At 33.9% G+C, this 70,350-nt stretch overlaps 9 protein-coding genes across 11 annotated transcripts in view; 2 read left to right on the forward strand and 7 right to left on the reverse strand.

The window, feature by feature from the left end:
* The first annotated feature begins 10,866 nt into the window (after positions 1-10,866).
* LOC107638565 (uncharacterized) lies at positions 10,867-16,028 on the forward strand. The gene is made up of 14 exons (XM_016341901.3): positions 10,867-11,064; positions 11,718-11,799; positions 11,992-12,095; positions 12,365-12,491; positions 12,860-12,954; positions 13,228-13,351; positions 13,459-13,539; positions 13,950-14,048; positions 14,411-14,569; positions 14,664-14,724; positions 14,821-14,891; positions 15,015-15,059; positions 15,157-15,312; positions 15,408-16,028. The coding sequence occupies exons 1-14, from the start codon at positions 11,027-11,029 to the stop codon at positions 15,768-15,770; spliced, it is 1,605 nt and encodes a 534-aa protein (XP_016197387.1). The 5' UTR covers positions 10,867-11,026; the 3' UTR covers positions 15,771-16,028.
* Positions 16,029-20,406: 4,378 nt separating this feature from the next.
* LOC107635879 (uncharacterized) lies at positions 20,407-21,954 on the reverse strand. The gene has a single exon (XM_016339433.1). It carries the CDS (start codon positions 21,952-21,954, stop codon positions 20,407-20,409), a length of 1,548 nt encoding a protein of 515 aa, XP_016194919.1.
* Positions 21,955-23,093: 1,139 nt separating this feature from the next.
* LOC107638566 (elongation factor Tu, mitochondrial-like) lies at positions 23,094-26,508 on the forward strand. The gene is made up of 12 exons (XM_016341902.3): positions 23,094-23,454; positions 23,575-23,650; positions 23,737-23,829; positions 23,941-24,015; positions 24,095-24,199; positions 24,307-24,397; positions 24,522-24,727; positions 24,908-24,991; positions 25,088-25,153; positions 25,242-25,304; positions 25,529-25,769; positions 26,184-26,508. The coding sequence occupies exons 1-12, from the start codon at positions 23,285-23,287 to the stop codon at positions 26,252-26,254; spliced, it is 1,341 nt and encodes a 446-aa protein (XP_016197388.1). The 5' UTR covers positions 23,094-23,284; the 3' UTR covers positions 26,255-26,508.
* Positions 26,509-26,648: 140 nt separating this feature from the next.
* LOC107638564 (uncharacterized) lies at positions 26,649-29,574 on the reverse strand. The gene is made up of 2 exons (XM_016341900.3): positions 27,446-29,574; positions 26,649-27,343 (listed from the first exon to the last, which is right to left on the reverse strand). Exons 1-2 carry the CDS (start codon positions 29,501-29,503, stop codon positions 26,918-26,920), a joined length of 2,484 nt encoding a protein of 827 aa, XP_016197386.1. The 5' UTR covers positions 29,504-29,574; the 3' UTR covers positions 26,649-26,917.
* Positions 29,575-31,909: 2,335 nt separating this feature from the next.
* Positions 31,910-33,960, reverse strand: LOC107638568 (P-loop containing nucleoside triphosphate hydrolases superfamily protein). Of its 3 annotated transcripts, none has more exons than XR_015880669.1 (3): positions 32,959-33,931; positions 32,130-32,296; positions 31,910-32,051 (listed from the first exon to the last, which is right to left on the reverse strand). XR_015880669.1 is itself a non-coding variant. In XM_088483238.1 (2 exons), exon 1 carries the CDS (start codon positions 33,802-33,804, stop codon positions 32,959-32,961), a length of 846 nt encoding a protein of 281 aa, XP_088339364.1. In that variant the 5' UTR covers positions 33,805-33,960; the 3' UTR covers positions 31,910-32,296. The 3 variants fall into 3 exon arrangements, 1 of the variants encoding a protein (XP_088339364.1); XR_015880670.1 differs by having other exon boundaries at positions 31,910-32,036; positions 32,959-33,923; XM_088483238.1 differs by having other exon boundaries at positions 31,910-32,296; positions 32,959-33,960.
* Positions 33,961-34,333: 373 nt separating this feature from the next.
* Positions 34,334-39,569, reverse strand: LOC107638569 (mitogen-activated protein kinase 15). The gene is made up of 11 exons (XM_088483236.1): positions 39,103-39,569; positions 38,799-38,964; positions 37,528-37,936; positions 37,266-37,393; positions 37,116-37,175; positions 36,623-36,772; positions 36,384-36,539; positions 36,086-36,297; positions 35,499-35,600; positions 35,218-35,378; positions 34,334-35,103 (listed from the first exon to the last, which is right to left on the reverse strand). The coding sequence occupies exons 2-11, from the start codon at positions 38,820-38,822 to the stop codon at positions 34,814-34,816; spliced, it is 1,692 nt and encodes a 563-aa protein (XP_088339362.1). The 5' UTR covers positions 38,823-38,964; positions 39,103-39,569; the 3' UTR covers positions 34,334-34,813.
* Positions 39,570-62,336: 22,767 nt separating this feature from the next.
* LOC107638570 (small ribosomal subunit protein uS8z/uS8w) lies at positions 62,337-64,317 on the reverse strand. The gene is made up of 4 exons (XM_016341906.3): positions 64,229-64,317; positions 63,534-63,671; positions 63,258-63,418; positions 62,337-62,630 (listed from the first exon to the last, which is right to left on the reverse strand). The coding sequence occupies exons 2-4, from the start codon at positions 63,664-63,666 to the stop codon at positions 62,532-62,534; spliced, it is 393 nt and encodes a 130-aa protein (XP_016197392.1). The 5' UTR covers positions 63,667-63,671; positions 64,229-64,317; the 3' UTR covers positions 62,337-62,531.
* A 2,253-nt stretch (positions 64,318-66,570) lies between these two features.
* Positions 66,571-69,061, reverse strand: LOC107638571 (endo-1,3;1,4-beta-D-glucanase). Its single transcript, XM_016341907.3, has 7 exons — positions 68,699-69,061; positions 68,579-68,600; positions 68,237-68,363; positions 67,405-67,495; positions 67,146-67,241; positions 66,970-67,070; positions 66,571-66,893 (listed from the first exon to the last, which is right to left on the reverse strand). The coding sequence occupies exons 1-7, from the start codon at positions 68,847-68,849 to the stop codon at positions 66,753-66,755; spliced, it is 729 nt and encodes a 242-aa protein (XP_016197393.1). The 5' UTR covers positions 68,850-69,061; the 3' UTR covers positions 66,571-66,752.
* Positions 69,062-70,138: 1,077 nt separating this feature from the next.
* Positions 70,139-70,350, reverse strand: part of LOC107637526 (endo-1,3;1,4-beta-D-glucanase) — a 2,154-nt gene continuing 1,942 nt past the window's right edge. Inside the window, exon 7 of the mRNA XM_016340935.3 lies at positions 70,139-70,350. This exon is cut by the window's right edge and continues 46 nt beyond it. Within this exon, the coding sequence (XP_016196421.1) occupies positions 70,256-70,350 (95 nt within the window). The 3' untranslated portion in view covers positions 70,139-70,255.

Below are 70,350 nucleotides of genomic sequence, written 5' to 3' on the forward strand. Positions count from 1 at the left end.
TTAAGCTAAATATGCTTCAGATCTTCTTGCTCGAGCTGGAATTACAGATAGTCGCACTGAGTTTACTCGTCTTGAGCCTAATGTTCAATTTACTCCTATCGGTGGCACTGTTTTGGATAATTCAACTCTTTATTGACAGCTAGTTGAAGGACTTGTCTACTTAACTGTCACCCGACCAGACATCGCTTATCCGGTTCATGTTCTTAGCCAGTTCTTGTCAGCTCCTCGTACTACTCACTATGCGGCAGTTCTTCGCATTCTTCGCTACATCAAAGGCACCCTATTCCATGGCCTTTATTTTTCTGCCCATTCATCTGTATACCTTCAAGCGTACTCAGATGCTGATTGGGCTGGTGATCCCATTGATCGTCCTTCCACTACTGGTTATTGTTTGTTTATTGGCGACTCTCTCATTTTCTGGCGAGCTAAGAAGCAAACATTCACTACTCGATGAAGCACAAAAGCTAAATATCGTGCTCTCGCTGACACCACTGCTGAAGGTATCTCAATTCGTTGGCTTCTCGAAGACTTGGGTGCTCCTCAGTCATCCCCAACTGATTTTTTTTGTGACAACCGCAGTGCTATTCAGATTGCCCATAATGATGTGCTTCATAAACGCACCAAATACATTGAGAATGATTGTCACTTTGTTCGACAACGTATCCTTATTGGTGCTGTTCGTCTCATCGCTGTTGGAATACTAGACAGACTGCTGATATCTTCACGAAGGGTTATCATCCGACTCGTTTCTGGACTCTGTTATCCAAATTCAAGATGGTATCCTTAGCTCCCACTTGAATTTGAGGGGGGATGTTAAGAGAATCATTAAAATCGAATTAGATCAGTTAGTATCATTTGTATTTATATAGCGTATCTGTATATTAATTGTAAGATTCTATATTTTTATTACTTTGATTCTACTAGCAGTTATATATACCCCTTGTACATTGTATTTTTCTTCAATCTGAATAATATACAAAACACTTTCTTCGAATTTCTCTCTTGTTTTTAACATTATTAGTAAAACTTTTGAAGCATTAAAAACTTAAATTTCATATATTTTTTTATAATTAATAACTTAAATATCTACTTTTAATTAAATTCTTTTTTATTGATAATTTTAACACATTCCCGTACAAGGAACAACCTTTTGTCTGGGTTATAATTTGTTTTTTCCTTCGTCAAAAGTATTAATAAGTTTTCTTTTTGTTTTATGTTTTTATTTATACGGGGCTTAAGGTAAAAAAGAAAAAAAAAAAGAAAAAGAAAAAAAGAGACAGATTACATTACAATCTTTCGAAGTATTGAAATCCTTCTAGTATCATCACCAATAATTTGCACTAATTCTTTAGGAGGTTGATCAACAAAGTTGTCTACGTATAAGGGCCTTTTCCAAAAACAAGAAACCAAAGGATGTGGAATTTGGGCGGCTGGCCCATTATTACAACAAGGCCGTGAGCATCCTTTTTTGTTGGCCGAATAAACCGTATTTTTTTCCATTCCTCCTATGTTTGTAAAGTATAATACAATGCAATGTTGGCCAAAAATAAAATAAAGAGTTAATTACCAATTATGCCCCAGAAATTATAAAACGCTGACAATAATAATTATAATATTTGTTAAAGATAATTATACCTTTGAAAATTCTAAAAACGCAACAAATCTGTCCAACCGTGAAGTGAGCCATTTTCCGTTAAACGGAGTTTGGTGATGTGGCAGACAAAATTTCAGTGGCATCCTCATAAGGCCTTCTGTCCCATTTCTCCTTTATATGGAATGTGAGAGAATGTTTTCTCTAATTCATCACAAACATAAACCCTAACTACTATCATGCATTGTGGAAGCAGAGGCATGTCCAATAACAATAGAAGGACACAGTTAGTGAAAAATAGTAACTCTGAAGGGCTCGACGAACACGGGAGCAAGCCATATGACGGGACATGCTTCTGCCGTCTTCAGGTGGTGGTGTTGAAGTCGAAGACGAGGAGAAATCCAAGGAGATAATTTTTCAGATATTCTCTGTGGAATGTATGTATGAATTTTCTGGTGAATCTGTCCCCATTCCCTATTGAGAGTTGAGCTTGATGAATGGCTTTTGTGCTTGACAGACAAAGAACACTGAGTGTCATTATTTTCAGTGGATAGACGAAACCAACGAAAAATCTATTGAAAAGTACAATACAATTAATACTTTATTTAATTCCACCCAATCTTTATAGGTTTTTAAAATTTACTTTAGAAATTAAGAGAGTGATTTTTCATTGTCAAAATTAATAATACACTTTTCTTCACGTAATTTTATCATTTTATGTTTTATAAAATTTTCTATAAAAAATTTAAAAGCAAGAAAATAACTATTCTACAAATTATTAGTATGCAGTGGGAATCAATTATAGGCTTTTTAGGTCGATAAATGTATAATACTTATTAAGGAGAAATAGATCCTCTTATTTTTTTTATTGTTTAGTAAAGTGTAATATTTTATTATTTAATATTATATATATATATATTTTTTTTAATTTTACTTAAAAAATACAAAACAAAAAATTATACTTTATTAAATAATTAAACAAAAAAAATTGAGAGAATTCATTTCTCTTGCAAATGTAAGTGATCCACTCACATATTATAGTATTTGGCTTTATACTTCAAACGCCATCTGATTCTAATTTATTTTCATAAAAGTTAGAGGAACTGATCAAAAGGGTCATTGTCCTTAATGGTCTTGAGTTGGTTATGTCCCAATCATTATTTTTGAGGTTCCAAGAGATCAACAATAAATTAAATATAGAAAATTATATGGTACAGATCTAAATCTGTACAGATTTAAAGATTTGTTTATTTAAACTACACTTTTTAAAGCCACACTTTTCACTTAAAACCGTAGCTCTTCACAAAGAAAAACGTCACCTAATGAAAAAAAGTAAATTAGAAGATTTAAGAGAAGTAATAATTAAGTTATCAAAATTAATAGATCAAAAATTAATGATTTTAACTAATGTTAACAGTAATGACACCAAATTCTTAAAATCAATACAAAATGATTTTTCTCAAAATCTTTATTTTACTATAAGTTTTATTGAAGGACTTCAAAAACCTGAAAAAACTTATTTTTCACACGGAATTTCTAAGAAATGTTACCATGGAAATGATTCCCCACATCTTTATCATACTTTTAACCCACAATTAAATTCTATAGTAGATATGCTTGAAGAAATATTAGTATCTATAAAATTTCAAAGAAATAAGGAAAAAAAAATCCCAAAGAAGAATTTTAAAATATAATCAACATAACAGATTTAAAAGTAAAACCACCACTAAAATTATGAATATTGAAGAAAAATTAGAAGAAGTTACAATGCTTTTTAAACAATTAAAAATGGCTCAAGAAAATAATATTATGGAACAGGGATTTCAGATAGAAGAAGAATTAGTAAATTCTGAAAATATAGAAAATGAAGAACACATCCTAGATTATTCAAGTGACGAAGAACCAGCAATTCCAATACAAGTAAAAAATGAAGTTGGAACATCTAGGGATAATCAATCTCATTTTAAATGGGAAACAGGTTTTGATAATTATGCTTTTAAAAAAGGATTTATAAATAAAGATTCAAAATATACAAAAACAAAATACGTTCCTAAAATCCAGGAAATGGAAGGAGAAAGAATGCTCGATTTAGACTGTAAAAAGAATGAAAAAGAAATTTTCGAAAACTGGTTGAATTCCTTCTTATTAGAAGCCTTTACTAATCCAAAACTTAATGAGTTATCTGGAAGAGATATTTGGAATTACATAGGGTTTCATACTAAAGGAGCTATAAGAGATTATATGACATCAATAGAAAACCAAATAATAGAAGAATTAGCAACAAAAACAACAGCTTATGATAAGATATTATATATAATGATGTTTCTATATAAAGAATTTTTTGGAAAAAATATTATAGATCATAAACAAGAAGTCTATAATAAAGAATATCAAGAAGCAAAAAATCATTTAGCTAACATTCAGATATATGATCTATGTAATGTGGAGTCTTATATATGTGAATATATAATACATTATTACAAATTAAAAGAAGAAGATAAAAATCATTATCTTAGTATGTATATAACAAAACTTCCATATCCTGCTAATGAATTTATTATGGGAAGATTTATAAGAGAAATAAATAGAGGAACAATTGAAAATAATTTTGGTGGAGCAACCTCTGCAATAAGAGAGGAAATAAAAGAACGTTGTATGCAAGAAGCAACTCAAAAAAGATTTGCAAATATAATTAGAATTTGCTGTCAGGATAATGAAGAGATACCTCAAAAATATGGTCTTAATAAAAATTTTCAAAGAAAAAGAAAATATCAATTTAGAAAAAGAAAATACTATCCAAACTGGAGAAAAAAGAGGTATTTTAGAAAAAGAAATAACAATAAAAACAAAAGACAAAAAAGTGATTATTGCCCGAATAAAAAAGAAAATTGTAAGTGTTGGTATTGCCAAGAAGAAGGACACTATGCAAATGAATGTCCGAAAAAGAAGGATAAAAAGGATCTTACTAAACAAATAGAAATTGTAAGTCCTGTTTCATGGAACCATTAGAAGAATCTGATGATAACTTAGACTATATTTTTGAATATGTCTCAGAAACAGACTCAGAGACTGAGTAATAATGCTACATTTATTACTATAAAAATAACAGAAAAGTTTATAAATGCTTTCATAGATTCTGGAGCAACGCAATGCTTTGCTAGTTCAAACATAAAACTTGACTGGAAAAAATTAAAGAAACCATTAAGAGTTAGAATAGCTGACAAATCAATATATAAAATTAACCAAAAAGCAGAGATGGTTGAAATTTTTATTCAAAATTATAGGTTCATTGTTCCATCTATATATATGTTAGACTCTGGAATAGATTTTATCATAGGAAATAATTTTTTAAAGCTATATCATCCATTCATTCAAGAATTAACATATATAGTTTTAAAAGCACCACACGATTTTTCAATAAATCAAAAATCAAAACGTATAAAAATACCAACTACCACTATAGATAAGATCTTAAAATTTAAAATATTTTCTATATTAGAGACATGTTATTTAAATTTATACTTTCAGATAAATATCTCAAAAAATAGTCTTGAAATAAAGATAGAAGAACTTTTGGATGAAATTTGTGCTGAAAATCCTTTAGATGTTAAAAATACAAATAACGAATTAGTAAGTATTAAATTAAAAGATCCTACAAAAGAGATAAATGTTCCAAATAAAATTCCTTATTCCGCAAGAGATAGAGAAGAGTTTTCATTAGAATGTAGAGATCTTTTGGAAAAAGGAATTATAAGATTAAGTAAAAGTCCTCATGCGACTCCAGCCTTTTATGTCGAAAACAATAATGAAATTAAAAGGGGAAAACGAAGAATGGTTATTAACTATAAGAAGATGAATGAAGCAACTATTGGTGATGCTCATAAACTTCCAAGAAAAGATTCTATTTTAGAAAAAATCAAAGGAGCAACTTGGTTTTCATCTCTTGATGCAAAATCAGGATATTGGCAGCTTTGTTTAGACGAAGAAACAAAGAAATTAACTGCTTTTACTTGCCCAACAAAAGAATCAACAAGTGTGTTACTCTATGAATGGAATGTATTACCATTCGGATTAAAACAAGCCCCAGGTATTTACCAAAGATTTATGGAAGAAAATCTAAAAGAGTTAAATGAATTTGTTTTAGTGTATATTGATGATATCCTAATTTTTACAAAACAGGATAGAGAAGATCATCTTCAAAAATTATTAATAGTTTTAGAAAGATGTAAAGAAAAAGGATTAGTTCTTAGCAAAAAGAAAGCAAGAATAGCAAAACAAGAAATAGAGTTTCTTGGATTAATTCTGTCTACTCAAGGAAAGCTAAAACTTCAACCAAATGTCCTAGAAAAGGTAAATTTATTTCCTAATAAAATAGAAAACAATTACAAAGATTTTTAGGATGTATAAATTATATTTCTGATCAAGGATTTTTAAAGAATATAACAGAATACACTAAAAGCTTATTTCCAAAAATAAGTACTAAAAAAGAATGGAAATGGAATGAAAAAGATAGTATGCAAATTCAAAGGATTAAAGAATTATGTGAAAAACTTCCAGAACTTTATATTCCAGAAGAAAATGACTACTTAATAGTAGAAACAAATGCTTCAGACATAACCTGGTCAGGATGTCTAAAAGCTAAGAAAGCTATAAAAAGTTTGGAACAAGGAAAAGAATCACTAGATTCTAAAGATTCCCTAAAGGAATTACTTTGCAGGTATATTTCAGGGACTTTTACTCCAACAGAACAGAGATATACTACTCATGAAAAGGAAACTCTAGCGGCAATTAAATCTCTTAAGAAATGGAAAATTGATTTACTACCAAGAGAATTTACATTAAGGACAGATTCAAGCTACCTAACAGGTTTCATACGATATAATTTAAAAGTTGATTATAATCATGGACGATTGGTAAGATGGCAATTATTTTTGTTACAATATCCAATAAAAATTGAATATATTAAGGGTGACAAAAATGTTATTGCAGATACATTAACAAGAGAATGGAGTTCGTCTACAACGCATTAGATCAAGAAATTCAAAAATATGAGCAAGAGCTCGAAAAATGCAAGCATTGTCAGCAAATAAGGACACAGATCCAATCCCTCAAGAAGGCCATCGAAGCAATGAAATCAACACAACAAGTAGAAACATCAGAGTTCAGCCAGCTAAGCATGGTGGACAAATCAGGTGAAGAAAAAATTTTAGAAAATAAAACAATTGCTGAAATCATTAAAAAATCCACCCAAGATAAAAAATATTATGTAATTTATAATGGCCCCATGAAAGGAGTATATGATGCCTGGGAAAAAGCAGTACCATTCACACACCAGTCAAAGATAATTCATAAAGGAGGGTTCCTAACACTGGAAGAGGCAAAGAAATCCTTCAAAGAAAATGAAGCTCTCCATCCAGAGCAAACCTTAAAAAGAGCAGATAAAGCTCCAATTCAAACCCAGAGAACAGGGATAATAAGAAACATTCCTACAAGGGCTGAAATCAAGGAAAAGAAAAGGGTCTGTAGATCTAATCTCAGAGAAACCCTTAACATAGTCCTGAATTGGACTGAAGAAAAAAGGGCAATTTTGAGATATTATCCTATTGCCAAAGAACAGCTAACAAAGCTGGTTATATTTCCAGATGCTTTCCCATCTGACACCTATCAGTTTTTCCAGTATGGATTAATTGATACAATCTTAATTTTTAATGATCTAAAAATTATTAGTGAGTTTCCTGCAGGATTCGTTGATGCAGTAAAGAGATTTAAAAATATGATTGACAATGTAAATCCAAGGGATATATCCCTAAAATTTACAAACAGTCAACCTATTTTTAATGAAGAAGAAGAATGCTTGGTTCCAGCACACCAAGTAATATTCATGTCCGTCTTCCCAGGAAATTTTCAACCAATTGATCAAATTCAAGATTTAACAATTTACAGTCATGAAGGAAGGCTAGCCAGCACATTAGCAAGGGTCTTTGAAAGAACTCAAAAAATAACGAAGGAATCTCACACAAGGATTAATTATAAAAGTAGAAATACTCTACTTGTATCCAGTAAAAGAAATGAAATTGAAGAAAGAGAGATGAGACTCTTGGTAGAATTTGAATCAGCATTCTACAACTTATCTGGACTTTTAGAAAAGCTCCCTGAATGGATAAAGAGGAATCTCTGCTATTTGATAAAAGACAGAGAAGACCACAAGTGCCAGCTATGTGCCTCAGAGTTATCTGAAGAAAGCAATAATGAAACGGAATCAACTCACATGATGAAGGAAGAAGACAATACATCTGTCGGTCACATGATAAAAGAAGAGGACAGCACATCTGAAGCATCTCTCAACATTATTGCATAGTGACGTAAGCACTTAGGTCATAGAGCACCAACAATGTAGCTGGTGAAAGAGAACAAACAATGACGTAAGCAATGACGTCATAAGAAGGGTAAGAATGGGAATTGTCCATCAAACCCAACTATTATAAATAGGCTGTTTAGGCAATTGTAAAGGTATCAGACAATAGAAAGCAGGAGGCTAAGAGTACTCATATGCTAGGAGAACAAGGAGGAAGCTGCCGAGGCGATTCTATAGTCTGAGGAAGAATCTCCTTAGGGAAAAATAGTTCTAAACTCCCCTCTGGAGTTAGTATCTACAATCTCCCCTCTGGAGATAAAAACCCCTTATGTAAAATATACTGAATAAAGGAAGTTTTTCTCCAGAAAGGTACATCTTCATTCTAGTCTTTCAATTATGAATTATTTAGAAAGTTTAGAATTAACAGAAGAATCTGATTATTATAGATTAACTGCTTTATTAGATAATGAAAAATAGGCTGTTCTAAAAACAGAATTAAATCTCAAATCAAATGAAAACTTTAATAAACAAAATCTTTTAAAAGAAGTTTTTAATAGAAAAAATATAATATACTATGGAAAAATTCAACTTAAAGCTCCTATAAAGATAAAATCTGCCAATGGAGAACTGGAAATAGCTTTGATAAATAATGAAGAATTAAGTAAACAGATTGAGAAAATTAAGGATCAACAAAAAAATCTAAAATTGGATGGATTCATATTAGTACTATACAAGTCTTAATCAAATCTACATATATGAAAGGAATTAATTCACCAATAAGTTTAGCAATCTGTGATAAAAGAATTACTGATGACCCGATAGATCAAATAATTGGAATTGTTCATGGAAATTTGGCAAACGTAAATGTTAAATTTAATGCCTATCTTGGATATGCTATACCTTTATCAACTGAAAATCTTGGAAGATCTATAAGTTTGGCTTATAAATTTCATAGAAAGAATCTAATGGAACAAGATGATGAACCATTTTCAATAACATATGCAATAAATTATGCTTTAACAAATAGCCATCATAGTATAATATTTAAAAACAGAGAAAGAATTTATGTCGATGAACTATTTCAGAAAATTGTAAAAACAGAAATACCAAAATATAAAGCTATTGAAAACTCAGTTCTATTATTAAAAGAACCATCAGAAAAATTGGTTTCATCAAATTTTCAAATAAGAGAATCTAAAATTAATAGTCCTTTAAGTTTATCTAAGTTAAAGATTAAAGAAGAAAATTCTGAAATAAAAGAATTAACAAAAAAGGTCGAAAAATTAAATGAAACCCTAAATACTAAATTATGACAATAAATAAGAAGAAATATATGTAACTTATCAAGATAAGAAACAAGAGCTCTTTGAAAGAGAAAATCGTTTGAATTATTTACAGTTTTTTGAAATAAATCAAAGAGCATTTGAAGCTCTAAAAATAATCTATGACAAGTTAAAAAGAGAAGTTGAAGAGCTAGAAAAATTAATAGAATCTCTAGAAAATAGTGATGAAGCAATGATAGAATTTGCAGAAATTTTAAAATAAATAATGAAGCATACAAAGATTGAAAGACCAGAAAATAAAATAAAAAGAAAAAGAGCGAAAAAATTAAAAAGTAAAATAAAGGAGTATAAAAGGGAATTAAATAATCTTCAGATCGAAATTGATGACCTTATAATAAAAATGATAGAAATAAGAATAAATATAAACAAGTTGGAGTTAAACTTAAAAAATTTATAAATGCCTGGAAAACCATATTATGACTTAAAAGAATTAAAACTGTTGAAAGAAAAAATGGAGAATGAGGTTGAAAAATTAAAAAGATATTTAGAAACAACAGAAAGTGTAGAAATAAAAGAAGTTTTTGAAGATTTGAGAAATTATATTAAAGAAAAAGACAAACAGATAAAAGATTTTATATACAATAATCCTTGCAAAAAAGAATATTATAAACTAAAACAAGATTGAAAAACTATACAAATGAAATCAGAATTATAAATACTAGTAGAAATGGTCAACATTTTTTATGAATTTGCAAATAATACAAATTATAAACTTATTCGAAGTAAAATATGAAGAGTAAAAATTGGTATCAGAGCCAAGTTAACGATTAAGGGTAACACTTTCTCTTTAAGCAACACTTTTAGTGATACATTTTTAAACCAAATAAAAACAAAAATCTATAAATCTGTACCAAAATGCATCTGTATACTAGATGGACCCATTAAATATTGGGAAGATGATTTATTATGGTCGGAATGTTAGTACAATTTTTGGTTGATAACATTTTGAAGAATCATACCTTTTCCCCTTAAAAATAGTAGTAGTAATATGAATTCTAATTTGTATCCAATGATTAAAATAGTTTTGAGAGACCAAATTAATTAAAATATTTATGTAAACTTATTCAATGATATGTCAATTCTTTTTGTCAATATTATTGACTAGCTAATCATTTAAAAGTTTAGAATTAATTTAATTTTAAAAAATAGTAAGTAATTAACACTTTTTATATTTATTTTATATTTAAATTAATACAAATTAATTTTCTTCTTTATTATTAAAATATTAATTTCTATTATAAAAAATGTTATATATATACCAAAAAAAGAAAAAAAAATATTACCATCAAATTATAACTCAAACCGACATAATCCCTTCATATTTATCAAAAGGTCACGAGTTCGAGTCTCTTTATATCTTATAAAATGTGGAAACAAATCTGCATGGGTAGTGTCGAAGTATGAAGATTGAAGAGTGAAGAGACAAGAGCATGGAAGCAGCAAGGTGACAACAACAATTTCATTTTCATGTTTCTCTTTTTACTTTTATTTTTATTTTAATTTTTTCAAAAATGAAAAGAAAAGTAAAGAAAAGAAGCATGGTTGGAAAGACCGAAGGAGACACAAAGACCAACAACACTACGCTCTGTTTCATTCTCTTTACTTCTATTTGTCCCTTCACTCTCTCTCTCTCTCTCTCTTTCTTCTACCTTCTTCTTCCTTTTATTGCATTTTGTAACTTCAAATATTTTCGAGAAAACAGAGTCATCAATGTTTGCTGCTTCATAGTTTCCATATATGGAGCAGCTTGTCAACTTCATCATTCGCCCACCACGGTATCAATTTTTCCTCCTTCTTCCTCTCTCTTTATATATATTAACTTTTTACTATCAAAATACCTTTTTTTTTTTAATTTAAAAAATTCTGTTCATGAGAATCATAGAATTAACTCCTTTTAGCTGTCATTTTTGGTACATTCATTTATCAATGTATTTTGATGGATGCATTGATCTAAGAATTTGGCCAAAGATGACAGTGAAGAAGGAGCATTGCATTATGTTTTATCAAAATTTGATTTTGAGCTACCATTGTGAACTTAGTATCTGTAATGCTGGGACGAAAGAAACTAATAATAGGCATAGCAATCTTGCATTACAGATCAATTCCTCTTGCATAAAAGCATAGGAAATAGTGGTCATTTAGACCAATCTAACCAAGCTCAACTCGCCTTTTGCTTTCTGAAAATAATGTTATAATGATTAGACTCTTTAGTTCTTCTTTGGCCTATTATGTAAATGTTGGCTTGCAATTGTGTGTGTGTGTGTGTGAGTAGGACAGATGAATGTATGGCTTTTATACCTAAATGCAAACGAGAGTGAGATTCATCTTTTGGCTGTTTGTAAATTCTTGGCTTGCATTATCTTTTTGCAATATTTTCATTTCAAGTTTTACTTAAATTTTTTTGGTTGAATGTGTTATTGGCATGCAGAGCTGAATATGACCCCAAAACTGATTTACTGGAGCAAGAGTTCATGCTGAAAGGGAAGTTGTTTCAACGGAAAGATGTGGAGGTAAGGTTAAGTAATAGAGTTCATGCATTGGATTTATCGGAATCCTTATCACAATATAGTACTATCAGTTTGTATGATGTTCTGATGTTGTACAATTTAAAAAGGAAATGTTTTTCTTGTTGATTACATCATGTTTTAGTATAGTTGATATCCTTATTATGAACTTACAATTCAATATTTGACATTCTTCAGATAAAAAACAGTCGTGGCGACGTGCTTCAATGCAGTCATTACGTGCCTATAGTCAGTCCTGGAGGAAAGCCTCTGCCGTGTGTGATATATTGCCATGGCAACAGGTAACTCTGGGAGTTCTCTTTTTTAGCATGCAAATTAATGGACAAACGAGTTTTACTTAACCTGTATAGTTTCCTTTTATACTTATTTTAATTTAGTCTAAACCAATTATTTCCTTTTCTAACTAAATTATGCAAATTTAGGTGTTCTTAAGTTTCAATATCTTTTATGAGGTTCTTAGTTGGTGGTTGTTTGTTTGGGGACATGCTGAGTTAATATATTGAATGTTATATAGTCTTGCTCACTGTTTGTACTGTAATGTTTGTTGCAGTGGATGCAGGGCTGATGCCGGTGAAGCTGCTATAATTTTACTTCCATCAAATATTACAGTTTTTGCTTTGGATTTCTCAGGATCCGGAATTTCTGGAGGGGATCATGTCACACTAGGTTGGAATGAAGTATGTATTTGCTCAATAAACAATTTGAAAAATATCACATCTAGCTATATTGCTTTATGCAAAGTAATTATCCATTAATGTATTACCATAATTACTTTCTTGATGGGATCATTCTGGATCCTGTACCTCAATTACTATCTTTTATTAATCATGATTTTACTGTATTATTGATTTAAATTATGAAACTTGTCATCATATGCCAAAGGCAGTATAGTCATCTTGTCATTTACATAAAGTGTGTATATCAAAGTATTAAAAGAGCTTGAGTTTGTTTTGTCTTGTCTGTAGAAGGAACTTGTAAATGCTTTTTTTTTTTTTGCCGATTTTTTTTACTAAGATGATTAGTTAACAATCTTGATTGTTTTCAGAAAGATGATCTGAGAGCTGTGGTTAACTATTTGCGAGCAGATGAAAACGTCTCTCTGATTGGATTATGGGGCCGCTCAATGGGTGCTGTGACTAGGTACATTCTTTTATGTGTCACTTATTCATTTGATTTTGCATTTTGAATGTGATCAAAGAAAGCTTGTACAGCATTACTTCCCATGTTTTTATATGTCTATCTGCAATGAATAGTTCATACTTCTGTAAATCAATCACATTCTTGTGCAGCACACTGTCCATGTGCTTTGGCAATCTTAAAAGACAATCTATGAATTTCTTTATTCTAGCAGTTCATTTTTACCAGTACACATGGCTTTTCTTCTTAGCATACTGGTGGTATGATCTATTGCAGCCTTATGTATGGAGCTGAGGATCCTTCAATAGCAGGGATGGTTTTGGACAGTCCCTTCTCTGACTTGGTTGATTTGATGATGGAACTTGTAGATTCATACAGAGTCCGACTGCCAAAGTTCACTGTAAGTGTGTGTGTGTAGACTATAGACTGAGATGGTTTCTTAGTTATGGCTCATGGTTCTGTAGCATAACTGTTATGTTGATTTCTCCCTCCTCTTTCTTTTTGCAGGTGAAGTTTGCAATTCGATATATGCAAAAAACAATCCAGAAGAAGGCAAAATTTGACATAACAGACTTGAACACCATTAAGGTTAATTTAATTTTTTTTCCCTGTTTAAGGGTTTTAGTTGAAATGGTTTCTTATTTGCTTGGTTATGTGACTGATTAGTTTGACTGAAAAGGAGTTGGTTATCCTTCACCCACTTTGTTTTTATGTAACTTCAATTTAGAATCCGCAGCTAGTGTTGAGCTTGGTTATGTTGCTTGTTAGCATGCATGTAGCAACTTGATAACGGATCAGTCAGGTAGTTAGAGTGCAAATTTGTTAACAAAGTATATAAGGAAAGAGGCAGAAAAAAGAAAACAGTGCATAAATTTTTCTTGATCCTTCCTACATATGTAGCAACAGAAGTTTTATAGGAAATGTTTATCTGGGAGAACATTCACAAGTTTTTGTTGTTGGTACATTATTATATTCATTTGTTGTTTATTTGATTGCAGGCAGCTCAATCTTGTTTCGTTCCGGCACTACTAGGACATGCCATTGACGATGATTTTATACAACCTCATCATTCGGATCGTATTCTTGAGGCTTACATGGTAAGTATGTCTGTAGTTATTTGTTTTACTTTTATTATTCAATTGAAGACTGATTCACATCTCATCTTCTTTGGGCTATGTTGGGTAGACCAAGTTGAGAAATTTTGTAAGTCTCAGTTTGCTGCATTATAACATGTCTTCTAGATTGAAGATGCAACTATTAGGTTTCGGATCCATATTCATATTCAACCATATTAAAAATGTACGAATAACACATGTATTTATACACAAATACATGGTCTCAGATTTAATGGTTGATCTTTTGTTGCACATGGCATTTCTTATTCATGTTTGCACTTTATATGCCCCTCCATCTTCTCCTTGCCTTTTGAATATTTAATATGACTTTCCATGCTTTGCAGGGAGACAAAAACCTAATCAAGTTTGAGGGAGATCATAACTCTCCTCGTCCTCAATTTTATTTTGATTCTATAAACATCTTTTTCAACAATGTTCTGCAACCTCCCGAGGATGAGGTTGGGGAATTATTTTTTGACTTCACTAATGAATTATTTGGTAAGGTAAAAATTCACCATGCTCCCCTACTCTAGTACCGTTTCAGTCAAAACACAAATCTCCATTGTATTTTTGAAAAATTGACTTGTCTTTACTCAGGATGTTTGGAGATCTATGCAAGAACTAGACTATGAATTTGAACAATCGTCCGAAAACAAAGGCATGGATCAAGTACCTAGTGTCTCCTGACTATTTCATCTGCTTTTGGCAGCATCACTTTTATTCAAAATCTTACTTGTTTTGTTGCTTGTTGCAGAATCATCAACATGCTGGACTGTGGATGCTATTAGGCAAGTCCATTCAAGAAGACCAATGAGTAGGATGGAGGTTTGTCATTTTTACTTGTACTTGGTTTATCCTATGAATACTGCTTGAGTTTTGATCATCATGCATTTTAGTTTCTTACGTGTTTTACTACCTGAATTTATTGTTTTGTATGACATTTTTCAGGTTCCATCACATACCCCTTTGAAAGATGAACTTTGTGACCATGAGGTATTGCTTGAACTTTTTCTTTTTGCTGCATTACTTATTCATATGCCATATTTGGGAGACAAATAATGATTTAATGAATGATGAATGCATAAAACAGGATGGTATTTCCTCCTCATCAATGATAAGCTTTGAACTATCAAATGGTGGTGGTGGTGCCACTGTTCCAGCCACTTTGGATGATGATGCCGATTTTGTAGAATATCAACTCGAAGACCTAACAGGCTTTCCATCCAGTGCAGAGGAAGAAGAAAGAGTATGTCAAGTCATTGGCTTAAACTTGAAATTTCGAATACAATGAAAGATAAATGACTGTTTTTTTTTCTTTATGAACTTTGATGCATGATTCAGATGCTTAAGGAAGCAGTTATGGTGTCACTGGAAGACTTAGAAGTAACAAATCCACCAAAGGATGAATCTTCAAATCCTTTGCAGAAAGAACATGCTACAAACAAAACAATTTCCACTGCATCTGATGATGTATGTAAACCCTTGAAAGTTGAGTCAAATTCAGGCACTGAGTTTGGCAATTCAGCAAGTGCTTCTTCTGTTTGTAGTGATAGTTCTACTAGTGTACAGAGTTCATCAGAAACTGACATATCACATAACACAAGGGCCACATTAACTGTCGTCAGGACTCCGACAGCCAACGTCCTCAACGGCTTAATGCGCCGTTGGGATTTCAACCTTTTCAGAAACGATCGAAACCGATGATGAGTTTCTGGCATTATACTTAATCTTTTGTAACTACAAGGAGTATAGTTGTTGAAATGGTTGACATCAGAAATAGGTAAATGGTGTGTAAGTTTAGTGTGTTGAGATTTTAATCTAACAATCACCTAATATTCTTAGGTGTAAAAGAGAATCTGTGATGAAAACTTTCCTCATTGTTCAGTCATGCTTATGCATCATGTTATTGCTGTAATTATATCCAACTACTACAGGGTGGTAAAGAATCTGTTATGTTTTGTATTGGAATGGAACAAATTTTACTCTAAACGGTTATTTATTAACAACCATACCAAAAATAAGCTATCAAATCACTCAAATACGTATTAGAATATAACATATACATTAAAAATGACTTAAACAATATATATTCATATACAAATAAATAGTGACTGATTTAATAGTTAATTTTTTATTTGCACATAACATTTTTTATTAATGCGTTATCGCCTGAATGAATATTTATAACTGGAATTTATGCATGCGAAAAATCACAAGTGTGTTTTTACTAAATTATAATCTATTATTTTATTTTATAGATTTAATTTTCATGAACATACCAGGGTAAAAAAATAGCGTGAATTCAGTTGGACATTATCACGTTAATAAAAATAATTATTTTTTATATTTATTATTTAAATAATTATTTAAAAAATAAATATTATTAGATAATTATAAAAAAATATTTTATACTATTAATATTTTAAATTAGTTTTTATTTTATTTATTATGAAATGTTTTAGATAAATATAAAATTTCGATATATAAATATTAAGAGTAAAGAATTTTATACGAATCATGTTCATAAGTAAGTTTAGATGATTTTACCGGGTTTGAAATTTAGTTTATAATTTATCTATTCTTAATATATAAAAGTAGATGGATAAATTTACCCACATTACTTGTAAGATATCTTTTTTCTCCTACTAGCTTACTGGGCAAAACTTTAGAATCAACCACTCAATTTTTGTCAAATCAACTATTATTTCTAAATCAGCAAAAAAGTAAAATATACAAAAAAAATATACAAGTAATAAAAATATATATCACTCAATTTTTGCCAAATAAACTATTATTTTCAAATCAGCAAAAAAGTAAAATATACAAAAAAAAAATACAAGTAATAAAAATATATGCAAATTAGACTGCAAAATTACCAATGACAATAATTAAAAATTAATAGTGTCTAACTAAATTTGTAACCTACAAGAATCAATGTCTATATTTATTATATTTTACCGTTAACAATACAATAAATTTATAACCCCAATAATTAATTTATTAATTTCTATAAATAACTCATTAAATGTAATAAACATTCATATTACAAATGTCATAATAATCTATTAATCTATTAACCAACTTGGGTTGGTCGAGTAGTCAGCTCACTCGTCCGCTTAAGCAAGTGTCGGAGGGTTCTTTCTCCTCCTACTAATACTATATTATCAACATCGCTTACTTAACAAAATTTTAGAATTAACCACTCAATTTTTGTCAAATCAACTATTATTTCCAAATCAGAAAATTACCAATGATAATAATTAAAAATTAATAGTGTCTAACCAAATTTGTAACCTACAAGAATCAATGTCTATGTTTATTATATTTTACCATTAACAATACAATAAATTTATAACCCCAATAATTAATTTATTAATTTATATAAATAACTCATTAAATGTAATAAATATTCATATTACAAATGTTATAATAATCTATTAATCATAATAAATTTTACGTTACAAACATTCAAATTTCATACTATTTGAACTGCTTATATAAGTCTCTCATAACTATTTCTTCAAATAATATGAAATTTAGCACAAAAAATTTATTTTCGCACTACACAACATCTCAAACTTACTCAATGGAGCATCATTCTGTAGACAATATCACAATTGGTTTATCAAACTCACAAATGAAGAAGAGTTTCTTTGCTTAGAAATGATTATATTAGATGAAAAGGTACAAAACAAACATATTTATTGTATTTTTAAATTGAACATTTTTTAACACTATTTTGAATTTGCAACACTTGAGACATTGTCTGACAGAGTGGGTCAAAAAAGAATATTAACAGGTAATTTCATTTTATATTATTTCAATTATTCTTATTAAAAATAACTTATTTAAAAAAAATTATACACATTTTTGTTCTTTTTATTTGTAGATGTCATTGGAAAACTGCATGCACATTAAGGTAGCGTTTGTTTTCGGAGACAGAACACAGAGACATGGACAATACATGTTTAAAAAGCTTTTGGAAGCAGAGACATGGACATTGAACATATTGTCTCCGAGAGACAGTTTTTTATACTTTTGTGTCCACTCTTTTATGAAGGACAATGATGGACACGAAATTTGAAAGAATGGACACAAACTTTTTTATAAATTTTATTTTCCTTTTTGTCCATAGATATTTTTATTATTCCACTATTACCCCTTCTTATTTTTCTTATTGCGTTGTTCTCAAAGAGGTACTTTCTTCTCTCTGCTCTTTCTCTATCTCTGCGTTATCTTTCTTTTTTTTTTCAGGTACTCTTTCCTTCTTGTAGAATTTTTTATTGAGCTGGATAATTTCTTCCTTCTTATGGTTTTTACTTCAATACCATTTTAACTTTGTATTATATTATTTGATTTGTAATAAAAATAATAACAAAAATAATTAATCTTAAAATTTTTGAAAGATAAAATTATCAAAGGTAAAATTGATCTTTTAAAATACTAAAAAATAATTTATAAGTTGTAATTGATTTTATATAATTTAAAAAAATAAGCTTTTTGAAAAGAAAAATCAGTTTTTAGATAAAAAAAATAGGTTTTCTAAATAAAAATATATTTTTATGTGCAAAAACTAATTTTTTTTCATGTAAAAATGGATTCTTTTTTAAAACTGATTTTTTATTTAAAATTAATTTGGCTTATTAACCTAAACAAAATTTTTTATTAATCAAACTCAGATTTATTTTTTTTGTCAATCTTAACCAGATGTATTCCTACATATTAATAATAAATTTAAAAATAAAATAAATATATTTATAAATTTTATTTTAATATAAATACTATTATATATTTTTTTATTAAAATTTTTTGCCTCTTCAAACATTTTTTTAAGTTCTGTTTGTACTCCTACGTATTCTTATTCTCTATTAAATTAGTTTATATTTGATGTAAAAAATTTGGAAACACAGGGCTATTTTAGTCATTTCATATAATATTTTAATTTTATCCATGTGTATCCAAACATAATATTGGACATTACATTAGTGTCTTGTACATCGTATCCAAATACAATACACAAAGAATAATTTAGTGTCTCCGTCCTATTGTCTCTGTCTCACTGTCATGTTTTGTCCTCTCTCTAAAAACAAACGCGGCCTAAGAGAGTAACAAAAAAGAAAACCATACAAATTCAAGACACATCTTCGAAAGAAGAATATACATGCAAAGATAGAACAAACAACACAATAAAAAATGTATGAGTAAAGTATCGTTTTTGTCCCCAACGTTTGGGGTAAGTCCTATTTGTGTTTCTACCGTTTAAATCATCCTATTTGTATCCTTAACGTTTATAAAAGTGATTCAATGTTATCCTACTATCAATTATACTAACAAATCAGATTATATTTTTCAATTATTCTCACTTGGATGTATTCATTCTCAATTAGGTCTCACTTAGATGTGTTCGATTTTAATATTATACCCATTATTTGTGTTTAGATTTAATTATGTCCTTAGAAAAGTGAATTATGTAAATGTTGTAGGAATTAGTTCTTTATTACCAGGGTTACTTCTTTATTACCTTTACTTTTTGTAGTTCCTATTTGCTGCTGTTTTCTGGAAAAAAAGGAGTTTGGTTTGATTTCCTGTCTGAGAATGTCTAGCAAAGGTCAGTGCTAAATTTGCGTTTTCTTCTACTTTTTTGTGCTTTATTCTTTCTTTGTCTGGAATGGAGAACTGTGATGCGGTTGATCCGCGTGGGTGGGTTGATGCCAGGGTAAGGGAATATGCGTCTCAGTTTGATGATGAGGAGTCGGTAAAGTTATTGGGGTCGGATTTGTGGGTTAGGAAAGGTAGTAACATTAGGATAGAGTTGTTGCCCTGTGGTAAAGAGGACCGAGTCTGTGACCAGTTGAAGGATTGGTCTTTCTTTTATATGTACAGCTGTTTGTTTACTGAGTTGGGGGTCAAACTGCCTTTTACCGAGTTTGAGTGTGGGGTTTTGTACTGGTTGAACTGCGCCCCTACCCAGCTGCACCCTAATTCTTGGGGCTTTGTACGGGCTTTCGAGGTATTGATGGAGTTACTGGGTTACCCCCCTTCTCTAAGGCTTTTCTTCTCGTTGTTTCAGGCTAAGGGGATGGGACGCGGGCTGTGGGTAAATCTTAGCAGTTATCCGCGTCGAGCTATCTTTGTTCTTTATAAATCTTCGTTTAAGGATTTTAAGTCGATGTTTGTTAAGGTGAGGAGTGTACCCGAGGAGTTTTCCTTCTATCTGAATGAGCATTTGGTCGAAAAGTTTCCCTTGTCTTGGTGTCCCAATTATAAGGGCTGTAACAGTTTACTATTAGGTATTGAATATCAATTGATTTTGACATAGGGATTTCTCCCATTGTGGTCTTTAGCCATATGTGTCCCATGATGGGACTCTCTCTCCGGAGAACCCAATTAGCTCTCCCGAGGAGGGCTGTATCAATTTTTCTGATAATTTCATTTTTATAAAGGTAGAATAAAATAAAACATCAGCGCTACTACCTAGATCCAGCAACATTTTTCTTACCAACAGTTCTCCGACCTGGATGGAGATTACCACGGGGTCGTCGAGGTTAGGGCTTGCCGATCTGAAGTCTGCTTGGTTGAAGGATATTGTGACGTCTGGATCTTTGTCCTTCTTTGGTTGTATGGTTCCTTCGATTGCTAGCATCGTCCTGTAGCTTCGCTTCCTGGCCAAGCTTGTTTGACCTCCGCCTGCGAATCCCCTTGATATGTGGATAATGACTCCTCTTGGTGGATCAGGAGTCGTCCTCTCTTTTTTGTTGTCATCGGCCACTGCTTGCTTGTTCTCAACCCTGTCCGAGTTTCCTCTTCTGCCCTTCCGGCTCTCGATATATTTGTCCAAGTGCCCTTGGCGTGCCAGCCTTTCCAGGAGGTCCTTCGCGACGATGCAGTCGTCCGTGGTGTGACCGAACTCTTGGTGGAAGGCACAATACTTTGTCCTATCTACGAACCTTTGATCCTGGTAGTTCCCTGCTCGAGCTAGTGGCTTTATGATTTTGGCGTTGAGGATTTCTCTGATGATGTTTTCTCTTCTTGTATTGAATCTGGTGTATGTGTTGTATTTCGACGTGGGCTTGGAAAGTTTCTTAGTGTCTCTGCTGCCTAGCGATCTGAAAGTTCTTTCTTCGTCTCTCCGATGTGGTTGTTTGTCCGATTTTTGGGCTTCTCGGAGTTCTTCGATCTCCATTTGGCCTGCCGCCCTTTCTCGGAATTTCTCTAGCGTCTTTGGCTTAGGTATGGCAATGGTCTCCCAGAATTTGCTGGGCCTGAGGCCGGCCTTGAGAGCGTGCAGGTGAACGGCCGGGTCTAAGTCCTGGATCTCCATAGTGGCGTCAGCGAATCTGGTCATGTAGTCCTTCAGACTCTCGTGCTGACCCTGTTTGATGGTGCCGAGATAGTCCGATCCATGTACGTAGATTCTTGATGCAGCAAAATAATCAATGAATGATCTGGCGAGATCCTCAAAGGAAAAAATTGAACCTGCGGAAAGTTTAAAAAACCAGAGTAACGCAGCACCATCAAGGTAGGTGGGGAATGCTCGGCAGAGAACGGACTCATTGTTAGGGCCGTTGAAGAACATCATTGATTGGAACTTCTTCACGTGGGCTCGGGGGTCGCCGAACCCCTTGTATGGCTCCAGTGCGGTGGGCAGCGTAAAGTTTTTTGGCATCTGGTAATTTGTGATCTCCTCGGATAAGGGGTTGTCGAGGGTGAGCTTCTCCTTTGGCGGGACGATGTTTAAAGGGTCTGCAGTGTCTTGAGCCGAGCCTTTGGAGCTTTCTCCATTGTTCTGTGTAGACAGCTCGGCTATTCTTCGTACTTCCGCTTGAAGCTCGGCGATTCGAGCCAGGAGGTCGTCCTGTGATAGTTGTGGACTTTCCTTGTCAGCCATGTTCGAGGATCGGGAATCCTGCAAAATAGAGTAGAAGACTAAACGAAGGAAAAAGTGGGGTTAGATGTACTCCGGCCCCACGGTGGGCGCCAAGTGGTTCGTCCGAACACTAGGGAGGCCGAGCTTAAGCGCTTCCGAGTAAGTCGCCACCAAGGAGGAAGAGCTTTACGTCGGCTGAGGTCAAACACCGCGGCAGAAATACCTACACAAGATACTCCGACGCTCAAGTCAGTAATGATTCTCAGTGAATGAGTTTAAAGTAAAGAGTAGAAGATTGAGAGTGATAGAACCTGACCCTTAACCGAGGATATTAGCTCGGTTTTATAGGAGTTGTTTTTACCGTTAGTGGATAAGTCCTAGTTTGTAGGTTTGGTTATGATATTCTGTTTTAGTGATTAAGTTTGTTGAGCACGTTTCCTATTTCTTCGATTGGCTGAGGCCGAACTTATCTGCGCACGTGCCGAGATTATCGGGCAGTTGATGTAACGTCGGCCTCGAATGTTTGCATGCCGAGTATGCCGGGCGACCGAGGATACATGTGACGTATCAAGTTTCAACATTTGATGAGCTATTTTTCGGTGTAGATCATCGATTCTATCCCAGACATTTGTATTCTAACTTCAAGAAGAGATTTTTAAAACTCAAACTAAAGCGTTCATGATGTGTAATTGATGGCAGGATAACATTGAATCACTTTTACAAACGTTAGGGATACAAATAGAACGATTTAAACGTTAGGGACACAAATAGGATTTACCCCAAACGTTGGGGACAAAAACGATACTTTACTCAAAATGTATATAACTCAACAATTTATAAAAAAACATGCCTTTATAAGAATCTACGACAGAAAAAAGAAAGCAAAAACTCTAACAATAACCAATAAAAAAAGGACGAGCCCACATAAGAAAATAATCAACCAAAACAAATACAAAAATTAAAGTACCAAATAAAAATATCACTTTATATAACTCCAATATCCAAATCTTTTATACTACAAATTATTTTAAATAAAACATTTTTTAAATTTAATTTTAATTTACACATATTTAATTTAATTGTACAAAAATATAATATTTTTAATATTTATTATATACTATCATTAATTTATAGCGTGCATCGGGTTTCATTCTAATTTTGTTTAAAGGTTTATACGAGGTACAAGGATGATTGTAGTTTAAAAGCAAGAAAGTGACGTGTAGAGTTTGTTAGTTGATTTGAGCGTAGGTTTTTGCGGATTCTGTTGAAGAACGTGTCAGTTAAACACATTCCCAAGCAACATAACAACCTAACACTCTCCACTTTCACACTCACTTCAATCCTCCTCTCAATGGCTTCATTTGCTCTCAGAAACGCAAATTCTAAGCGCCTTCTTCTCTCTTACTCTTCATTCCATCGTGTCCTATCCCATCATCCTTCTTCCCTCTACAGCACTGATGAATCATCTCCTTTGTCGTCCCTTGTTTCTCTTCGGAGATCTATGGCCACTTTCACTCGAACGTAAGTCTCTTTTTGCATCTTACCTTCAATTTTCATCATTGCATATATACGATGCACATAAAGAAAGTTCAATGCTTCATTTCTATCCAAGGATCAATCTATCAATTGTTTGTGTTACAGAAAGCCTCATCTTAACGTGGGAACCATTGGGCATGTTGATCATGGAAAAACCACACTAACTGCTGCAATTACAAAGGTCTGGGGTTTATTTCTCATGTCCTAGTACTTAATCTAGCCATGGATTTTTGTGTGTGTGATTCAGTTCTTGTGCTGTGGAAACAGGTGTTATCTGAAGAAGGTAAAGCCAAGGCCATTGCCTTTGAGGAGATAGACAAGGCTCCTGAGGAGAAGAAAAGAGGAATCACTATTGCTACAGTGAGAACTAGTTCTTTTTATGTCTTTGTTCAATGCATATTGTGAATGGTTCAGACCTAAATCTTTTAGTACTTAAATTTTGCCAACACTTTCTGATCTTGAAACTTGCAGGCTCATGTAGAGTATGAGACAGCAAAGAGGCACTATGCCCATGTTGATTGCCCGGGGCATGCAGACTATGTTAAGGTAGTGTTTATGCATAATGAATGCTCTTGTGTTTGTGTAAGACTCTGATCTCATTTTGATTGATTTGGCCAAATTACAGAACATGATAACTGGAGCTGCTCAAATGGATGGTGGAATTCTGGTGGTTTCTGCTCCGGATGGGCCGATGCCTCAAACGAAGGAACATATACTGCTTGCTCGACAGGTTCATATACTTCATTCTTTTAAATACACAAGTAAGAAACCAAGTTTTCCTAGAATCTAACTGAATAGCAAAACCATAAGTTGTTTTGTTTGTTTTTGCTATGATAGGTTGGTGTGCCATCATTGGTTTGTTTTCTAAACAAGGTTGATGCTGTTGATGACCCAGAGTTACTTGAACTTGTTGAGATGGAGCTTCGCGGTATGAAGCATTATGTCATATCTTTTTTTATTTGAATTCTTAACACACTTAATAATGTTTCATTTCTTGATTATTTATACAATGGATATGCATCTATCGGCAAACAACCTTTCTTTTTGAGCAGAGCTACTTAGTTTCTACAAGTTTCCTGGGGAAGAGATTCCAATTGTTCGAGGTTCAGCCCTGTCTGCCTTGCAGGGGACAAATGAAGAACTTGGAAAGAAGGCTATCTTAAAATTAATGGATGCTGTGGATGCATACATTTCTGATCCTGTAAGGCAACTTGATAAGCCTTTCTTAATGCCAATAGAAGATGTTTTCTCTATTCAGGTAAGTAGATATGGCACACATGTATCATAATTATTCTTATTAAGTATGTCATTCATATTGCACTGCAATTTTTGGTGGTGATGTTCATAATTCCCAATATATGAAGGGGGCAAGAGCAAAATGAGGGAGTTGAAATGTCATTATTAACATTCATTACTGCCTTCTTTCTTGAATGTTAAGGGGCGTGGAACGGTTGCGACAGGTCGTGTTGAACAAGGCACCATCAAAGTCGGTGAGGAGGTTGAAATCTTAGGACTAACACAGGTACATAGGGGAGTTAAACATGAATCACTATTATCATGTCCATGAGTGGTTTTCTTAATAATATATGTTCTACTATTCATTTATTTTTGTCCACAGGGTGCACCTATGAAGACTACTGTTACTGGTGTGGAAATGTTCAAGAAGATTTTGGATCAAGGACAAGTGAGTAAAATCATTTAAGTTCCATAAACCTTCCTTTTTCCCTTGGATTGGATTGATAAATTGGTTATCCTAATCTGAGTGTTTCTAGGCTGGTGATAACGTGGGACTTCTTCTACGTGGCCTGAAGCGTGACGATATACAGCGTGGAATGGTGAGTGAAATTATGTGACATAAGTTTGGGGCACTGATCCAACACTTTATATCAAAGTCGAAAACTGACAATGTCTTACTGAACCAATGCATATCAAGACAGCCAAAAGAGAGAGATCAAGTCAAAGAAAATAACTAAGAATAGGCTGTAGTTTCACCATTTCACTTAGGTTTGTGTATTCGCTTTATGCGAATTAACAAACTTATTCTCTGTTAAAATTACAGGTTATCTCCAAGCCTGGCACATTGAAAACATATAAGAAGTTTGAAGCAGAGATCTATGTCCTCTCTAAAGATGAAGGAGGTCGTCATACTGCATTTTTCTCTAATTATAAGCCTCAGTTTTACATGAGGACTGCAGATATTACCGGAAAGGTGCAGTTACCTGAAAATGTTAAGATGGTCATGCCTGGTGATAATGTGACTGCAAATTTTGAGCTGATGTCACCTGTTCCTCTTGAAGCAGGTATGTTGAACACTAGATATGCCATAGTAGACAAAGATCCTGAATCATCTGTGATATCGCCTTCGTAGAATCAATTACTGACGTTGAGTCATTGACTACTAGCTAATGTGATCTTTGAATTAAAGCAAATTGATATCATGGTCAGAATAGAAAGTTCTACCAAGATATTAAGAAATCAGGCCTATAGCTCAGTTTTTGGATGAACTAATGTTATCTAAACAAGATATATCATATAACTATTCTTCATTCTCTATATTGTATAAAATTACTATGAGTGGATTCAACTCATAATCTAGTCTTTATAGAAACTGCAAATTATTATAGTTACTATTTACTTTAAGTTCATATGTGCAACTTTCTTGTAGCTAAATTTAACGATACGATCAGACCGTAATCACATTTATGTATGATCAGGACAAAGATTTGCGTTGAGAGAAGGAGGCAGAACTGTAGGTGCAGGAGTGGTCTCCAAAGTGATTGCCTAAGATCCCGGGTCAAGAAGATTCTACAATTTTTTGTTCATTGATTTGTAAATAATTCAGGAGTAGGAACTGAGCAGCATTTTTAGGAGAATTCCATTATGTGACTACTTATTACACTTGGTGTTTTGGATCCATTTGAAGGCGTTTTGTTTTGTTCATTAGTCAGAGAATTATACTATTTTATTTGGATAATTTTTTACCTCAGGACAGAAAGTGGTTGATAAATTTTTGGATTGGTTAATAATGCCAATTTCTTCAAGATTCTTCTGACTCATTTTTACTTAGATTTTTATTGGCTGCATCACCAAGATACAAGGGCTACTATTTAATTGTGAACCTTTGTTGAAGATTACAACTTTAACTATGATTCTGGTCTAAATATAGATGACATGGAGTATAGTACTGAAAAGTGTTCCTCCTGGATTTTCATTAATAATTGGTCCTTACTGATACAAATCAATAAAGCATTGATTCTTCGACTGAAGAATCAAAATCTAGAGGGAAAAAATAAATAAATAACCATAAGAACCAAAAACCAAAATCAAAATTAATGTGGGAGAATACACATTTACACAAAACAAACAACAGTGTTACAAATTTACAATTTTTGCTCAAGGTTAACATGGATATTGATTTTACAATATGGTTCAAAAGTGATGTATTGCTTCACCTGTTTTCCAGCAACTTCAAGGCTGTCTCAACCAGTGAGTGAATTGTTAGATTGTGCCTGTTCAATCCAACAGTACCAGAGAAAACATTGAAGCTTTCAAGCTCTGATGTGGTTTCTAATACACCTTCTAGTACCTTCTCCATTCCCATATGCTTGAAGGTATCTATGTTTTCTGCTTTGTCTTTCATCATCGAAATCGCAAGCTCTATCGCAAACCTCCTTATCCTCGGCACCTTTGTTGCCGGATACTTGTGCTTCTTGAGGATATGTACTAGTATACTTGCCAGTTCAACTTCAGTGATTCCAGCTTCTTGAAATACATAGCTTGATTCCTGAGAGGACATGAATGTGAAAACATTTGCTGCTAATCCAACCATGACTTCTTGTAGCTTGTTTTCTTCTGATTTGATTGCCAGAAGTATCTGCATAATTCAGCAATTTGTTAAAATTCTATCTGCATAGAAACATAACATGAAGTTCTCATTCTGATAACACAAGATCATAATGGTGGGAGTAAAACTTACTGTTGGTGCTGCGGCCGTAACAACCTTTAGCTGGTTGAAGCATTCTGATCCACTGTAGGAGCATAGGTTTCTAAGAATCCTAGCAGCATGGACACGAAGCATCGGAGATTTCAACGAATCTACAAGCTTTTCGAGTACTTTCAACTTCAAAATTCGATGGCAATTCATCTTGCTTTCTAATGCCAGCATTGCTAAGGCCTCTCCAGCAGCAGTTGTTACATCTATCTGATTTTCAGGAATGTTCTGTTTGAAGAATATGTTGAACAATCCCTTAAGTATTCCACCTGTGCCTCCAATTCGCTCCTTCACATCCTCTTCCAAAGCAAGACTAGTTAAAATTTCAATGCTCGGTTTCTGTAGAAGAGGGTGGTTCTCTCCATACCTCAGAATATCTCTGATATTGCTGATTGTGAAAACTATCTCAGAAATCTTTCTTCGAAGTTGTTTCCCAGTTGAGCCTGTTGTGCTAACCAGCATCTTCATAAGCTGAAGTGATCTCTTCACAGTCACAACTTGTGAAGGAGTGACATTCACATTCTTCAGCAATCTTTCTTCGGCATGTGCGAATTCAATGATCTTGGGTAGCAGGCCTCTTGTGTTTCCAATCTTTCCACAGTTGTCATGATCGCGTGCGAGTTTTTTCAAAATCCGGAGTCCATGTTGGTTAAATGTCCAGAATCCATAGTTTGGATGATCAAATATGAGCTTCTTTTCTCCAATTTCATCAGCTGCAGGATTAGAATGCCTGTTAGTTTGGAGAAGACTTGATATTGACTCCATAGCTCCAGGTATCCCAGCAATGCGAAGCGAGTTCTGCTTCTTGCCTGCTAGTTCAGCTAAAATCTCTGCAGCCGAAAGCCTAATCTCTTCATCATTCTGATCTGTCCAATTCAACATCTCAACTAGTCTCTCCACAACAATTACGGAAATTCCAATCTTCTGAAGAGTGTCATCAGCAAATCGTGCACTCACTGCGAACCGGCGAAGTATTCTAGCCCCAATGAGCTGCTCATCAGGAGAATTTGAGGCCAGGAAATCCATAGCAAGAGTAACCATGTCCATCTTCAAGCCATCAAATATGCTTCCATTGACACACCTCGAATACGAGTCATAAAAGAATCTCCTAATAGAAACCATGCCTGTTGGCCCCAACTCACACTCTTTGTTAACCTCTTCCAACAATTTGCAGTAACTTATTTTCCATTCCCAATAAGCCTTCTCTGCCAAGAACAACAATGCCTCAGCCAGAGCCAAAGAGTAGAAGATAAAAAGCGCAGATTTTCGGTTCCTCTTATCAGTGTCTCCCTTTTCCACTTCTCCATAATCATGACTGATGAGTTTTATCAATGAGAGAACAACACAAGCAGTTGCAGATAGAAGCTGAAGCCAATAGAGAATCCTGCTGATATTCCTTGAAAGGGAAAACCATTCAACATATGGAAGAAGAGGAACATCAGAGCTAATCCACACTCGTGTCGTCGTCCTTGCGAAATTCTTCTGCTCTGGATTAACTACTCTGTCAATCCTCTGTTTGCTCTGTTCTGATCCAATGATAGGCCTAATGAAGAGCCTCTTGATGCTTTGAAAAATTGAGGTTGAAGTTGACCTTAGAATCTTGAAACTGTTGATTCCAACATCAGTAATAGACCATGTTGCTTGGTGCTGCCACTCAAGTTCATGGCTCCTACTGAAGATTCTAGTCCCTTCAATCAATAGTATGATTGTGATGAACCAAAAGTCGCTTTTCTCTAACGTGATGGCGAAGCCACCAAGGAGAACAACGGTTGCCCAAATGAATCCAAGAGTTCCAAGGCCAGTTGCTGATTTCTCAAGCACTGCAAGCCTTAGAGCAAAAAGGGTCAGCTTCTTTTCTGGTGCAGCAACTCCAGAAGTTGCTGAAGACACATCAGCACCATTGCTGTCCCTCGTTCCTATGCTGCTTCGCGGCTCGAAAACTGTGTTGCTTGTGCTGCTGTAGGCATTGCTGAGCCTCTGGAGTTCACCAACTTGTACATGAATGCTTCCATCTCCTTCCTCAGAACGGTTATGTTCCATCATGGGAAAAAAAAATACTAATATATATATATATATACACTACAACATGTGATGGAGAATGTTGAAAAAGAAATGAGATTTTGTTGAGGAAAATGTGGATTTTATAGATGAATGAAATGGAAGAGCTTAGAGGGTAAGTTTCTTATGTGGAATGTTGGGTGAAGAGTGACGCCAAGCTTCTCTTGCCATGAAATGTTTGAACAAGTTGCTTATGCTTTGCTGGCAATCCTAGTAACTTGGGGAAAGGGTTAACTTGCTTCTCCATGTAACTTTTCTGTAATCATTGGATTGCTTTCTCTTTCCATGAAATTTCATTATTTATAATCAAATATTATTGGATGATTTTACATATTTAATTAAACTAATTAATATAATACGTGTCAATATCTTAATTATTATTTTCTTGTGTTATAAACTCTTTAACATGAAAAAAATCAACTAGCCATTTATATTAAGAAATTAGGTTGTCTTTTACCAATATACGGTTCCTTTCACAACTCACAAGCTTTGACATTAATTGATAAGCTTAAAGATACATACCACTCCGTACAGGGTCATCAATTTTAATATGTTTGTTAACTACTAGTTTAGTCTTCTAAACCTTTTTGACATTCAAAAAAGGAGAAAATAATTGATTATTGTATTAAAAAGACAAGTTATAGTTCTGTACTTCTGTTCTAGTTGTTTAGTCTTTGAATGGAGGAGCTCTGGCCCAAAAAATAATTACAACATGGTTTATGATTTAGAAGTTGGAATTAGCCCTCTTCATTTACCAAATCCCACCATACATATAGTAATCTATTATCTATTCAAGCATGAACTTGATTTGGTATATGAAGAACTCGAGAAGCAAAACAAGTTGATCTTGTTCGGGAGTTGACCTAATAATTTTTATCCCCAAACTTTTCGTTGAACAATATTATTTATATCATTATTGTTAGTCAATAATTATGATGTATGAATGAACAATTGACCAAGCATCCTGGTCCCTAGTGGTTAATATAAAAATAATAATAATAGTAAAAAACTCTGCCCATCACTTTTCGGTTTTTTTTTTTTTATAAAAATAAAAGTAGTGATATAATCTAACATTGTAATTTTTGGTGTTTTTTAAAAGTGTGAAAAATATACAAATCAGCAAATCCGACTTTTGTACCTCAAATTTTTTATTTTTTTAATAAAAATTTCTCTATCCGATTTATGTACTTCTCACAAATCGAACAGTCTAATTTCTGTACCTCTTACAAATCGGTTCCACATTTGAGAATAACACCCTAACAGTTCACATTTCAAAAAAAACACCATTACTACTCAAATATCAAAAACAAAAAGTATCATTTTTCATTCACGCCGTTTTTTTTTTCCATTAAAAACTCTGCAAAAATTGTTTCGGATGTATAGACCATAGAGTATAGAGTAATCCTAATCCATACAAGTCCGAGCATTAAAAAACTAGAGCATGATTAAAAGTAAATAAATAATAAAAATTAGAATTCAAAAAAAAAAAAGAAATACAAGAAATATTATTGTTATTATCGTGATTCTGAGTTAATATGCACATCTGATTATTAAAATAACCCATGTGAGACGCTTGGAGTGCACGTACAATGTACATGTTGCCGTACTTATCTGACTAAAAATCTATATCAAAATGAGTTGCTTGTTACAAATAATTATACTACTAATAAGATAATACTAATGATTGATTAAATAATTAACGAGTTACTTTGAAGGCTACAGCTTATAGCTAGTTACTAGTTACGCTGCTAATGTTTCATATATACATGCTGCCCATCTTGTACAATGAACAATGGGAATACACCAATCTTAACAAAGTATATGCTGCATTGATATATTGTTATTTTTCTTAAATTAAGTAACCAATATTATTATGTTAGTTGATTATTCTAAGAGAATGATTACATTATTATAAAATTAATTTAAGAATTCAATAGTAATAGGGTCTTAGCAAAACCATGTTTCGTTTTAGTTTGGGTCCCATCCCAGAAAGAAAGCGTATGCGCAAAGAGAAAGGGGTTCGGTGGAGAGGGAAAAAATAGAAGCTACAAAAGAAAGCAAGAAGGGGATATAACTAACTAAAGGACCATATTGTGACACCTTGAGCAGATTTAGCTTGCGAAATATTTTGGTTTTAATTTAGCGTACACGAAAAACAGAATGGACTTAACTTACAAGCTTAAGCCAATGGTTTTTCATTTGTTACAAATATACTTTTTCTTTGGTTTTATTCTGTCTCGTCATTCTAATTTTAGTCATCCATTAGTTATGATATGCATTTTATAAAATTGGAACTCTAGAAGATAGTAGATAAGGTGTAAAAATGAAGTTGAGTTCCATCAGATTTTCCATATCCTTACTAAGCATATCCAAATCTTAACAGAGTATATAAAAAGGTAAAAACTGCATTTAAGTTTGAGCTGAATACAGCTCTGATTAATTCCATTGTCTCATGAATCAGTTTGAAAGCTTACATCAGATCAGTGCACTTTTTCATCCAGTGAATTCAATTGAATGTCTGCATCAAAATATCCTACCAGATCAACGAACAAAATTAAACAAATCATATTAGGCACTGCTAAATTCTGTTCACCAAGAATTCAACACTTACTCCATCTGATGCTGTTGCTGACCAGCAGCAGCAAGAATCAGAGACAGCACTATGACATGTCTCTAACCATGAAGATATCATCAAGAACGTAGTGCTTGTCAATGACAACCAGAAGAGCGAAAATTGTAGTAGATTCCTCAGCATATCAGCTGTTATACATCAAAAACCTACGGGGAAAAATGGCAGAGAGACAGCATATGAGCTTCACTTCAAGTAGCAAAGAAAATAAAAGAAGTGTTACTCGTGAAAGATTAATCACCGAGTATTGCAAATCGCTTATAATACTATTAGTTACAACATAACATGTGATTTTATCATAGTTGATAATGATATCAATCCATAAGGATGCAGCAGTTCTTGTTAAAATAAGAAAATAGCAAACCTTGTCACTTCATGATTATTATCAAGAAAAGGCAGGTACACAAACAGAACTAGTAAATAGTTAAATGAATGACACACAAGTCAACACATTCCGGCAGAGAAAATCTCCAATTTGTGGAAGTTTTTTATTCTCCAAATTGCAGTATTTACACACAAATTTTAAACTTGAAAGCAATGCAATAAAAAACCCAACAGATTAACATAAAATGAAGAGAGTAATGAATAAACTATATCAATCAATCATACATACACCTATACAACCTGTGCAAAAAACTCATTGAGCTCACTATAGAGAATCCAATCCCTAACAGTAGATCAAACCCTACAAATTTCTATGGTGCATTCTGGAATTTACATAACACAGGAATCACAAATCCACAATCACACTATTAGTAACAAAGAACACAAGCAAGAAAGCAAACAATGCATATTTGCTTAGTAATAATACCTATATGACGGCACTCCTCTGTCTAACCCTAGCTTTCTCAGCATCAATAATAGACTCCACAAGCTTCACCGCATTCTCAAGCTTCCCCTGGGCATTCACTACACAATAATCAAAATTCTTCACGTGCTTCACCTCCTCCTTCGCCGTCGCTATCCTCACAAGCAGCGACTCCACCGTCTCCGTCTTCCGATCCACCAGCCTCTCCACCATCGCCGCCTCACTCTCCGCCACCAGAAAAATAAACACCGCCGATTTCCCCAGTACCTTCCTTAGCGTCTGCGCACCCTGTATATCAACCCTAAGCACAATATCGTAACCCTTCGCCATGAACTCTCTGATCTGCTGCTTTGGCACGCCCTTATAGTCACCGTACACCAGCGCGTACTCGAGAAGCTCGTCGCCCTCCACCATGGAGAGAAACTCCTCCTTCGAGACGAAGTAGTAGTCCTGGCCGTGAACTTCGGTAGGGCGCTTCGGGCGCGTGGTGGCGGTTATGACGAAGTGAAGGTTGCCGCGGGAGTCCCGGAGGCGTTGGATGAGTGCGTCCTTGCCGACGCCGCTGGGGCCGCAGATGACTATTATAAGCGGATTCGGTTCGGGTCGGAGGGGTTCGGAGCTGAATGAGGATCCGAGTGAGGATTCGAGGGAGCGGAGGAGTTCGGAGCGGTCAGCTTTGTCGATGGAAGGGATCCGGTTGGTGTCGCCCATTCTAGATGAGTAAGAGTGGCGCGTGGATATGGAAAGGCGCGTGAGGGAGTTGAGGAGGGTGGGTTTGGGTTTGGCGGTTATTAGTGGGAAGGTGGGGAGGGAGTGAGGGAGAGAGGTACACAACCACCTTCGGAACATGGGATTGGGACTTGGGAGAGTCAAGGGCAAATTTGTCACTCACTGTAAAAAGAACAGAAAACGTGATGCTTGCTTGCCTGCCTCCCTCCCTCACAGGTAATAATACTCGCTCTCTTTCTCAGATTCCATATCATCTTCTTATCTAGAATTAGTTTTAGATTTCACAAGCATTTCTATTCTCTCTTATTATTAGGAAAAGTCATTGTAGTTTTCTTTTGGGTTCTCTTCGTAGCATTTCGAGCCTATAATTTAAACTTTTCCTATTTTTGTTGGGTCCAAATGAATCACTTTCTTTGCTTAGCCGATTCAATAAAACTCCAAGAGCTTTGATAGAAAAACCAAATAAAATAATATTTCCCGCAGTAATTTATTTTCCACATTTCAGGAACCAAAATAATATTTTTAGTAGTTAGTTAATTATTTTGTGGTTATTAGAGGATGAAATATCGAATGCATGATAACATAAAAAAGGTTACACTTACTAGGCATGTAGAAATATTCACTCGCTACCAAAATAAAAAGTCACTCATTGAGAAAGATAATGCATTTGTTGAATTAAAATTCTCTAGCCACTTTGTTGAACATACATAAGAGGGTACCTTGATCTTGACTAAGATTAGATTAAAATAATACATATATCATTGGAATTGTGCCAAATGAATGATATACTAATAATACAAAACTAAAGACTTCTGTTCTGCAGTGAAGCAACTACTCTAGCTTCAGGCTTCAGTTATCTGTAATCAACCAATTAGAGTGCAAAGTAAACCATCAATTGGATCATGGGGAGAACCCCTTCTAACTTTCAAATTGATTATGCAAATTTCGCATGACCTAAGAGCTACAAACTTCTTAAAATCTTGAGTCTCTTAAAGCTCTTCAGCTGTTTCATGGTGATCAAGGTTATGCCACTTCAAATTACTTTTAAGATAATCAAAGATTAAGTGTGTAGGAGAGCTTCATAGCGCAATGCAGTTGTTGTTGGCCACATGTTCATCATATCCAATGTTCAATACCATTGACCACCAGGTCCTCCTTGAGCAGCTGCAACTTTTCTTGCCATGTATTGAGGCTTTGGCTGCAGTCCGTTCGAGCCTTCAATCCCATCATCTTCCGCCCTCTCATTTTTACAGCTAGGGTTGCTTCTCCTCGGATATGAGCAGCTCGAAGCAGCATACTGAGCTGAAACAGTTGGATTCCTAACAACCCTCCGCTGCTCAGTCTCTGCTGTTACTGCTACCCCACAGTTGTTGTAGCGTATTACTGAACCAACAACTTTTCCAGGCCTTGCCGCAGCACCTGAAGAGAGGATAAGAAACATTAAACCTTCATGCAGGATCTATTTCTTTGGTACAAACTGTTTTATTTGACCATGCAGAAACAAAAGTTGCATGGTAAAGTCAGTTATCTCACCTTGAATATTTTGAGGAGCTTGCAAAGGAAGGCGAGTCATAGGGACAGCGCTGCTCCTATCCATGGGTGGTTTCTCAACTTCTTTGATACAACACTTGGATAGATCATTTGCCACCTCAGCCGTATTCTGTACCGAGTTATCTGAATACAACACACATGGTCTGCAAGCAGAGTTCAGTCAGAAGAGTTGGCAATTGAAGAGCAGCTGAACGAGTGACCTGACGAGGTAAAACTACAATATCCAAAGCAACATTTCCCAAGTATAAACAAGATTAAGATACCTGGGTAACGATGCATGTTGCCTCTCTGGTGGAACAACAGTTCCACCTTTGCCGTAATGCTCCTCAAGATATGCAAATTGTTTCTTGAAGTGGTCCACAGCACTGATGAAAAAGGTGTTAGGATAAAAAATACAGCACCAAAGCACAAAAGGGAAAACAAAATTCAAAGGCTAACATGACATGTTGGACCAATTGGGGTATAAAAAATGAACAAAGGACATCTAGCCAAAATAGAGACAGATTGAAAAGTCAAATTTACAATCCCATGAAGCACAAAACTTTGGTTATTACATTTGAACAAACATACAATCGAATAAAGTAACAGAAAAAAAAGATTTATCAACCCTAAATACTCATTCAGCATTAATTATTTACAAAAGAACTTCTACCTTCAAAGTCCACTTGCATGGGGAATTAAATACTAAGAAAAAGCCAGCAAATATGGCATGGCTTATGGTTAATAATTCAATCTGTTACATAGAGATATTTAGAGAATAGCCAATTATAAAAAATTGTATTGAGTGGTTAACGAAATGCAAAGAATAAGGATGAAACAAAAGTTCGGCTACAGCCATAGACAACAATACCTAGGATACATGAAACCTGTTGGCTCTGCTCCCTCTAGAAATTCCTTTAACATCTTTGGATGGTACTCTAGAATCTCACGGTATATAAGTTCTCGTACATCTTCCTTTGTTATCCTGCGTCTCTCAAACTCAAATTCCATCTTTGTAACTGGCTGGGCAGAAGGTTCTCTCTCAACCTTGGCCAAGCCTTTAAAATATGGATCCGCTAACGCCTAACAATATCATACACAAGATACCAGGTTAATAAAAGATTACCAAAGAAACTGAACCAAAGACGGATGGAAATTCAGAATTCAACCTCTTCAGCAGAAGGCCGATCTTTAGGCTCAAAGGCCAGCATTCTTTCTAATAAACGAAGAGCAAGGGGGTCTGCATTAGGAAACTTCTGGGAGAAAGGAACTGGCTTCTTCTTGCGCATGCTGCTCAAGTATCTCCGAGCTTTCTCATTCCTTACCTATTGATATGCAACCAAGGTTGCATTAAGTAAAAACTAACACACACAAGACTGCAAAGAGGAAGGGAAACTGAAGAACAGACCCTAGCAATGGCTTCAAGAGATGGTGTTCCAAGAAGATCAGTCATGAGATCCAATTGATGGACAACATTCTTCCCAGGGAAAAGAGGCTTTCCAGTCAAAAGTTCTGCAAAAATGCAGCCAATGCTCCATATGTCTATAGCTGGTGTATACTGAAAAGAAAATGGTTCAGGCAATAGTGATTTACTGAGTGAAGGATAATAGATCAGTGAAAGACACACAAGTAGATAAACACTATTCATGTTTATTCACAAACATGATCAATCTAATATTTGCTTTTAATGCAAATTGAATAGTACCACAGCAATATGAATAAGGATGCATACAAAAATGTTTTAAATTAGATTTAGAAGAAAAATTTTGTATTAGCATGTATTAGAATTTTGGTTAATCTATTTCAAAGAAATAAGCATCCAGACTTTCTGGATCAAGCAATTATAAATGTCATATAAATATATCAAGTATATTAAATAGAAGTGATAACATTTATCAAACCTTCGAAAAAAAGGATCCGCACAGCTCAGGGGCCCTATACCACCTTGTTGCAACATAATCCTGTGAGCAAACAAAATGGACTCAGTTGTGATGAAGTAAAAAGACGAGATATGTTAAAGATGAAGGTTTCAAGGAAAAGAATAATCATACTGTCCAGAATATGGCAGTGGGTGTATCATTAAAAGCCACTCTGGCAAGACCAAAGTCACAAATCTTCAGTTTGCAGTCAGCATTTGCTAGAATGTTTTTTGGCTTTAGGTCTCGGTGAAAAACGTTTGCTACAATAACATTGAGAAGTTTGAAATCAGCTGTGATGCTCATAATTAAGCAACTAGTTTTATGCAATAACAAAAGCAAATATGCTACAAGAAGAATCCGAAACAAACCATTAACTAAATGTAAAGAACAGAACCTGTATGTATATACTTCAAGCCTCGGAGAAGCTGATAGAGGAAAAACTGGTAATGCTCTGGTGTCAGATCATCATTTGCTTTGATGACCTGATGCAAATCAGATTCCATGAGTTCAAAAACAACATATATATCTTTGAATTCCCTTCTAGAAGGTGGTAACAAAATATGTTTGATCTCCACAATATCCGGATGACGTAAGAGTCTAAGAAGCTTAATCTCACGAAGAATGCGAGTAGCATCAGAAACATGTTCAAATATGTCATTGATTTTCTTAATTGCAACTTTTTCTCCTGTGTGAGAATCATATGCAGAACAAACAACACCATAGCTTCCTTTACCAATTACTTCCTCTATTCTGTATCTGCTCCCTTCACCATATTCAGTAAAGAAGTCTACTTCCACAGATGACTTGATTAAAAGAAAACAAACACTATTTAGTAAAGATAGTAAGAAAAACCAAACGCTGTGCTAAGAGTTAAACATTCCGCAAGATGCATGCATGTTGTATTCTGAAATAGAGGTATTCTAGTCCAAATACTTATATCATAAATTTGCAAGAACCTTATGAGGTTTGGGCCTATTCATAAACATCAAAGGTTCTAGTAGCTCCAAATTCTGAGAGTCATATCCACATTCCACGTAGTAAATTTACGCAATGATTTATGTTACCACCCAGGGTATGTTAAACTTGATCACTCTTTAGCAAAAATGGAGGTGGTTGGGTACTTCGGCATCTTTAACTCTAATATCATTGTATTTTACTTGCATAATATGATTAAAACTTGGATAATAGGACTTTGTTATCAGTGATTTAGCATATTAAAATGAAGATTTTGAAACATCCCCAAAAAAAGGCATAGAAAATCCATTGCAATAGTCTAGATACAGCACAGGAACCAAAATAGCACTCCACAACATTTTAAATTATGTGAAAAACAAACTTTCTGTAGGACCTCTCATAAACCAACTAAAGTATTTAGCATATGGCAGGGAAGCATAAACATTTGCAAGACCAATTATTATTTATTAACCACACACAAGCCCCATATCCAGCACACAACTAAAACAGTAAACAGAATACTAGATTGTATAAAAGAACAAAATTTCAATCACCAAAAGAGTATAAATTCATACATAGGCAATAGATACATTCACAAGTCACCACACATATCATTCCCTACCCCTCAACATCCACTAAATTCCTCCCCAAAAAATACAAAACACCAATCCAAAACATATTAAGATATACATATGAGCTGAGTAACTTTACCTTTTTTCTCTGATCAGGCAGCATCTTCAAAACTAAGCATAAAAGAACTTTTAATTATTTAAGCAAAAGCTGCATCAACCAGCCCCTTCTCTCGGGTATAATCCAAATCAACCGAACTCCCACTTCCACTTCAAAACCCCAGAAAAAAGGGAAAACCACACTTGCACTAGAACTCCCGGATCAAGAGGGAATGATCAAAATGCAAAGAAATATCCCAAAGAGCTAATAAATAAATAAGATTAAAGAAAAGTAAAAGGAAAAACCTTCACTTCAAACCCCAACAGAGCTCAATAAGAAAACATACCCAATAAACTTCAGCAGATAATACAACAACTACGATTGAGAAAACAGGAACATGAACTAGAATACGACTATGTCAGAATCCAACAAAAGTGGAAGAGGAAACAAAGGGGAGAAAAATACTGTTGGAAGTCTCAAAAATTCTAGCTGGAAAGGGCAAAGTAGTAGATCAGGTTGGAGTATGAATTGCTGCGAGGAAAATCAGCGGAAAAAAAACTGATCTTTTAGAGAATCTACTGTGGCGATAATCACTAACGCAACTAAATGGGAAATGGATAAATATATATGAGCTTATGAACAATGGAAGAAAAGAAGAGAAGTCCTCGAAAGTGGGGTTTTGTGGAATGGGAAATTGGGAGTGGAAAGACAAGAACTTGTGGATCTCAGAGAGAGAATTGAAGAGAAGCCATGTACTTCTTCAAGAAGAAGAAGAAGAAGAAGAAGAAGAAGAAAGGATGTGGTGGTGAGCTCAGAAAGAGAAAGCAGAGAGAAGAATAAAATAAAGGGACGAATTTAGGAAAATAAATAAATAAATAATAATGTTAAATATTCGAAAATGTGGTTTAAAATGGAAAGTTGGAAACCATTATTTCAGACTGAGAGGATCATACATATTTGCCACACGATTTCTTTCTATTTATTTATTTATTTATGAAAAAGTATAGGGTATCAATATACTATCTACTAATTTATTATTAATAATAATTAATTATTATATTTTAAACACGTATATAAAGAGATATATCTAGAAAATATATCTATAAAGACACTTTTATTAGACATAACCATAAAAAAATATTGTTATTAAATACATCTACAAAAATATTTTCATTAAATACCATTATAAATTAGAGTTGACAAAAATTAATAAAAATAATGCTGATAAAGTAGCGAAATTATTTATTTATTTATTTATTTTGTTACATGAATACGATGAACCTTGACCAATTTTAGTGATTTATTCTATTTTATTTATTTACTTTGTTCTATATTTTTAAAAAATAAATTATTGGTTAGGGTAGAAGTACGAGAGGATTTTTATGGGGAGAGTGTTGGGAGTTTGTTAATGACATTCATTGTCAATAGTTAATCCTTATCTAAAATTTAACTAGAATTTAATTAACAAAAGGTAATTCAATAATTAAATGGGAACTTTTTCGTTTATAAATCCAAAAGCAGAAGTGCAAGCTGAAGGCTGAATTATTTGGTGCATAAAGGCTGATTTGTCATATTTAACTTGATTAATTTTGAGAATGTAAGATCTTAATTATTTTTAGATCATCGTGATATAATTTACAACAATAGACGTGATTAATCTAGTCACTTTTTAATTTAGATGTAAGAGAGGAAATGGTGTAGAATTAGATATAGAGTGTATAAGTGTTTTACGCAACTGTGGTATCAGCAGCACAAATTGGATAGTCTGATTACCTTCACCAAAATTTAAATTTTTTCTTTCACACTAATCGAATTGTCCGATTAGTAAGCTTAATTTTTTTACAAAGAAATTGGATAGTCCGATTTCTTCATCTCTGTTTTAGAAAAAACTATTTTCAAATCTATGTCTAGCACCCATATTTTTCACAATAATGCAAAACACATACATGCTTCTTATATCCAAAAAAATGATTCTAATCTAGTAGATAGAGTAATAATAGTGATTGGTTCTTCATTTAAAAAAAAAAAAGAATAAATGACCATTTGTACCCATAAAAGATGAAAACGCTGATATATGTACTCACACTAGATCGAAACTAAACTTGTACCCACGCAATATGTCTTTCGTGTGACAAAAGTACCCTACGTGGCACTCCAACCCTCTAAAGACAAGGTATTTTTGCCACACAAAAGACATCTTGTGTGTGTATAAATTTAGTTTCGATTTAATGTGAGTAGATATGTCAGCGTTTTCATCTTTTATGAGTATAAATGCTCGTTTATTCAAAAAAAAATTAAGTGTGATATTTCCTTAAAAAAGAAAAAACTGCGTCCTACTGCTTTGCTTAGAAGCTAGAAGTGATATTCTGATGTGGATGTCTCCTTTTACGTCCCTTTCATGTTGGAAGGGTTAGGGAAAACAACAAACAAGTAAACAACCGTGATTCTAGTCATTATGAGTCAATTAAGCGGCTATTAATTAATGTCAAATAATGTGATTTCCCTTCCATAAAATGCTAAATGGATTTTAAAATAATATTATGACTGCTTGTAATAGCACATCATTTTCCGTGGCATGTATTCCTTATGAACTCTCTTTGTTTATTTACTTAATTTTCTATATATATGATGTAAGCATTTGCTTTAAATTTTATCTATAATTTCACTTCTTCCATTAAGTTTGGAAAAAGAACACAGAAAAATTCAATAAGAAATTAAGGAAACTTACTATCGAAGGACTCACATTTTAAAGGAGAGAGAAAAAAAAAATGCAAGAGTGCTGTGGACTTATGGCTAGGGAACGAGATTTTTATTTGTGTTATTTTCGGTTTTCCTTTATTAAACTATGGAAATTTTTGTTGTTTGCTTTAACTAAGGATCATTCATTATGTCTAGGTTTTAACAAAGGTACAATTATAATGAGAGAACATATTCTGACATAAACATAATAGGGTCGCTCTATTATACAGATTTAAGTTTTATACAGATATACAGAAATTTATGTATGTTTGATATGTTGGTGAGTTTTAACCTGCACCTGGCAGGATAAGGTGAAGCATTCACCTCGGTGCTGTCACACTTCCATTGTCAACACATAGCACAGATTTTAGTGGCGTGGCAAAAATTTTCCTGCTTTATTACCAAGAAACTTGTTTATGGGTTTATAGAAGAATTGTTTATTCCCCGTACGTGGGGTTTATTTCATAAAGAGTAAAGTATCGTTTTTGTCCTCAATGTTTGGGGTAAGTCATATTTGTGTCCCAAACATTTAAATCGTCCTATTTGTATCCTTAACGTTTATAAAAGTGATTCAATGTTATCATAATATCAATTATACTAACAAATCATATTATATTTTTCAATTATTCTCACTTGGATGTATTCATTCTCAATTAGGTCTCACTTAGATGTGGTCGATTTTAATATTATACCCACTATTTGTGTTTAGATTCAATTATGTCCCTAGAAAAGTGAATTATGTAAATGTTGTAGGAATTAGTTTTAACATTTGATGAGCTATTTTTCAGAGTAGATCATCGATTCTATCTCAGACATTTGTATTCTAACTTCAAGAAGGGATTTTTAAAACTCAAACTAAAGCGTTCATGATGTGTAATTGACGGCAGGATAACATTGAATCACTTTTACAAACGTTAGGGATACAAATAGGACGATTTAAACGTTAGGGACATAAATAAGATTTACCCCAAACGTTAGGGATAAAAACGATACTTTACTCTTTCATAAATAAGAGAAGTTTGTGTTGAATTTTGGGCCAATAAAAAATGTATTAGAATTTTTTTAAAAAGTGTATTGGGTCTTCAATTGTTAACAACCTATAGTTAATTGTGTTTGAAGGCCACATGCTGAAAGTATGCTAGGCCTTATTTAAAATGAAAAAAAAATAAAAAAAGAAGCCTTTAGATTAGGGATGTCAATGAGGCGGGGCGGGGCGGGGCGGGGGATGCCTTCTTCCTCCCCGTCCCCGCCCCCAGAATTAATTCCCATCCCCGCCCCGTTCTCCGCCACGAGAGAATAATTGTCCCCATCCCTGTTCTCCGCGTTTCCCGCATTTCCTGCGGGGTCCATTCCCCATCTCCCTATGTTTAATATTCATATGGAAATTATAATAAAAAATATAAAAAAAATTAAAAAATAAACTACAAAATATTATTACAAACACACAATCATATCTTATCCAAGATTATAAGTCCAGAAATATAACATAGCAAATTATAGTCCATAAAATAAAATCTTGAACAATAGAGTTAGGATTTTTCAATGAGTGAAATTACTAAAAGAACCCCTATATTAGAAATAAAGTAAGGGTTATTAAGTAAGTTCAAAAATTCGGAGAATTATCAGGGATGGGGGGGATCCCTGACAAACCCCAATTTGACGGTTTGTTTTGTATTGATTTTTGGGGATTTTATCACCTTTTACCCATATTTATTCAAGAAATAGCATGGTTTTGTATATTCTCCTTTAATTGTGCTTGAATGTGAAAATATGCTTTTTAGGACTCAAAATAGCTAAATTTAATTCACCTTGATTCTATTAGATGCCTTGATATGTTTGTTAAGTGATTTAAGGTTTAGGAGGCAAAGATTGGATCAAGGGAATGAAGAAAGAAAGCATGAAAAGTTGGAGAACTCATGAAGAAATGGAAGAACCGGAAAGCTGTCAAGCCGACCTCTTCGCACTTAATCGGCCATAACTTGAGCTACAGAGGTCCAAATAATGCGGTTCAAGTTGGGTTGGAAAGCTAACATCCGGGGCTTCGAAACGATATAAGATTTGCCATAGTTGCATCGCGCATAGGGGCGCGCACGCGCACGGTACGCAGACGCGCCGATGGTGGCACATGACCCACTTAATGCAAACGTGGCCAGCGATTTTAGAAGCCTTGTGGGCCCAATTCAACTCATTTCTGATGCTATTTAAGCCAAGGATTGAAGGGGAATCAAGGGACTTTTCATACTTTTCATACTTTAGGTGTTAGTTACCAATTAAGTTTAGTTTAGCTTTGTAATTAGTTTCTAGAGAGAGAAGCTCTCACTTCTCTCTAGAATTAGGATTAGGTTTAGTTCTTAGATCTAGATTTTAATTCATCTTCTTCTACTTCTATCTTCTCAATTCCTTGTTGTTACATTCATTCTTCTTCCATCCTTTTGTTGTAATTTCCTTTATGTTGTTCTTGCATTTTGTTGTAGATCTACTTTTGTTCCTCCCTTTCTCTTTCAATTCAATTCAAGGTAAATCATAATAATTGTGTTCATTTGATTTGTTGTTGTTTAATTCCTTGCAAATTGAGTAGTGTAGATTTACTTTTCTTGCAATTTTACTATGCTTTCCTTTTATGCCTTCCAAGTGTTTGATGAAATGCTTGGTTGGATTTTAGAGTAGAGTTTTATGTTCTTGGCTTGGAAAGGTAACTTAGGAACTCTTGAGTTACTAATGTCCAAGTAATTGATGATTGGGATTCATTGACTCTAGTTCTCACTAATTGAATTAGTGGAGAGTTAGGACTTATGGACTAGGATTGATATAGCTCATTTGACTTTCCTTTACTACTAGTTAGAGGATGATTTAATGAGATTAATCCTTGCCAATTCTCATATTGTGGTTAGTGATTAGGATAGAGATCTTTGACCACCAACCCTTGCCAAGACCTTTTTAGTTGTTAGTTTATTTTCATTGCCATTTACTTTTCATGCTTCTTATCCAAAACCCCAAAATAACTCATAACCAATAACAAGACACTTTATTGTAATTCCTAGGGAGAACGACCCGAGGTCCAATACTTCGGTTTATAAATTTTAGGGGTTTGTACTAGTGACAAACAACTTTTTGTATGAAAGGATTAGTGATTGGTTTAGAAACTATACTTGCAACGAGAATTCATTTGTGAAATTCTATACCATCAAAAATCCAATCATCAAAATGGCGCCGTTGCCGGGGAGTTGCAATGGTGTTATGTTATTGGTTATTGTATATATGTGAATATTGTGAATAGCTTGATTTTTGGATTGCTTGTTAGTTCTACTTGTTTTAGGACTTTGTTTCATTATTTCTTGTTAGCTTTTGTTTCTTATTTTTACTTTTACTATGAATTCTCACTTTGGCTATGAGTGTGATTACAACTATGTTGTAGGAAATGGGAACTTCAATGAAGATGTGCATCAAGGATGGGATGACCAAGGGTGGGTGGAGCCATATACATATGATCAATCTTCATGGCAACAACCTCCACCAATGCACTATGAAGAAGAGCCATTCTATGATGCATACCAACCCAATGGCTATGGTGAATCTCCTTGTGACTTTCAAGAACCACCACCATATGCCTATGAGTCATATCCTCAACATGAACCTCAACCACACTCACAAGCCTATTTTCACCAAATACCTCCATATGACCCTAATTCTTATCCACCATACCAACAACCATATAGGCAATATGAACCACATATAGAGCCACCACCATTCCAACATCAATATTTTCAAGAGCCACTTCCTCCACATTATTGCCAAGATGAATCACCTCCAATATATGAAAATTTTCAACCACAAGATGAATACTACTTTCCACCACAACCTCCCATGGAAGAATACTCATATCCATTGATCCAAGAGCCACATGATCCTAATCTTACTATCCAAGAGAAACAAGAGTCAAGGAATCATCTCAAGGAAGCATTGGATCAATTTCAAGCAACCATGGAGTGTGTTGTGCAACAAGTGGAAAGAATGGAAAACATAGAACCACCACAACTCTACCAAGAAGAACCACCTTCCTACTATGAACCTTCCCCCCAATTTAATGAACCCTTCCGCCCACCCCAATCTCTAATGGATAACATCCTTGGTGTTCTTGTTCAAGGGCAAGAAGAGATGAAAAGGGATGTGCAAAATTTCATGGCCATCTTGGATGCGGTAACAAATCAATTAGCCTCCCAATGCTTGAACACTCAAGAAACTCCCATGGCTACATGTGGAGAATCAAATGAAGAACATAGCATGAAGGAGAGATTGGAAACTCCGGTGGGAAATGAAGGAAGTTGCTTTGTATTGGAACAATTGGAGGAAGCTATGATTATTGAAGAAAGGGAAGAATTGGTTGAAGACTTAGAAGATGCGGAGCCTCCATGGGAATCTAGAATTGAAGAAAACCCCTCCAAGATGATTGAAATTGATGCTAGGAAGGAAAGTGCACACCTTCCAAGACATATTCCATATGAAGATTTGGATGGGATAGAGCAAGAAGTGAGTTCCCTTGGTGATGAAGATCAAGCATCAAACCTTAGTGGTGAAGAATCCTTTGAGCATGAAGAACCTTCTCCCAACGAGATGGAAAGCAATGTGGAGGTAAATTTTTCTCACCCTCCCATTTATGACTTGAGTAGGAGAAAAGGTTTATATAAAATTATTGAACAAAGGATTATAATTGAGAAGTCTTGTGAAGAGGTGGAAATCCTTAGAAAAAGGAGGATGGGAATTGAATACGCTTTATCAAAACTCTTGGAGTTGTCTTTGCCTAGGTTGCCATCTACTCCTTCATTTGAGTGGGTGAAATTTATTTCTATTAGCTTTATTATCCCACTTGAATATGGTTTGCTTGAAACGGATGGCCAACTTAGGGAGCTTTGTGGGATGAAGCGTAAACGCAAAAGGTTTTGTGGTTGGCGTTGCAAATCAAGGCTCATTATGGTTGATGCATCAAACATGAGATATAAAGGTTGGAGTAGTGCTCAAATAGATGGGTCTAGGAGAATTGTTGGCCACTATATAGAGAATTCACCTTACTCACCACCCGGTTGGACTAATAAGGATGATCAACCTCAAGACGGGTATGAAAATAAAGTGTGGGATCCCGGATTACAAGAAGAGGATCAACTTTGGGAGTCCCAAGCTTGTGAAGAACTCCATCAAGACTTGGCTCAATCCATGAAGAATCTACTTGGGGCACAATGGAGAACCAAGCATTGGTGGGAGTTTCAAGATGAATACAAGCACAAGCCACCTTGATGAGGAGCTCCCCATAAGTCCAACTTAAGGACAATAAACAAAAGTGCTAGGTGGGAGACAACCCACCATGGTAAAATCCTTTCATTTTCTCTTTTGTATATATTGGTAGAATTAGTTTAATTTCATGCTTTGTTTAGTTAGTTGAGTATGTTTGGTAGTTTAAGTATGTTAAATAAGGCTTTGTGGTGTTTTGGTAGGTGTTTGGAGGTTTGGAATGCTTGGATTGGTGCAAAAACATAGAAAATTTTTTTTGAAAAACAGAGCACCATCCACGCGTACGCGTACATGGCGCGTATGCGCACGTCCAGTATTTTCGACCATCCACGCGCGCGCGCCATGCGTGCGCACGCGTGGATTGAGAAGTTCCAACCTCCATACATTTTCCAGAGAGTTGTGCCTGCGCCGCGCCAACGTTGTGCCTTTCGCACAAACCAACTCGCGCGTACGCGCACATGACGCGTACGCGCCACTCTCGAAATAAGCCAACGACGCGCGCGCGCCATGCGTGCGTGCGCGTGGATGCCCCTTCTTCCATCCATTTCTTTTCTTCTCCTCCTTCCATTTCTCCCTTTTTCCTTTCTTCTTCCCTCCTCCTACCCCTCATCCAACACTTCCAAACACCATTGACAACCATTTATTTTAGTTAACAAATTAGTTAGTTAGTTAGTTGATTAGTTAGTTTTAGTTTAGTTTTCACTCTATTTTCTCTCTTTTCATCATAAGTGTTGGAGTATTGACTTTGTTTACTATACATTGCCATATCCCTTATGACTAAGTGCTATTTTAGCATGAATATTTTTAGATAATCTTTGTTGGATTCTATGATTGAGGTTATATTTTGTTACTTGGTTTTGAGTTCTTCATGCTTACCTTTTGAAAAATACCAAGTGATGAGAATTGTCTTCGAGCTTATAACTCTTTTGAATTGCATGTTGTAGCTAGCCACCATGTGATTTGAACCGTATTCTTTGATTAGGCAATCTCTTGATGGATAATGTTGAGCATTTACCTTAATGCATTGTATTTCATGATTATATCCATCCATATGTTTGACTTGAATGCTTTCATGCTTCTCTAATGCTTGTCTTACCTTACAAGCTTACTTAAAGCATCTCAAGCACACTAGGATAAGTGAAGTGCATGCTTCTTTTGTGACATAGCTTTTATGCTAATGTGTATTCTAAACCGCGCAATTTAGAATTCACACACCTAATATTTCTTAATGTCACACTAATTCACTCACCTCATTCTAGTGATTTACCTCATTCCAACAATGTATGCTTCCTTGCTTTTATATCTTCTCATCTTATGGTGTTATATTTTTGTTTTTCATAACGAATGCACCACAAGCAACCATGGAAGCGGAAGAAAGAACACATAGCAATCTGGAGAGTCGCCATACCCCCTTGCTCATCTTTGAGTGCACCGAGGACGGTGCAAACTTTTAAGTGTGGGGAGGTCGTCCGACCGATCGGCAATCTTGGGTGACAAATTTCTAACTCCAATACTTTTGCATTTCATTCTAGGATTTTAGGATTTTTACTTGCATTTTCTTATTTTTGCATATGTATACACAATAAGCTTAGTCAAGATAATGAGAATTTTTCAAGATTTCTATCTATAGGGCACCAATTGATTTGAGTGGAAAACTTTTCATAGAACTTGCTTGAATTATATATTTTGTGGAACATGATTTATGAGCTAAGAACACAAGCTTGTGAGATTTGAGCCTAACGGTGTGGTTACATCTTATAACCACTTATTTTTCCTTCTTGTGTGCATTATTCTCTTTCTATGATTGTAATCTTTGATTTGTTTGATTCTTTATGTCCATTATTTTGTGTATTCATGCATTTATATGATTGAGGCCATCATTTTATTAGCTCACTTACCCAAATAGCCTTACCTTTTATCTTCCATTGTTAGCCAAATTTGAGCCTACGATTAACCCACTTGTTCTTAATTTAGCACATTACAAGCCTTAAAGCGAAAAACAATAAATGTCCTTATTTGGATCTTTGATTAGCTTAGGCTAAAGTGTGTGTATCATTCAAGTGTGGGAACCTTGGGACATTGGGTGAATAAAAGGGTAGTTTTGTATTATTACTGTAAATATTGGGAATTGGGTACATGCTCATGTATTGATTAAATGTATAGACCTTATGCATTGGTACTCTTGTATATAGTTTGAAAGAAAGAAAAAAATGAGAAAAACAAAAAAAAAATATAAAAATATATGAAAAGTATAGAAAAAAATGGAAAAAGAAAGAAAACGAAAAAGAAAGAAATAAAAAGGGGACAAAATGCCCCAAGGTGAAGTTCAATAAGATCAATGCATATGAGTTGTGAAATGAAAAGAAAATGCATGAGTATGTGAAAAGGTGAAAAATGGGTAGTTAGATTAGAACTTAATTGTATAGGATGTCATAGGTTAGGTGGGAAGTTTAAGCTTATCAAAGATTCAAATTTCAAGCTCACTTGACCAAATATGCATCCTACCTTGACCCTAACCCCATTACAACCAATGAAAAGACCTCATGATACATGTATGCATGCATTGAATAATTGTTGATTGTTAGAAGAAAAACAAATCTTGGAAAGCATGAAATAGAGGAGAATTGAGTGAATCAACCCTAAACACTTGAGCGAATAGAGTGCAAACACATCCGGTGAGGGTTTGATGCTCAATTACATGTTTTCACCTATGATCATCATTCTTCATGCAAGTTTGTAAAAATATTTAATAACTCAATTCAATTGTGGATTAGACTTGCTAGTCCTTAGCCCTTGTGCATATATATTTCTTGGGAATTGATTTATTTTGACCAAGCACTTGCATTCATTTAGATAGTTGCATATAGGTAGATTGCATTTAGTTAGTTTCCATTGAATAAATGCCATACCCTTACTTCATTCTTGGTTTAAGCATGAGGACATGCTTGGTCTAAGTGTGGGGAGGTTGACAAACCCCAATTTGACGGTTTATTTTGTATTGATTTTTGGGGATTTTATCACCTTTTACCCATATTTATTCAAGAAATAGCATGGTTTTGTATATTCTCCTTTAATTGTGCTTGAATGTGAAAATATGCTTTTTAGGACTCAAAATAGCTAAATTTAATTCACCTTGATTCTATTAGATGCCTTGATATGTTTGTTAAGTGATTTAAGGTTTAGGAGGCAAAGATTGGATCAAGGGAATGAAGAAAGAAAGCATGAAAAGTTGGAGAACTCATGAAGAAATGGAAGAACCGGAAAGCTGTCAAGCCGACCTCTTCGCACTTAATCGGCCATAACTTGAGCTACAGAGGTCCAAATAATGCGGTTCAAGTTGGGTTGGAAAGCTAACATCCGGGGCTTCGAAACGATATAAGATTTGCCATAGTTGCATCGCGCATAGGGGCGCGCACGCGCACGGTACGCGGACGCGCCGATGGTGGCACATGACCCACTTAATGCAAACGTGGCCAGCGATTTTAGAAGCCTTGTGGGCCCAATCCAACTCATTTCTGATGCTATTTAAGCCAAGGATTGAAGGGGAATCAAGGGACTTTTCATACTTTTCATACTTTAGGTGTTAGTTACCAATTAAGTTTAGTTTAGCTTTGTAATTAGTTTCTAGAGAGAGAAGCTCTCACTTCTCTCTAGAATTAGGATTAGGTTTAGTTCTTAGATCTAGATTTTAATTCATCTTCTTCTACTTCTATCTTCTCAATTCCTTGTTGTTACATTCATTCTTCTTCCATCCTTTTGTTGTAATTTCCTTTATGTTGTTCTTGCATTTTGTTGTAGATCTACTTTTGTTCCTCCCTTTCTCTTTCAATTCAATTCAAGGTAAATCATAATAATTGTGTTCATTTGATTTGTTGTTGTTTAATTCCTTGCAAATTGAGTAGTGTAGATTTACCTTTCTTGCAATTTTACTATGCTTTCCTTTTATGCCTTCCAAGTGTTTGATGAAATGCTTGGTTGGATTTTAGAGTAGAGTTTTATGTTCTTGGCTTGGAAAGGTAACTTAGGAACTCTTGAGTTACTAATGTCCAAGTAATTGATGATTGGGATTCATTGACTCTAGTTCTCACTAATTGAATTAGTGGAGAGTTAGGACTTATGGACTAGGATTGATATAGCTCATTTGACTTTCCTTTACTACTAGTTAGAGGATGATTTAATGAGATTAATCCTTGCCAATTCTCATATTGTGGTTAGTGATTAGGATAGAGATCTTTGACCACCAACCCTTGCCAAGACCTTTTTAGTTGTTAGTTTATTTTCATTGCCATTTACTTTTCATGCTTCTTATCCAAAACCCCAAAATAACTCATAACCAATAACAAGACACTTTATTGTAATTCCTAGGGAGAACGACCCGAGGTCCAATACTTCGGTTTATAAATTTTAGGGGTTTGTACTAGTGACAAACAACTTTTTGTATGAAAGGATTAGTGATTGGTTTAGAAACTATACTTGCAACGAGAATTCATTTGTGAAATTCTATACCATCAAAAATCCAATCATCAAAATGGGAGACTGGAGATACTTTTCATACTTTACTTACTTTTGACCATTAGTTTAGTTTTAGCTTAGTTTAGTAGTGAGAGTTAGTTTTCTAGAGAGAGAAGCTCTCACTTCTCTCTAGAATTAGGATTAGGTTTAGTTCAATAATCTTAGATCTAGGTTTTAATCTTTGCTTTCTTCTACTTCTACCTTTCAATTCTTTGTTGTTACATTGCAATTTCCTTTATGTTGTTCTTATGTTTTGTTGTAGATCTACTTTTGCTCCTTCTATTTTCTTTCAATTCAAGTAGAGGTAATTCATAATAATTGTGTTCCTTTTGATTGTTGTTGTTAATTCATTGCCATAATTGTTGTTAGATTCTATTTTTGTTATCAATTTACTTTGCTTTTCTTTTATGCCTTCCAAGTGTTTGATGAAATGCTTAGTTGGATTTTAGTATAGATTTTGTTCCTCTTGGCTATGGTAGAGTAATTAGTGACGCTTGAGTTATCTAATGTCTTTGTTGATTGATAATTAGAAGTTGCTAATTGATTTAGATACCACTAAAGCTAGTCTTTCCCTTGGGAGTTGGCTAGGACTTGTGGAATCAAGTTGATTCATCCACTTGACTTTCCTCCATTATTAGAGGTTAACTAAGTGGTAGCAATGGACAATTGTGGTCACAATCGAGGAGGATAACTAGGATAGGACTTCTAATTCTCACAACCTTGCCAAGTGCTTTTTAGTTGTTAGTTTATTTTTATTGTCATTTACATTTCATGTCTCTTATCCCAAAACCCCAAAATACAATCCATAACCAATAACAAGACACTTCATTGTAATTCCTAGGGAGAACGACCCGAGGTTTAAATACTTCGGTTTATAGAATTTAGGGGTTTGTTACTTGTGACAAACAAATTTTTGTATGAAAGGATTATTGTTGGTTTAGAAGCTATACTTTACAACGAGGTTTTATTAGTGAAATTCTAAACCGTCAAAAATCCAATCGTCAATCCCCGCTCGGATCCCGCGCCTGTCTCGGGGGAATTTCACTCCCCATCCCCATCCCCACGGAAAAAATTTTCCATCACTGGTCCCCATTCGAGGCGGTCCCCGTGGGATCCCCACCTCCTGGGAATTTTTGACGCCGCTACTTTAGATCCATTATGTTGAATATATATTTGTAGTTCCGCCTCTGAGAATTGCATTTTTTTAGTTCCACTCCACTATACATCGAGTGAGTTGTACAAGGATAGAACAAGATGGATGAAAGTCTTAAACGTTTCCTCTTCGTTGCTGTAACCAAGGGACATCATCCTGGTGTTTTCACAAGTTGGGAAGAGGCCAATGAACAAGCCACTAACTTTACTTTTTCGGAATTTGAATGCTTCAATAGCTATGAACATGCATCTATGTGCTTCAAGTCAAGAATGTCATCCATTTCTTTAGCCAGTGTTACGGTTTGAGAAACGGGTTTCACGTTTAGACACGAGGCATTGCACAGCACAACTTTGCCTTCTTTTTTTTCTTTCTTAGGGTCATGTACAATGGACTAGCTCAAAGCTATATAACCGAGCCCAACCATATGGTGCCTTCTTTTTTTCTTCCATATGCCTATTTGTTCAATAAAAGACAACATTACAATTAATATTTTTATCTATCTCATTAAACAATATACTAATAGTCTAATGGTCACAATGAAATTTATCAAAAAATAGGACACCTATACACTTACTTGTGTCAGCAGTGAGAGGTGAATGCTTCAAATAGGCATGTATTCCTTATGAACTCTCTTTGTTTATTTACTTAATTTTCTATATATATGATGTAAGCATTTGCTTTAAATTTTATCTATAATTTCACTTCTTCCATTAAGTTTGGAAAAAGAACACAGAAAAATTCAATAAGAAATTAAGGTAACTTACTATCGAAGGACTCACATTTTAAAGGAGGGAGAAAAAAAATGCAAGAGTGCTGTGGACTCATGGCTAGGGAACGATATTTTTATTTGTGTCATTTTCGGTTTTCCTTTATTAAACCATGGAAACTTTTGTTGTTTGCTTTAACTAAGGATCAGCCATTATGTCTAGGTTTAAACAAAGGTACAATTATAATGACAGAACATATTCTGAGTTTCTGACATAAACATAAAAGGGTCCGGATGGATGGCGCCTTGGGGTAGCAATCCAAGTGATCCTTACAAGCAACTGCAGTCCCTGATAAGGCAGCTATGATAGTAGGAACCCGAGGAAAAAAGAGTATAGACCTTGGAGTTATCCGCAGTGCCACGGCTCTCGCATCTCTTGCTTGCCCGTGGATTCAGCAGCAGTTCGAAAGGTTGACCTATTCGGAAATCTCCGGATCTACGCTTATTTTCAACTCCCCGAAGCATTTCGTCGCTTACTACGCCCTTCCTCGTCTCTAGGTGCCTAGGTATCCACCATAAGCCTTTCCCTTCTTAAAAAGATCTCCGATTTTAATTCAACCAAGGCATAGTAGCTCTGATTAACCTCCTGGCGTTTTTTATGGAAAACTAAGTGATCAGGCATCCATATAACTCTATCTTATTGCTCACTGTTCAAGGGCCTTATGGCTCTGATACACTCCCCAATTTCTTGTTCCTTAGCAGCCCATGTAGTTAGTTTCTTTATTGTTTGATGTAGGCTAGCTGCCAGTCTTCTATAGTAGGTGAGTGCAGCCTCCAGCTGGAATCCTATTCTCCCTCTTTGTGAAATAGAGATGCTAAGTTTAGCGGCTATGGATCTATTAAACGTAGCGGCTTACCCCACAATAAATGGTGAAATGGGTTGGGATTAGACTTCTTCGATTCCTGTAGCTCTATTGATAGGGTCTCTGAGCGTCGGCAGCGAAAGAGTTAACAACCCTGCCCCGGTCGTGCTCTATTATATAGATTTAAGTTTTATACAGATATATAAAAATTTATGTATATTTAATATGTTTATTGTCTCTTTTATATGATGTGTCAGTTTGTCTCTGTTTAGCAATAAAAAGAACGCGTTAGGAGCCTCATTTAGTAACATAAACGTGTTAGGAGTCTGATTTGAGCCAAGTCACAGCTGAAAAATTAGACAGAATCTATTTTGGTTGAGTCTATATTAGGCCGAAATGCGCGTTGGGACAAATGGGTTGTTTGGTAATGATAGTAAATGGGTTGTTTTTTGTTGTTGGGCTCCACGAGTAAAGTATTTTACATGATACAACTTGCCTGCGGTTTGAATGAGCATGGGCTGGGGGGTGAATTTCGGGTCGGGTCATCATAAGTTATTTGGGAAATTTAATGGGGACGAAATTGAGTGAGGGAAATTAAGACGAATTGGGTGGTTAATAAAGGAAGAGGGTGGCGTAAATCCCCAAAGTGGTCTTTGAGATTGACGCCGTGCATCAACATCGTCTCTGGGATTCCAATTGCACCAATTACGTCTCTGAGATTGGAAAAATTGCACCATATTAGTCCCTAACCCGTTACCCGTTAACGACGCACTGATGTAGATGGATATACCACGTGTCACAATGTTATTTGTCCGTGTGTCATCCACTATGTCATCATTACATATGCACCAAGTTACTCCCCTTACTTTGCATCAAATGACTCATTTTAGTCCCTGAAATTGAATGTCATGCATCAAATTAGTCCATTCGTCAGTTTGTTCTCAATTTTTTTTGTAAATTTAAAATTCTCAATATTTTTTGATACACTAATTTTAATTATATTTTTTATTATATAATTTTTTATAATAAATTTTTTAATTAATAATTTTAACTTGTATCATTAGAGCACATGTTAGCTAAATCCAAAATTTTATTATTACCCCTTGTATTTATTTGTATATGTTTTAATACTATTCAAGCCATGGTTACAATAAATGCTTATATTAATTAATAGTATAATATATGAAAAGGCCGCCTTGCTAAGTTATAGATAAAATAAATTATCATAATTGACAGTATACTATAAATCTATCTTATTAATTTAGTAAGAAGTCAATTATATGGGAATCGAATATTCTTAATACAAATGGGAATAACGAATTTATATTAGTTAACAAGTGTCTTATCAAGTATTCTTAAAATATTTATTAAGGTGTTAAATAAAAAGTTTGTATTAAAAAATATTATTATACTCTTAACTTGAAAAAATACTCAATTTGGTCCCTGAAGTTATACTCGAGCCTCAATTTAGTCATTGATGTTTCAATTGCCTCAATTTAATTCCTGAACTTTTCAAATTTTAATCATATTAGTTCCTACGATGGTTTCCGTCACAGAGTTATTACTGGAAAGATGACGTATACAATAGAATGCCACGCTGGACTCCACTAAAACGACGTCGTATAGGCTAAAGAGATGGCAAACGTTTTAGTTAAACAACCACTACACCATATTCTCTCCATAATAGGATTATTATTCTTCTTCTTTCCCCCCTCTTCAATGGCGCTGTTGCGAGTCTGACTTATCAGATTCGTTGAAGTTGCGATTCTTTTCTCTTCAACCACTTCACATTGCACCGGCTGTCTTCTCTTTAAATGCGTTGACTAAGTTTGAGGTAAGAAAAATAGTAAAGAAAAAAACTTCTATACCTATGATGATGCTTTGTTTTTTTGCTTCACTTTTAGTTTTCCTTCTTTTTCTTTTTTATGCATTTTGCTTTGCATGTTAGTATATGTTAATTTTTGTGCATATTCTCTGTTAGGGTTTATGTTTTCAGTGACTATCATTTAATTTCTTAGCTTATTAGTTAGATATTTGAACATTCTCTGTTTTTGTACCATTAATTTGATTGTGAGTATTTTAGGGGAGTTTTTTTGGATTAGGATTTTGACATTAGTGTGTTTGTTTGATAATCAATGGATTAAGAAATAAAAGAATGGAATCAGATTGTCATATGTAATATGTTACATTTGATTCTTCCTCTGTTTTATTTAGAAGAGAGGTGCAATTTCATCAAAGTGTTAATCTGTATATGTAGCCAAGTTAATTAAGTCAATTGCTTCTTGCATCTTGTAACATAAAGTAATTGATCTAGAAGATTTAACTATTGATCGTATATGCGTGTTGTTTGTTTATTTTTCATTGGATAGCGTGGAAGATAGCCTTTATAAGCCTGGGGTGAGGAAAGTTCAAGGAAAGATGAAGATTCATTGAAGATTTCAGCTGTTAAAACAAAAGAATTTAAATCAAAGCATGCTTCACAAGGCCATCTGAGTAAAGAAAAGAGAAAGATTTTGTTAGAGTATGATGGTTTAGTGGTGGGAGAGTCTGATTCCGGTGAAGATGACAATTACTTTTTGGGAGGATCTGATGCTATTGTGGGAAAAAAGGTCACACCAAGAGAAATTGTCCAAAAAGAAAAGGCTGAAGAAGTGGCAGCTGCTATAGCAGCTGCGGCTGCTGCTACTAAAGGCGGTAATTCCAACCCTGCTGTTCCTACCACTGCTGCTCCAGTTGTGAACCCTGCCCATGTTGTTTCACCTGCTAATGTACCATCTCAAGTTGGTGCACCTAATGACAATCCACCTCTAATTCAACACCAAGAAGTTCAGCATGAAGGTCAGGCTGAGGTTGAGCTTGGCATAAGCCAACCAATTATGTCTCAGAATGAAGACTCTCTACAGGTAATGGTATATTTTAAATTATTCCTTAAATTTAACCACTATGTCAATTTATTTTTTGTTCAAATTTTACTAACTTCCCACTTTTTATAGATGGAGACTAATGTAGTGTAACATAATGCAAGACCCCCAAAGCTTGCAACCAAAAGAATGGTGTCCTGACCATCTAGTACCCTACCACAAACTAATGTACCAGTTGATCCAATGCAAGGTGCATCTTCAGGGACAGCCACGCGACTAGCTAGTTTCATGAAATTTGTCCCAACTCTCGAATTCAAACCTCCGAGAAAAAAGAATTGAGTTGTTAATTATTATGTGTTTGGGAGCTTTATATGTAATAAGGCATTATACTTTTGGATTAGTTATCTTATTTCTCTAAGTTTGCATATCTCTAAATTGATGGCTTTTGGTTAGTTATACTTGGAATTGTTCCTTTTGGATAACTTTGTTTTGTTTGTGTGTTGCATCACACTAAACCTTTTAGTTGTGTTTGAATTCAATATTAATGTGAATGTTCTATTAATGAATTATAAAGGAATTGGATGATATTTCTTGTTTGAAATTGTTATATTTTATTTGTGTTGTTTAATTCATATTAACACAGGTGCAATTTTCATTCATTGAGACTTAATACAAAAATAGATACAACAATATACATTAATTTTTTTTTCAAAATATTCCTGTAATTTGAATCTAAACCATCAAATTTGGCTTTTTACCAAAAAAACATCAGGTCAATCTTCACCATTTCCATAATAGCATAGCAACTACAAGCAAAATTATTGCAACCAACAAAGTCACTACCAATTTCAAAGTCCTAACATCAAATTCCAAGCTTCCAATCTTCCAAACAAAGTTCATCCTCCATTCTTCATTATTTTCATTTTTCGGTACCACTCTGCCTCTTGCTTCTTCTTCTTTATGGAATTCATTAGTCCAAATAAACAACCCACATCACCTCTTACCAACACTCTGTAAACAGATTCAATGGAGATGGAGAAAGAATCAGATACTACAAATTTTAGAAAAAGTTAAGAATAATTTTGCACTTACATTGTAATTTAGACATCCAAAAAAAAGTCACCTTGGATTTGTATCTGTTTCTGACCATCTCATAATGGGTCTACACCTACACCCACACCACTCTGGAAATCGCTCTTCTCTGCTTCGAGTGGTTCTCCAACCTCCATTAGAGCGTTGGTTGCTGGAACTCCCAGCGGATTTACTGCTACTACCCAACATGAATTTCATAAACAGATCTCTCAAAAGAGGAGTAAGAATCAAAGAAGAAGCATCGGAGTTTCAAATAGAATTAGGGATTAGGGATTTAAATAGTTGTTAGGGACTAAATTGATGCAAAAGTTTCAAACGCCACGTAATATATCCGTTAGACGTCTAGCATGGCATTCTATTGTACACATTATCTTTCCAGTAATGACTATGTGACGGAAACCACCTTAGGGACTAACATGATTAAAATTTGAAAAGTTTAGGACTAAATTGAGGCAATTGAAACATCAAAAACTAAATTGAGACTCGAGTGTAACATCAGGGACCAAACTGAGTATTTTCTCTCTTAACTTACACTCTTTACTAAATCAATATCAATATCTCATATAATTCTTTTAATATAATATTGTGAAAAAAATGTATAATTAACACTAAAATTTTAAAAACATTTTATAAAAGTACTTGTATTTGAATAACTTGTGAAAAAGATAAAACTAAAATTAGTGTATTCAAAAATATTAAAAATTTTGAATTTATAAAAAAAAAAGAACAAACTCATGATGGGACTAATTTTGTGCAAGACATTCAATTTTAGGGACTAAAATGAGTAATTTGATGCAAAGTAAGGGACCAATTTGGTACATATGTAATGATGACATAGTGGATGACATGTAGACAAATAAAATTGTGACATGTGGCAAAATAGCATTGTGACACGTGGCATAACCATCCACGTCAGCATGCCACGTGTCGTTGACTGACACATCATCATACCATTACACGTGGCTAAACCATGAGGTGATATGTGTCACTAAAAGTCCACGTCAGCGCATCATTAACGGAAAATGTGTCAGAAATTAATATGGTACAATTTATTTCAATATAAGGGATGTATTTGGTGCAATTGGAATATTAGGGATAATTTTAGTGCACGGCGTCAATCTCAGGAACTACTTTGGTGATTTAGTCGAAGAGGATGATAGGTTGGTGAGAACTGTAAATACTGAGAAGAACATACTTCCGCTTGAAATAAGCTCAAGGATTTCTAGAAGGGTGTTTCGAGGGCTCATTGCTTTTGTCATGGGATCCATTACAACGATGGGACTTTAGGGATGACCGATGGCGCATTATTTACTTTGGGATTGTTATGGAATGAACAAATATCTACTAATATTATAATATCTACTAATATTTTTTTTTCTAATAAATACTTAAAGAATTTAATGAGTTACATCGGAAAATAGATGGAAGGCTGTTATGTCTGATAGAGAAAAATGTTGAAAATTGATCTGTGTATTAATTTTTTTGGAGACTAAAATGTCCACTATTAAAATTTTTAGAGACTAATTTGGGTAATTACTCCACCAAAAAATAAACTGTGAACTGATTTGTTTGCTAGAATAAAATTTTGGAGATATATTGTGTATTAATTTGCTTTCAGATGCATTATTCATAAATCTAACCTTGATTTTGTCTCATCATTACATCTTCCATTCTTTCGTAACTTCTACTATATCGAAAACGTTCTTCTTCCTTCAGACCGATTCGAATAGCTCTTTAAAATTTTCGCTACAAATTCGGAATACCCTAACGATCAACTGCTTTCTGATTTTACATTCTACACATCACCAACACTATATCCACTTCGGAGGTGTACCCACAACTACAATAATCAAAGTGACCCTTCCTATTGCCTTCTTTTAATTAACAATAATAGTCAGAAGTCAACCAAACCTACACCGAAATACTCCAAACTAGTCTTATTCAGCATTCATTCAGTAATTATAGCGTCAACCAGCGACGGACTCAGAAAAATTTAGATTTTGGGGCAAATATAACATACGAAAATAATAAAAAATGTTAACGTCAGTATATTTACATATTTGATTCTTGAACTATATTATTTAGTCAAGTTTCTAATAAATAAATAGAATCAACACATCTAAACTATATTTAAACTGTATTAACTTCAAAATTTTTTATCTCAATATTTTGCCGATACTGTATGAATTATACATTTATTATTAACACTACAGTGCCTATTCAGGCGTTATTTTTTAAATGATACAAAAATAATTTATAACGAGTATACCACAAAACAACTAGTTATTGCTAAGTAAAGTAATTTTTTTTTTGTCTTACACAACACACACTAACTTACACGCCCACCTCTATTATTACTTTATTAGTATGGTTCTATATTCTTCCATGAAGATTTGGATTCGGTGCAGCTCCAAGTGAGACAAACAAAGTTGCCATCTGACCCAAGTCTAGGCTGCAAGTAAGTTTTGAGTGTTGACCAAATTTTTTCTTCTTTCCAAATCTTATTCTAATCTATATTTTTTTGGGCACATATATATATATATATATATATATATATATATATATATATATTTTTTTTTTTTTTTTTATTTGGGTCATATATTCTTAAATTATTTATTCTTGCATTACGCTTTTAAGCTATCCTTTTAAACCATAATACCCCACGGCCCACCGTCGTCCAAGGCCTCCTATGAAATTCATTCTATCCAGACCCAATACCTGCAAAAGCATGTGCAGCTCCATCTTTCCAAACGGAGCCATCACCATTCCAGCATGAGCATGTCGGCTCCGTGGAAGCTTCTCCAGACACCGTTTTGCACTCCTCCTTACATTGCATATGGACATCTGTCATCACTGGGTTATTCTAATGAAAATATCTGTATTATAGCATCTGTACACTATAATTTTTCAACATAAAAATATAAAATTATGTTTAATAAATGAAACATAAATAAAAATATTATATAAAAAATATTAAATAAAAACACAATTTATTTTTTATTTTTATTATCATATCAAATTTTAATAATTATATTTTTTATTTTAAATTTTTTATAAAAAAATAATTTTTTATTATTTATTCTTTTATATTCAATTCACTATTAAATAAAATATAAAACATTAATTCTTATATCTCTATTTTTTATATTTTATTTTCTATATCTTCTTTTATTCTATTTTTCAAAATCAAATGCTACTAATGACCTTTTGATTGATCCAAGTGGCATAGAGTTCCGAAGTGATTGTCAATTGCATTTAGGTCTCTTCTCAAAATTCTCATGTTTTTGTTTATGCATGCTAGCTGCTATCAACTCAACCAAGTTTATCACTCAACCGTCTAACTCTGATCTTGAACTATTATTGTAATAAAGACACCATTAAAAGTGTGCCAATTTTTATTGACTTTTATTTCAGAGATTACAGGTTATTATCCATGCAAATATTTTATCATATTGTTATCACCTAGACTTATATATCCGTGACTAAATCACATTGCACTATTCATCCATATCTATCAATATATACACCATTCTTTATCCCAACTACATCTCCTGAAAATTTGACCAATAATGTTTTTTATAAATTTTATGAGGTGGTTGTATAATATTCCATTTGTTGCATTTTTTTTATACTATCAATTTATCAAAATTAAACTATTTAAATCATGCCAAACAAGATCCCTGTGATTTTAACTTTTTATAGAGCCATACACGCTTATGAAAGTTCCCACAGGCCACAAGACAGGATCATGATGCATAAATTCCGTTGCACTATTATTTTCCGCTTATGATGATGACTTCCATAAATTCCCAAACCTCTTTTCAGCCAAGCACTCAAGCTACCTTACCTGTCCCCTTTGCTTTCATGCTTCAGAAAAATGAAATGTCTTTAGTTCGAATTTCCAAAGTTGGAGAACAGATCTATCTCCATCTCTTAGTGAAGTCCACAATTTTGGAAAAGGAAGAAAAAATGTGGTGTTGTTTGATGATGTTGCTTCAAAGTCCAAACCACAATGTTGGAACCACATGTACCTCAAAACACAATTGATCACGTATACGTCGTGACTGAACATGTGACATTTCTTTATTATCATTTTCCTCTTAATAAATAAGAAACAATTATTTTCTTTACCTCCATTTGACCATTTCTGTTCATGAGTTTGTCTCAGATTATTTGAAATCTTAAAAATCTTGCACCTTGCACGTTATATTCTCAGAATTGAACAAATATTGGAGCTCAAATCAATGGCCATTTATTTTTAGAAAAAAAATACAGAAATTGTGTATTAATATTAATCATGTAATATGGTAATGAAGTACACTCCTTTTAACACATCATTCAGAAATATATCTTGGCAGATATTCCAGGTAATAAGCCTTAATAATATAATAAAATCTGATTAAATAAAGCAGCAAAATTGTTTTCTGTTTAAACAAAACCAAAAGCACATAAGAAAAATAGCTCCTGCTATGATATACTTGGCATTAACACAGGACTAGCATATCTTCCATTTAGCATGTGAGTCTTAAAAACTGAAATAAGTGCAATTTGCAAAAATAAACTAGCCTAGTAAAAGAAACCCAGCACTTTACCACCAGCATTCTTTCTCCTTGCCTCTTCATGATCCATGATGCCGGCAGAGGTAGTCAACACAATGTACCCAAACTGCAACATTTTTGTAAACAACAGACGGTTAGGAGCAACAATACAAAACACGTTATCAAAGTATATCTAGGGAAATTTTTAATTAGTTGACATAAGCATTTTACGACAAAATTGTATTACATCGCAAAACTATAAAGGGATAAGTATCTCAAGCTAGAGGCTTTCATCGCTATGGAAAAAGAAAATTGGTTTTGTCCATATACCTATATTCAAGGTTCATCCTAAGTAACCAACTTAAGGGTAGTGAATAAAGATTTACAAATATGGGATGATTTCTAAAGTGCCAATGCTTCATCTGTATAATGTATGTATATTAAGCAACATTTTGAACAAAAAATATTCACAATCACAATAATGCAAAATTGAACTCAATAGTTGTGAATATTTTTCACAAATTAACTTCTAAAACTTTCATGAATCTAACCCAAAATACTTAAGTTGTTAGGTGAAAACACATGATTGTCTTATCTCATAGTGAATTTAAATTTTGTAAAACAGAAGCAACTTGGATCCAACTCTACAAGTCTTAAAGGCTCTAATTTCATCTCACATGTTTTGTTAACAATACCAAAGGACAGCAAGATGTCAAGTAAACAAAAACAGATTAAACAAAGCTCAAAAGCGGACCTGTCTTGAAGGGAGCAGCCTAGCAGTCCAGCTTTCAATCTCTTTGACACCAACATCAAAACGGGGACTGATAACCCCACATTTGTTCAGTCTTCCATTCAATTCAACCACAATTTTTCCAGCCCTGTGGTCATCAACATACTCAAACTCGCCAATGTACCCTAGCAGGCATAAAAGTATAACAAATCAAGATAAAAAATAAAATAAAACAAACTTAAGAATCCAATAGTGGTCAGTAAGAGGTAAAGTAAGGAGGTAAAGAAGATTGGGAAATACCATGCTTCTGCATCACCAAAAGGAACTTAATAATCACTTTTGATGATGGCCTAATCATGACCTGGCGCTTCCCTCGCTTCTCGGCATTGTACATGCTCTTGAGAGCATCATTCAAGACACTAACCCTCACCATTGTCGCTGTTAACAATTTCATAAAAAAAATTAACCATATTGACACAAACCAAGGTTGTGCAGACCAAAAGCCAAATTTAAAATTGAAAAAAGAAAGCAACATTCACAGGAAAAGGTTTGAAATTGCACAGTCCAATATTACATAACAATCTAAGTCTGTAAGTTCCATCTTAATGGTAACTAATCCCTTATCACAAGATATGTCACACTAGCTCTTTAATCAGCTCAGTAAGACTATAAGCATCATAAATCACGAAACCAAACATGTATATGTATCAACATGATTATTATATAACAAATTTTTAAAAAAAAATAGAGAGCTAAGATTCAAATCAAAGGCGGGGTTTTTATAATAGCGTATCCTCAAATCAGCTAAATGCAACATAAAAAACAACACGCAAAGAGTGACAAAAACAATCGAACGCCATAAATGGCTTCTACGTCCTTCTTAGCATCATAGGCTATAAAATAACAAGTGAAATTAAATTAATATAAGAAAACGTAGAACGAGATTCAATACTTGTAAGCATAACACGGATCATGAAGAGGAAGAGAGATCTTACCAAGGCAAAACTGAAACCTCAGAAACGGCGCCGGGTGCAGAAGAAGGAAACGAAAATTAGGAGAGTCGGAGTATAAAAACGAGCATGGGACTCTGCGTAGGGTTTTTAAGAAGCATCACACGTTTTGGGCCTTCTTGGGCTTCAACCCTAATGGGCCTTTCTGTTATTTTATTTTTATTTTAAAATTCAAATATTTTTTAATTTATTCCAAATTTTGTTTTTATTTCTAAATGGAAAGATGAAATAAATACATCTGTTCGTTTATTTTTAAAATTAAAATTCTTTTTCCCGAAAAGCCTTATTCTTTTTTTTTTTTTGGTGACTAGAATAATTAAACCAAATTTTTTTTTTATTTTTTATTTTTATTTTTTTTACCAAAGATAGGAGACTCGAACCCGCAACCTCTTAATTGAGTATGGGGAGACTATGCCATTTGAGCGCCTTATTCTTTTATTTGACAATATGGGTGAATCTTAGTTTTTATTTAACAATTTTATATATTATTTTTTAATATTCGAGTAATGTCTTTCAAAAAAATTTAATCACAAATTCACAATTATAGATGAAAAACTAGGGGTGTGCATGGGCCGGGTGAAACCGGGTTTGATGTGACCCATACCCGGTCCGAAATATATACCGGGTCTATTTGTTAGACCCGAACCCGACCCTAGACCCGATGAAACCTATACACTTTCGGGCCACGATTATACCGGATAAAAACCGGGTGAAAACCGGGCCGTTAACATTATATTACCTTGATACCTTCTTGTAAGTTAGCATGTAAAAATATCCAAATTTCCAAGACTCCAACCATTATTTGACATGGTAAAATTCACTTAGAAAAATATAATAAGAAGTAACTCTTCTCTAAAATTAAAGTATAACCATAATCAATACTAATATTGCCTAATAACACCAAATATTTAAATCAATACAAATAACACAAAATTATGCATTAGTCTAAAGTCTTATGCATTTTAAGCATAAAACATTAACTTATAGTCTTATATATAATGACTAATAACACAAATATTAAGGTTTACAATACTTAAATTTCACATAATAATAGCCATCATCCATCACTAATAACACAAAATATTAATTGTGTATGATGACCGGGCCACCGGGCTGATTTCGGGTGACCCGAGCTATGGCCCGGACCCGACCCGAAATAATGACCGGGTCTACTTTTGAGACCCATACCCGGCCCTAGACCCGATGAAATCACATCAAATTAGCCCCTAAATTATTCGGGACCGGGCCGGGTCTTCGGGTCGGGCCGGGCCATGCACACCCCTATGAAAAACTATAACATATCAACCGAAAAGACACTACATGAATAAAATACTAGGTCCTTTTATAAAAATATAATTATGAGGATTATTTCTTTGTGCTTGTAAAATTATCAATTTATGTTGCATGCTATAAGAGAGGCAAAATAAAAATAGAGTAAAATATTATTTTTATCCGTTTGGGATAAGTTTTAAAATTGTCCCAAACGTGTCCTTTTATAAAAATATAATTATGAGGATTATTTCTTTGTGCTTGTAAAATTATCAATTTATGTTGCATGCTATAAGAGAGGCAAAATAAAAATAGAGTAAAATATTATTTTTATCCGTTTGGGATAAGTTTTAAAATTGTCCCAAACGTTTTAAAATTGACTCAATGTTGTCCTACCGTTAGGGATCCGTTAACAGAATTGACGGTGGGACAAAATTGAGATGATTTTGAAACGTTAGGGACTTAATTAGGACGAAACGTTTGGGACAAAAACGATACATAGAAATAAATTTTTATTTTATTCTTCAATAATATCAATTTTTTACTATACATAGTATTTAATTATTTTTTAATCACATCTAAGTAAATTACACTTAAAATTGATATTATTGAAAGATAAAATTAAATTAAAATTTATTTTTATGCATCGTTATTGTCCCTAACGTTTTCGGCCTAGTTAAGTCCCTAACGTTTTAAAATCGTCTCAATTGTGTCCAGCTGTCAATTATGTTAACGGATCCCTAACGGTAAGACAACATTGAGTCAATTTTGAAACGTTAGGGACTTAAATAGGACGATTGAAACGTTAGGGACAACTTTGAAACTTACCCCAAACGTTGGGGACAAAAACCATACTTTACTCATAAAAATATTATGTACACATTAAATATTCGTCATCAAATTAATTTTATATATATATATATTATTTTAAATATTTTTAATATATATTTTATACTTTAAATTTTTAAAATATATTCTATATATATAACTAATTTGATATACACTTAGTTTAGTTGAAAAAAAAATTTGTTGCATGCATCCATGCCCAAAAACAATGGTTTGGTAGCAAACATTCTTCTGTTGAAAATTATTTTGTTCAAGAAATTACATATACAATAGTAACATATTATAAAGCTAATCCCACAGCATTATTCTTTATTCTAATGATTGATCACCACTCTAAGTAGAAAAAATCCAAGACTCTCTCCTCAATCCCAATTGATTTCTTGTTTTAATATCTTCACTTGACATGGTGGATAAACCAATTCAACATGTCATGGTGTGCCTCTTCAGCACTCTTCACAGCTCCTTCATCATCAACTTTGTACTTCACTGTCCATCCATGAGACACACCCGGGTATATCTTCACAAAGCTCTCTAACTGTTTAATCAATATTCACACAATTCATTTTCTCATTGAGAGAGAGTTTTCTAAGAAATTAAATTAAAATTCTCACCTCTGGTTTTGCAGACAACATCTCACCAATTTGCTTTGCTTTCTCTGGTGTATAACAATTGTCATTTTCAGCCATCAATAGAGCTACAGGAACCTTGATCTCTGAAAATGAATGAAGAAGTTTGTCACCATGAATATTTGTTTAAGATAGAAATAATATAATTAAGTTTAGTTTACCACTGTATTCATCATCTGGGATTGGACCAGGATGCAAAATAACTGCAGCCTGCATGTCAATGTCACTGGAATTTGCCAATTTCACAACCACCACCCCTGTAACAAATTAAAGCTATAGTTATACTCTATTCCAAAATCCAAATCCCTTCTTATTAAGTCTTAATTTTTCCTATTTTTAAAGTTTTTAACTCAAGATCTCTTGTTAAGAGACTAACAAAGTATTTATTGTGTTAATTGATAAAGAGTGAAAATGTGTCACCTCCCCAGCAGAAGCCTGCAGCTCCTATGGCTGTAACACCTTTACTCTTTAGAGCAGAAAATAAAGGTTTGGCATCCTCACATCCCTTATCCTATGAGGAAAAGATAGTAAGATTGAATATTTTCATAAGCAAGTTGTAATAGTTAAACATTATATATCAAGTGACAGATTTATATATATAGAATCATTCGTATAGCTTTTTCAATCAATTTAAACTTTTGAGCTAAGTAGTATTATAACATGATATCAGAACTTTTATAATTTAAAACTCTAGAGTTCGATACAAATGAGAAAAACAACGAGTTAAATCTCAATTTGCCCCCTAAAATTTGGTCTAATGCTCAGAATGATTCCCAAAATTTCGTTGGCCCAATTAGAACCCCCAAATTTATAATTGTGGCTCCAGTGTGCCCCTGCTATCATCTCCGTCACGGGAATACTGATTTAGCGCAATTGCGTGACATGGTGGACACCACTTAAACCACGACGCATTGGTTTCACGCCCAAACTCTTTGGAAACCACGTAGTGTAAGGGTTTTCTTGATGTTTGGCAACTTATGATCGTCGTAGTGGAAAGAACGACGTGGTTTCCAAAGGGTTTGCGCGCAAAACCAATGCGTCGTGGTTTAAGTGGTGTCCACCGTGTCATGCAATTGCATCAAATCAGGATTCTAGTAACGGAGATGATCGCAAGGCCAAGTTGGAGCCACAATTGCAAATTTAGGGATTTTGGGGCTAACGAAATTTGGGGGGGGGGAGGGGGGTCATTCTGGGGGCAAATTGAGATTTAACTCGAAAAACAACATTGCACGCGTGTGAGTAGGAGACTAACCGTCCCATGAGCTCGTAGCCATGCAGCTCGGTCGAACTGAGGATTTTCAAGATCAAAGTAGTCTCCATACAGAAGATCAGGAACAACCACCAAGAATCCGGCTGCTGCCATTTTGTCGGCGAGTTTCCTTTATCAGTGAAAGAATGTCAAACTCAAAGCTAATTGCAACTAGTTAGTTCCATAAGAAGCATGCAAATTTGATAAAGGCCAAACCATAAAAGCTAAGATCCTTGTTGGACAAAACTTGTTCATTCCTTGCAACTAAGTTAGAAGCTTACAATTCTATTCTTTAGTCATCTGCTTGATCAAATAAAAATCATGGTACTGAAAACTTTCAATTACCTTAGATTTGGTGCTTCATATCCTGAAACAATTTCATATATATGTAAATAATGACACACTTGACAATTAGTCTAAACTAGAAAACAAGTTAAAAGGATAAGAAATTGAAGATGTTATTACCAAATACATCAGAGATTAGTATAAGTGCCAACTTGGAATCATGGGGACCAGTGACATAGGATTTAACACCACCAAGTTCTTGGATATTCCCTGAGCCATGGACACCTGAGTTCAGGTTTGGTGGATTCTCAAAACACTGAGGACTTGACATCTCTACTTTAAACTATGCTAAACAATTAATGATGAGGCTAATTAATGGAACAGGGAATGAGAGGCACTATATAAAAGCCATTTCTATACAGTAAGATTTTTCTTAACTAAACAAGAGCGTCACTGAATACGTCATTGCTTTGTTCATTTCTATATAGTCAGATTTCTCTTATATTAATGAGTGCTGGAAAAGAAACAAAAATTGAAAGAGGTGTACCACTTATCTGATATTGAAAAATAGATATAAGATATATTTCGTAATTAAATTTAGAGAGATTACATAACCAAAATCACAATAATTAAGAAACTATAAATATTAAATAAGTTTTTTAGTATTATATATAAAATTCATGATTATAAAACCTTTTTTTTTTATCTCTGTAAAACTTAAAATAGGAATATCTGTTGCTTCTATCCCTAATATTTTAGTTTTATCCTTTCAGAAAACAAATTCCAAATAACAAACAAATAGCTAATCAAGATTGTTTATCTTCAATTCTTTAGGGAAAATGTTTTGTGTATAGGTTGTAAAGGATACAACATTTATTGAGCAATATGTTACATGTACCTTGGTGTCCTTCATGGATTGAGTGAAAAAGCAATTGCTAAAGACTTGAAATATTATTATTTTCTACCAAATTTTTTTCTTCCCGGTATAAAAGAAAAATATAAAACTGCAATTTAGTTATGTGAAACTGAAAGGAATTAATCAACATAATAGGGACTTTGATCCCTTATTAGAAGGATCGAGTGCTTGTTTGGACGTCATTAAGTTGATAAAAAAAGGATATTTTTTCAATGAAAAAATATATTTTTTATATTTTTTAGCGTGTTTGGTAAATTTCTAGTAGTAAAAATAAAAACACTAGAAAAATAAAAAAAAAAACATCGATTTTGAGAAGCTACAATTTACATATTTTTTAAAAGATCTTTTTCTTTAAAAAAAGATGTTTTTCACGTAATAAATAAATAAAAAAGTACTTTTATATAGTTATACCTAAACATAATTGATAGATAAAAAGATATTTTTGTATGAGTTATCCAAACATAAAATTACTCTTACTTTTCTATAAGATTTTTTGAAAAAAGATAACTTAAAAAAAGATTTTTTCTTAGAAACTCACCCAAACAAGCTCAGAATATTGATTTGATCTAGTTTATAAAGGCTAAATTTAGGTTTTTTTTTGTGTGTATATAGTTTTAATTTATCTAAAGATCCTTATAATTTTGTTAAACTTTTAATTGAGTGATCTCCCATCATTAGAACAAGAATTTTCAATCAAATCTTGATGGAATATAAGCAAATAAGAATGGAACTCATGAAACTATAAAGGGTTTCTAACAACATTACTGGTAAGTAATAACAAAGATTTAGTTATATATATCTACCGCTGGTTACAATAAACTTCAGTTGATATACTTAGTAAACCAATCCAACATTTCTTGATGAGCCTCTTCAGCACTCCTTACTGCTGATTCATCTTCAACATTGTATTTCAGAG

The sequence above is a fragment of the Arachis ipaensis genome, chromosome B4, assembly GCF_059453495.1.
Source record: "Arachis ipaensis isolate K30076 ecotype BB chromosome B4, ASM5945349v1, whole genome shotgun sequence".
NCBI classification, from domain to species: domain Eukaryota; kingdom Viridiplantae; phylum Streptophyta; class Magnoliopsida; order Fabales; family Fabaceae; genus Arachis; species Arachis ipaensis.

Excerpts from the sequence above, each read along its gene's own strand:
- LOC107638565 (XM_016341901.3), top strand. The coding sequence starts at position 11,027 with ATGGAGCAGCTTGTCAACTTCATCATTCGCCCACCACG. Across the intron at positions 11,065-11,717 it reads TTCATCATTCGCCCACCACG|AGCTGAATATGACCCCAAAA; the intron begins GTATCAATTTTT and ends ATTGGCATGCAG. Across the intron at positions 12,492-12,859 it reads TCACACTAGGTTGGAATGAA|AAAGATGATCTGAGAGCTGT; the intron begins GTATGTATTTGC and ends GATTGTTTTCAG.
- LOC107635879 (XM_016339433.1), bottom strand. The coding sequence starts at position 21,954 with ATGGCTGACAAGGAAAGTCCACAACTATCACAGGACGACCTCCTGGCT.
- LOC107638566 (XM_016341902.3), top strand. The coding sequence starts at position 23,285 with ATGGCTTCATTTGCTCTCAGAAACGCAAATTCTAAGCGCCTTCTTCTC. Across the intron at positions 24,016-24,094 it reads GGCATGCAGACTATGTTAAG|AACATGATAACTGGAGCTGC; the intron begins GTAGTGTTTATG and ends GCCAAATTACAG. Across the intron at positions 25,154-25,241 it reads AGATTTTGGATCAAGGACAA|GCTGGTGATAACGTGGGACT; the intron begins GTGAGTAAAATC and ends GAGTGTTTCTAG.
- LOC107638564 (XM_016341900.3), bottom strand. The coding sequence starts at position 29,503 with ATGATGGAACATAACCGTTCTGAGGAAGGAGATGGAAGCATTCATGTA. Across the intron at positions 27,344-27,445 it reads TTACGGCCGCAGCACCAACA|ATACTTCTGGCAATCAAATC; the intron begins GTAAGTTTTACT and ends TGAATTATGCAG.
- LOC107638568 (XM_088483238.1), bottom strand. The coding sequence starts at position 33,804 with ATGTTCCGAAGGTGGTTGTGTACCTCTCTCCCTCACTCCCTCCCCACC.
- LOC107638569 (XM_088483236.1), bottom strand. The coding sequence starts at position 38,822 with ATGCTGCCTGATCAGAGAAAAAAG. Across the intron at positions 37,176-37,265 it reads CCACTGCCATATTCTGGACA|GATTATGTTGCAACAAGGTG; the intron begins GTATGATTATTC and ends GTTTGCTCACAG. Across the intron at positions 35,601-36,085 it reads ACAGGTTTCATGTATCCTAG|TGCTGTGGACCACTTCAAGA; the intron begins GTATTGTTGTCT and ends CTTTTTCATCAG.
- LOC107638570 (XM_016341906.3), bottom strand. The coding sequence starts at position 63,666 with ATGGTGAGGGTTAGTGTCTTGAATGATGCTCTCAAGAGCATGTACAAT. Across the intron at positions 63,419-63,533 it reads TTTGGTGATGCAGAAGCATG|GGTACATTGGCGAGTTTGAG; the intron begins GTATTTCCCAAT and ends TATGCCTGCTAG. Across the intron at positions 62,631-63,257 it reads GGCTGCTCCCTTCAAGACAG|TTTGGGTACATTGTGTTGAC; the intron begins GTCCGCTTTTGA and ends AAAATGTTGCAG.
- LOC107638571 (XM_016341907.3), bottom strand. The coding sequence starts at position 68,849 with ATGTCAAGTCCTCAGTGTTTTGAGAATCCACCAAACCTGAACTCAGGT. Across the intron at positions 68,601-68,698 it reads ACTAATCTCTGATGTATTTG|GATATGAAGCACCAAATCTA; the intron begins GTAATAACATCT and ends AAATTGTTTCAG. Across the intron at positions 67,496-68,236 it reads GGCTACGAGCTCATGGGACG|GATAAGGGATGTGAGGATGC; the intron begins GTTAGTCTCCTA and ends TTTTCCTCATAG.